The sequence below is a fragment of the Ostrinia nubilalis genome, chromosome 3, assembly GCF_963855985.1.
Source record: "Ostrinia nubilalis chromosome 3, ilOstNubi1.1, whole genome shotgun sequence".
Lineage (NCBI taxonomy): Eukaryota > Metazoa > Arthropoda > Insecta > Lepidoptera > Crambidae > Ostrinia > Ostrinia nubilalis.
Window position 1 is genome coordinate 52672 of NC_087090.1, and position 72089 is coordinate 124760.

Here is a 72089-nt window from a genome sequence, read left to right on the forward strand (position 1 = left end):
CAACTCGACCCACGTTAGGTCCCCAAAAACCCACGTCTGAAATTACTGAAAAATTGGAGTTAGGTTGCTGGGACCATTCTGAAAATGGGTTAGGTTCTGAAAAGAACCTAACTTTAAAAAACCCAACTCGACCCACGTTAGGTCCCCAAAAACCCACGTCTGAAATTACTGAAAAATTGGAGTTAGGTTGCTGGGACCATTCTGAAAATGGGTTAGGTTCTGAAAAGAACCTAACTTTAAAAAACCCAACTCGACCCACGTTAGGTCCCCAAAAACCCACGTCTGAAATTACTGAAAAATTGGAGTTAGGTTGCTGGGACCATTCTGAAAATGGGTTAGGTTCTGAAAAGAACCTAACTTTAAAAAACCCAACTCGACCCACGTTAGGTCCCCAAAAACCCACGTCTGAAATTACTGAAAAATTGGAGTTAGGTTGCTGGGACCATTCTGAAAATGGGTTAGGTTCTGAAAAGAACCTAACTTTAAAAAACCCAACTCGACCCACGTTAGGTCCCCAAAAACCCACGTCTGAAATTACTGAAAAATTGGAGTTAGGTTGCTGGGACCATTCTGAAAATGGGTTAGGTTCTGAAAAGAACCTAACTTTAAAAAACCCAACTCGACCCACGTTAGGTCCCCAAAAACCCACGTCTGAAATTACTGAAAAATTGGAGTTAGGTTGCTGGGACCATTCTGAAAATGGGTTAGGTTCTGAAAAGAACCTAACTTTAAAAAACCCAACTCGACCCACGTTAGGTCCCCAAAAACCCACGTCTGAAATTACTGAAAAATTGGAGTTAGGTTGCTGGGACCATTCTGAAAATGGGTTAGGTTCTGAAAAGAACCTAACTTTAAAAAACCCAACTCGACCCACGTTAGGTCCCCAAAAACCCACGTCTGAAATTACTGAAAAATTGGAGTTAGGTTGCTGGGACCATTCTGAAAATGGGTTAGGTTCTGAAAAGAACCTAACTTTAAAAAACCCAACTCGACCCACGTTAGGTCCCCAAAAACCCACGTCTGAAATTACTGAAAAATTGGAGTTAGGTTGCTGGGACCATTCTGAAAATGGGTTAGGTTCTGAAAAGAACCTAACTTTAAAAAACCCAACTCGACCCACGTTAGGTCCCCAAAAACCCACGTCTGAAATTACTGAAAAATTGGAGTTAGGTTGCTGGGACCATTCTGAAAATGGGTTAGGTTCTGAAAAGAACCTAACTTTAAAAAACCCAACTCGACCCACGTTAGGTCCCCAAAAACCCACGTCTGAAATTACTGAAAAATTGGAGTTAGGTTGCTGGGACCATTCTGAAAATGGGTTAGGTTCTGAAAAGAACCTAACTTTAAAAAACCCAACTCGACCCACGTTAGGTCCCCAAAAACCCACGTCTGAAATTACTGAAAAATTGGAGTTAGGTTGCTGGGACCATTCTGAAAATGGGTTAGGTTCTGAAAAGAACCTAACTTTAAAAAACCCAACTCGACCCACGTTAGGTCCCCAAAAACCCACGTCTGAAATTACTGAAAAATTGGAGTTAGGTTGCTGGGACCATTCTGAAAATGGGTTAGGTTCTGAAAAGAACCTAACTTTAAAAAACCCAACTCGACCCACGTTAGGTCCCCAAAAACCCACGTCTGAAATTACTGAAAAATTGGAGTTAGGTTGCTGGGACCATTCTGAAAATGGGTTAGGTTCTGAAAAGAACCTAACTTTAAAAAACCCAACTCGACCCACGTTAGGTCCCCAAAAACCCACGTCTGAAATTACTGAAAAATTGGAGTTAGGTTGCTGGGACCATTCTGAAAATGGGTTAGGTTCTGAAAAGAACCTAACTTTAAAAAACCCAACTCGACCCACGTTAGGTCCCCAAAAACCCACGTCTGAAATTACTGAAAAATTGGAGTTAGGTTGCTGGGACCATTCTGAAAATGGGTTAGGTTCTGAAAAGAACCTAACTTTAAAAAACCCAACTCGACCCACGTTAGGTCCCCAAAAACCCACGTCTGAAATTACTGAAAAATTGGAGTTAGGTTGCTGGGACCATTCTGAAAATGGGTTAGGTTCTGAAAAGAACCTAACTTTAAAAAACCCAACTCGACCCACGTTAGGTCCCCAAAAACCCACGTCTGAAATTACTGAAAAATTGGAGTTAGGTTGCTGGGACCATTCTGAAAATGGGTTAGGTTCTGAAAAGAACCTAACTTTAAAAAACCCAACTCGACCCACGTTAGGTCCCCAAAAACCCACGTCTGAAATTACTGAAAAATTGGAGTTAGGTTGCTGGGACCATTCTGAAAATGGGTTAGGTTCTGAAAAGAACCTAACTTTAAAAAACCCAACTCGACCCACGTTAGGTCCCCAAAAACCCACGTCTGAAATTACTGAAAAATTGGAGTTAGGTTGCTGGGACCATTCTGAAAATGGGTTAGGTTCTGAAAAGAACCTAACTTTAAAAAACCCAACTCGACCCACGTTAGGTCCCCAAAAACCCACGTCTGAAATTACTGAAAAATTGGAGTTAGGTTGCTGGGACCATTCTGAAAATGGGTTAGGTTCTGAAAAGAACCTAACTTTAAAAAACCCAACTCGACCCACGTTAGGTCCCCAAAAACCCACGTCTGAAATTACTGAAAAATTGGAGTTAGGTTGCTGGGACCATTCTGAAAATGGGTTAGGTTCTGAAAAGAACCTAACTTTAAAAAACCCAACTCGACCCACGTTAGGTCCCCAAAAACCCACGTCTGAAATTACTGAAAAATTGGAGTTAGGTTGCTGGGACCATTCTGAAAATGGGTTAGGTTCTGAAAAGAACCTAACTTTAAAAAACCCAACTCGACCCACGTTAGGTCCCCAAAAACCCACGTCTGAAATTACTGAAAAATTGGAGTTAGGTTGCTGGGACCATTCTGAAAATGGGTTAGGTTCTGAAAAGAACCTAACTTTAAAAAACCCAACTCGACCCACGTTAGGTCCCCAAAAACCCACGTCTGAAATTACTGAAAAATTGGAGTTAGGTTGCTGGGACCATTCTGAAAATGGGTTAGGTTCTGAAAAGAACCTAACTTTAAAAAACCCAACTCGACCCACGTTAGGTCCCCAAAAACCCACGTCTGAAATTACTGAAAAATTGGAGTTAGGTTGCTGGGACCATTCTGAAAATGGGTTAGGTTCTGAAAAGAACCTAACTTTAAAAAACCCAACTCGACCCACGTTAGGTCCCCAAAAACCCACGTCTGAAATTACTGAAAAATTGGAGTTAGGTTGCTGGGACCATTCTGAAAATGGGTTAGGTTCTGAAAAGAACCTAACTTTAAAAAACCCAACTCGACCCACGTTAGGTCCCCAAAAACCCACGTCTGAAATTACTGAAAAATTGGAGTTAGGTTGCTGGGACCATTCTGAAAATGGGTTAGGTTCTGAAAAGAACCTAACTTTAAAAAACCCAACTCGACCCACGTTAGGTCCCCAAAAACCCACGTCTGAAATTACTGAAAAATTGGAGTTAGGTTGCTGGGACCATTCTGAAAATGGGTTAGGTTCTGAAAAGAACCTAACTTTAAAAAACCCAACTCGACCCACGTTAGGTCCCCAAAAACCCACGTCTGAAATTACTGAAAAATTGGAGTTAGGTTGCTGGGACCATTCTGAAAATGGGTTAGGTTCTGAAAAGAACCTAACTTTAAAAAACCCAACTCGACCCACGTTAGGTCCCCAAAAACCCACGTCTGAAATTACTGAAAAATTGGAGTTAGGTTGCTGGGACCATTCTGAAAATGGGTTAGGTTCTGAAAAGAACCTAACTTTAAAAAACCCAACTCGACCCACGTTAGGTCCCCAAAAACCCACGTCTGAAATTACTGAAAAATTGGAGTTAGGTTGCTGGGACCATTCTGAAAATGGGTTAGGTTCTGAAAAGAACCTAACTTTAAAAAACCCAACTCGACCCACGTTAGGTCCCCAAAAACCCACGTCTGAAATTACTGAAAAATTGGAGTTAGGTTGCTGGGACCATTCTGAAAATGGGTTAGGTTCTGAAAAGAACCTAACTTTAAAAAACCCAACTCGACCCACGTTAGGTCCCCAAAAACCCACGTCTGAAATTACTGAAAAATTGGAGTTAGGTTGCTGGGACCATTCTGAAAATGGGTTAGGTTCTGAAAAGAACCTAACTTTAAAAAACCCAACTCGACCCACGTTAGGTCCCCAAAAACCCACGTCTGAAATTACTGAAAAATTGGAGTTAGGTTGCTGGGACCATTCTGAAAATGGGTTAGGTTCTGAAAAGAACCTAACTTTAAAAAACCCAACTCGACCCACGTTAGGTCCCCAAAAACCCACGTCTGAAATTACTGAAAAATTGGAGTTAGGTTGCTGGGACCATTCTGAAAATGGGTTAGGTTCTGAAAAGAACCTAACTTTAAAAAACCCAACTCGACCCACGTTAGGTCCCCAAAAACCCACGTCTGAAATTACTGAAAAATTGGAGTTAGGTTGCTGGGACCATTCTGAAAATGGGTTAGGTTCTGAAAAGAACCTAACTTTAAAAAACCCAACTCGACCCACGTTAGGTCCCCAAAAACCCACGTCTGAAATTACTGAAAAATTGGAGTTAGGTTGCTGGGACCATTCTGAAAATGGGTTAGGTTCTGAAAAGAACCTAACTTTAAAAAACCCAACTCGACCCACGTTAGGTCCCCAAAAACCCACGTCTGAAATTACTGAAAAATTGGAGTTAGGTTGCTGGGACCATTCTGAAAATGGGTTAGGTTCTGAAAAGAACCTAACTTTAAAAAACCCAACTCGACCCACGTTAGGTCCCCAAAAACCCACGTCTGAAATTACTGAAAAATTGGAGTTAGGTTGCTGGGACCATTCTGAAAATGGGTTAGGTTCTGAAAAGAACCTAACTTTAAAAAACCCAACTCGACCCACGTTAGGTCCCCAAAAACCCACGTCTGAAATTACTGAAAAATTGGAGTTAGGTTGCTGGGACCATTCTGAAAATGGGTTAGGTTCTGAAAAGAACCTAACTTTAAAAAACCCAACTCGACCCACGTTAGGTCCCCAAAAACCCACGTCTGAAATTACTGAAAAATTGGAGTTAGGTTGCTGGGACCATTCTGAAAATGGGTTAGGTTCTGAAAAGAACCTAACTTTAAAAAACCCAACTCGACCCACGTTAGGTCCCCAAAAACCCACGTCTGAAATTACTGAAAAATTGGAGTTAGGTTGCTGGGACCATTCTGAAAATGGGTTAGGTTCTGAAAAGAACCTAACTTTAAAAAACCCAACTCGACCCACGTTAGGTCCCCAAAAACCCACGTCTGAAATTACTGAAAAATTGGAGTTAGGTTGCTGGGACCATTCTGAAAATGGGTTAGGTTCTGAAAAGAACCTAACTTTAAAAAACCCAACTCGACCCACGTTAGGTCCCCAAAAACCCACGTCTGAAATTACTGAAAAATTGGAGTTAGGTTGCTGGGACCATTCTGAAAATGGGTTAGGTTCTGAAAAGAACCTAACTTTAAAAAACCCAACTCGACCCACGTTAGGTCCCCAAAAACCCACGTCTGAAATTACTGAAAAATTGGAGTTAGGTTGCTGGGACCATTCTGAAAATGGGTTAGGTTCTGAAAAGAACCTAACTTTAAAAAACCCAACTCGACCCACGTTAGGTCCCCAAAAACCCACGTCTGAAATTACTGAAAAATTGGAGTTAGGTTGCTGGGACCATTCTGAAAATGGGTTAGGTTCTGAAAAGAACCTAACTTTAAAAAACCCAACTCGACCCACGTTAGGTCCCCAAAAACCCACGTCTGAAATTACTGAAAAATTGGAGTTAGGTTGCTGGGACCATTCTGAAAATGGGTTAGGTTCTGAAAAGAACCTAACTTTAAAAAACCCAACTCGACCCACGTTAGGTCCCCAAAAACCCACGTCTGAAATTACTGAAAAATTGGAGTTAGGTTGCTGGGACCATTCTGAAAATGGGTTAGGTTCTGAAAAGAACCTAACTTTAAAAAACCCAACTCGACCCACGTTAGGTCCCCAAAAACCCACGTCTGAAATTACTGAAAAATTGGAGTTAGGTTGCTGGGACCATTCTGAAAATGGGTTAGGTTCTGAAAAGAACCTAACTTTAAAAAACCCAACTCGACCCACGTTAGGTCCCCAAAAACCCACGTCTGAAATTACTGAAAAATTGGAGTTAGGTTGCTGGGACCATTCTGAAAATGGGTTAGGTTCTGAAAAGAACCTAACTTTAAAAAACCCAACTCGACCCACGTTAGGTCCCCAAAAACCCACGTCTGAAATTACTGAAAAATTGGAGTTAGGTTGCTGGGACCATTCTGAAAATGGGTTAGGTTCTGAAAAGAACCTAACTTTAAAAAACCCAACTCGACCCACGTTAGGTCCCCAAAAACCCACGTCTGAAATTACTGAAAAATTGGAGTTAGGTTGCTGGGACCATTCTGAAAATGGGTTAGGTTCTGAAAAGAACCTAACTTTAAAAAACCCAACTCGACCCACGTTAGGTCCCCAAAAACCCACGTCTGAAATTACTGAAAAATTGGAGTTAGGTTGCTGGGACCATTCTGAAAATGGGTTAGGTTCTGAAAAGAACCTAACTTTAAAAAACCCAACTCGACCCACGTTAGGTCCCCAAAAACCCACGTCTGAAATTACTGAAAAATTGGAGTTAGGTTGCTGGGACCATTCTGAAAATGGGTTAGGTTCTGAAAAGAACCTAACTTTAAAAAACCCAACTCGACCCACGTTAGGTCCCCAAAAACCCACGTCTGAAATTACTGAAAAATTGGAGTTAGGTTGCTGGGACCATTCTGAAAATGGGTTAGGTTCTGAAAAGAACCTAACTTTAAAAAACCCAACTCGACCCACGTTAGGTCCCCAAAAACCCACGTCTGAAATTACTGAAAAATTGGAGTTAGGTTGCTGGGACCATTCTGAAAATGGGTTAGGTTCTGAAAAGAACCTAACTTTAAAAAACCCAACTCGACCCACGTTAGGTCCCCAAAAACCCACGTCTGAAATTACTGAAAAATTGGAGTTAGGTTGCTGGGACCATTCTGAAAATGGGTTAGGTTCTGAAAAGAACCTAACTTTAAAAAACCCAACTCGACCCACGTTAGGTCCCCAAAAACCCACGTCTGAAATTACTGAAAAATTGGAGTTAGGTTGCTGGGACCATTCTGAAAATGGGTTAGGTTCTGAAAAGAACCTAACTTTAAAAAACCCAACTCGACCCACGTTAGGTCCCCAAAAACCCACGTCTGAAATTACTGAAAAATTGGAGTTAGGTTGCTGGGACCATTCTGAAAATGGGTTAGGTTCTGAAAAGAACCTAACTTTAAAAAACCCAACTCGACCCACGTTAGGTCCCCAAAAACCCACGTCTGAAATTACTGAAAAATTGGAGTTAGGTTGCTGGGACCATTCTGAAAATGGGTTAGGTTCTGAAAAGAACCTAACTTTAAAAAACCCAACTCGACCCACGTTAGGTCCCCAAAAACCCACGTCTGAAATTACTGAAAAATTGGAGTTAGGTTGCTGGGACCATTCTGAAAATGGGTTAGGTTCTGAAAAGAACCTAACTTTAAAAAACCCAACTCGACCCACGTTAGGTCCCCAAAAACCCACGTCTGAAATTACTGAAAAATTGGAGTTAGGTTGCTGGGACCATTCTGAAAATGGGTTAGGTTCTGAAAAGAACCTAACTTTAAAAAACCCAACTCGACCCACGTTAGGTCCCCAAAAACCCACGTCTGAAATTACTGAAAAATTGGAGTTAGGTTGCTGGGACCATTCTGAAAATGGGTTAGGTTCTGAAAAGAACCTAACTTTAAAAAACCCAACTCGACCCACGTTAGGTCCCCAAAAACCCACGTCTGAAATTACTGAAAAATTGGAGTTAGGTTGCTGGGACCATTCTGAAAATGGGTTAAGGTTCTGAAAAGAACCTAACTTTAAAAAACCCAACTCGACCCACGTTAGGTCCCCAAAAACCCACGTCTGAAATTACTGAAAAATTGGAGTTAGGTTGCTGGGACCATTCTGAAAATGGGTTAGGTTCTGAAAAGAACCTAACTTTAAAAAACCCAACTCGACCCACGTTAGGTCCCCAAAAACCCACGTCTGAAATTACTGAAAAATTGGAGTTAGGTTGCTGGGACCATTCTGAAAATGGGTTAGGTTCTGAAAAGAACCTAACTTTAAAAAACCCAACTCGACCCACGTTAGGTCCCCAAAAACCCACGTCTGAAATTACTGAAAAATTGGAGTTAGGTTGCTGGGACCATTCTGAAAATGGGTTAGGTTCTGAAAAGAACCTAACTTTAAAAAACCCAACTCGACCCACGTTAGGTCCCCAAAAACCCACGTCTGAAATTACTGAAAAATTGGAGTTAGGTTGCTGGGACCATTCTGAAAATGGGTTAGGTTCTGAAAAGAACCTAACTTTAAAAAACCCAACTCGACCCACGTTAGGTCCCCAAAAACCCACGTCTGAAATTACTGAAAAATTGGAGTTAGGTTGCTGGGACCATTCTGAAAATGGGTTAGGTTCTGAAAAGAACCTAACTTTAAAAAACCCAACTCGACCCACGTTAGGTCCCCAAAAACCCACGTCTGAAATTACTGAAAAATTGGAGTTAGGTTGCTGGGACCATTCTGAAAATGGGTTAGGTTCTGAAAAGAACCTAACTTTAAAAAACCCAACTCGACCCACGTTAGGTCCCCAAAAACCCACGTCTGAAATTACTGAAAAATTGGAGTTAGGTTGCTGGGACCATTCTGAAAATGGGTTAGGTTCTGAAAAGAACCTAACTTTAAAAAACCCAACTCGACCCACGTTAGGTCCCCAAAAACCCACGTCTGAAATTACTGAAAAATTGGAGTTAGGTTGCTGGGACCATTCTGAAAATGGGTTAGGTTCTGAAAAGAACCTAACTTTAAAAAACCCAACTCGACCCACGTTAGGTCCCCAAAAACCCACGTCTGAAATTACTGAAAAATTGGAGTTAGGTTGCTGGGACCATTCTGAAAATGGGTTAGGTTCTGAAAAGAACCTAACTTTAAAAAACCCAACTCGACCCACGTTAGGTCCCCAAAAACCCACGTCTGAAATTACTGAAAAATTGGAGTTAGGTTGCTGGGACCATTCTGAAAATGGGTTAGGTTCTGAAAAGAACCTAACTTTAAAAAACCCAACTCGACCCACGTTAGGTCCCCAAAAACCCACGTCTGAAATTACTGAAAAATTGGAGTTAGGTTGCTGGGACCATTCTGAAAATGGGTTAGGTTCTGAAAAGAACCTAACTTTAAAAAACCCAACTCGACCCACGTTAGGTCCCCAAAAACCCACGTCTGAAATTACTGAAAAATTGGAGTTAGGTTGCTGGGACCATTCTGAAAATGGGTTAGGTTCTGAAAAGAACCTAACTTTAAAAAACCCAACTCGACCCACGTTAGGTCCCCAAAAACCCACGTCTGAAATTACTGAAAAATTGGAGTTAGGTTGCTGGGACCATTCTGAAAATGGGTTAAGTTCTGAAAAGAACCTAACTTTAAAAAACCCAACTCGACCCACGTTAGGTCCCCAAAAACCCACGTCTGAAATTACTGAAAAATTGGAGTTAGGTTGCTGGGACCATTCTGAAAATGGGTTAAGTTCTGAAAAGAACCTAACCCAAACGCGAGCGCGTGCTCTGCACGCGCTCGCGTTTCGGGCGGCGGGGTAAATTGTAGCTAGGCAGGCTGCCCCCCGCCCCCCGCAGCTGCGCGCGCACGCTCGGGGCGGTTCTTGTTTGTCACGGGCCGGTTGTACTTCAAAGCATGTAATTTTGTTTGAGTTTATCTTTTTAAATAATTGTGTCAATATGATAAATGGATATTTCAAAATAACAAAATGTTTATATTTTTGTAAATAAAATAGTTGCTTTTAAAGTTTTCAAGTGGCTTTTAAGTATTGTTATTTATTATTATGGTATTAATTTATACTATTTCTAAAATCTATTAGGAGATATCGCAGTTTTAAAATAACATCGTGGCAAAATAATGATCAAGTAGGTACAGAGCGCCACTGATGGATCAACGTACAGCCTAAACCACTGATCGTAGAGACCTGAAACATGGAGGGTGTGTTCTTTGTATGACATAGGACATGACCGGTTATGTTTTATGCGATTTGTCCACAAGTTGTTTGTTATTGTTATTTTAATAGAATAAAATGCATAATATTCAATTATTTGTGATTAATTGTTTACCAACGTTTATATCATATCTAGACAATGAAAATTTGTAGGTAATATAATTTTGATCAAAATTAAAAATCAAACAAATAAAAAGTTGATTAGATTTCTTAAGAAAATATTCTCGATTCTAAAAAATATTGATTAGGTTTAAAAGGAGCGCCTCACTTAATAGACCTGTCATAATCACTTTCTTACGTCGCTGGGTGCGAAGTACTAGGTGGGGGTAACAATCTATCGCAGCACTCGTGGTGGTCAAAAGTAGAAATAATGTAAGCTCTGTCATCAGATGTATCTGTCAATGGCAAAACGATTCTACATAACCACTTTGATTATAACCACAATTACATTTCACACTTGTGACTACTTGTGCTGTATTCACCTGCAATCAAATTAATATTTTAATATTACGTCTATCAAAACTCGATCAAGCTAGGTATTAAGTTCAAACGGAAATAATTACCTAAGTTTAAAACCGTTTCGTTTTCTAAGGTGGCAAAGTAATAGATGTTTGCCTTATGATGAGAGCGTGAATTATTGAACTCTGCCCTTGTTTTGTTCTTAATTCTTCTACATCTCGGACATGTCCAGCCAATACCAACAACTTTCCTTTAAATACGGTTTGTGGTTGGAATTTGTTGTAACACTCACAAACGCGGTCTTCAAAACAATACTCATTTCGATCTGAAAAAGATATTTAATTTATTACTAGCGATTCAGGAACATTTAAATATAATTACAGTTATATATTGAAACCATTAAAGTAGCTTTTTCTTTTTGTTTTACTGTAAAACTACAACTATAAAATGAAGTAAACAAACCCTGACACAATCAAAATTAAACACAGTTTTGGACTTACCTCATTTGATTTAAATGACCAAAATGATTTCAAAACCTTTTTTCCACCCAAATCTTGGTATCACAACAATTTATTAGTCGAAAATAATTTGTTAATATTTCATTTCGATACTTTTTCACAGTTACACGACCTAAATGTCAATCATCAATGTCAATGTGACAGAGCCGAGTCCATATCTGTGCTCGGCTGTGGTGCTCGGCTTCATACAATTTTTGACACATGCTGCATCTATCCATATCTGTGGTGCCGAGCGAGAGCCCACAGTTTTTTTTTTTGTGGCACGCACGGCTTGTGCATTTGCCAATGACGAGGTGTAAAGGTTGGGAAACGGATTTTAAAGGAAAATACCCGGGAAGAGACCCACAAAGTTGTGGACGCTAGTTGGCGCTGTAATCGTGCACAGAGCTACAGCCACGTAATATTAAAAACTACACAAGATAACGTAATACCTTTTTGACGAAAAGAACTACGAAATTATTTCGTAGAAGAGCTCGCCCCGTAAAGCACTTTCAGGATCAGTAAGTAACCAGTTTTACAATATCTTGTGTAGTTTAGAATTAATAATCGAGTGAGATCACTTATGGTTTCCACCCTGTATACAGCGCGACACAAAGGAGTAAAAATTTAATAAGGGCACCACTGTCGTTCACATAGCAACCCTGCAACCCTGAAAGCGCGACTAGATTGGTCTTGATGCTTGATTTCCCCCATTTTTAGGTATAATTCTCATTGTAAGTAGTTATTATTGTAGTACGACCATTTCTTTTGATACATCAATTCAGTCAAGTTAAATAAAAAAAATAACTGAAAATTGCCTCTTAAAGCCTTTAGGTAATTAATCAACCGTTTGGTGGTTAAATAAAAAACAGTCAACCGGTTCACTGTGTACTTTGAAAACCTGGTTCACTGTTCAAAACATACACTATTCAACTTATGAGTCCACAAACAATAAGAAGTACGCGGAATGGTCATCACGGAATGTGCTCATTAAACAGATAAAACTACAATAATTTTGATACCAAATAGATTTCGTACTTAATATAGGTAAATAGCAAAATATACAAAAATCGTAAGGCTTCTCTGAAAAAACTATCTTTTTTCGTCGAGAAACAAAGAATTCGTAGCCACACGTCACACCTTAGCCACAGTCGCCGGCGCACTACGGGAGAGGGGAAGGGCGTCCACGAGACACGTAGTGACTCGTTCGGTGGAACTGGCAACGTCATACTTTTTGAAATTATGGCGGTGGTTCAGCGTATCTGGTTGGTTCACTGTTCGACTACCCACCCTACCTAAGTAGGTATTCAAAATTACAATTATTACAATAACAAAATATTAATTACTTAAAATAATATCTACCTAATCATTAAAATAAAATAATAAGGAACCATTTGGTCATTACAGAATCTTCTGTAGGTATTTAAAATTACAAAATGCGCGTTGTCGTTGGCCTTAGCCGGCTAATGTGAGGAATATCACGACGCAAACTAACATTTTATCGAACTTTAGCCGCTTCTCGAAGATAAACTTAAGTTTAGCCGGCTAATCTTAAGTTTATGTTCATATCTATATTTAGCCGTAACAGATATAATTAATGGTACATCAATTTATTTTTTTAATTTTCATATAAAATAAAATTTATAAAATCAGATTTGTATGAAAATAATAAACATGACGATATCAATTTTCTGACTTCACCATACCATTTGCACAGTCATGTTAAAATGAGCTAGTGTCAGCTTATAACACCATTTACCTAACACCCTGTATAGATAATAGATAGGATAGCATGATTTATCCTTGGTTTGAGGTGTGAGCAGTCAGCTGCCGCTCGCAACAAATCCCTTTGACTCGCCCGCCTCCAACGCGAGTGAGTAGGAAGGTTCGCGCGCTGTTAACAAAATGTCCGCTCGTGTGATTGTCTAAACGCGGCATTAGAGTTGAACGATGGTGGCGCCCCCCTCGCTGTCAATGTGATATGATATAATGGAACGGTTCAGCATGCGGTTCAGTGTAGTTCATCTTAATCTGTGCTATAATTTTATTTAAAAAAAAAAAACACTATATGTCAAAAACCTGTGTCATGTCAAAAACAACAAAAGTATAAAAGTATATTTTGTGTTTTCACTATAAGTTTTGTAAATTCATCTAATATTGCGTCAATATCATTTTAACAGTTAAATTATTGTGTATTTGTTAGGGAGTTTGCTGCTTGCTTACCTGTTTGGGCGTGTAATATGGGTATTTTCGGGAATTCATCCCCGTTTGATCAAGATGTCGGTACGTATTAATAATGCCATGTAAATGGTTTTTAACTTAATTCTACAATGTTTTTAATCGTTTTTGTTTTTCTTTAGTATATATTTTATCGTCGTCTCGAAGGAATAGCTCATCTGTAGCTGGGTAAATCCGCGAAACAGTAAAAAACTTATGTTCCGATCGATAAAAAAAAAACTGTTGTAGTTCTGGTAAATTAAACTTCTGAATAACGATTCATACAAGTTTCCACATAAGGCGCCATGATCCATATTGATTAAATACTTCAAGTTATTTCGATAATCAAGAAAACACGCACTAAACGTCATTACCATCACAGTAAAAATACTGACCTTTGCCGTTGTCTTTTAATTTTTTTTACTTTACCTATACACAGACCAGATTTTGATTATAAATTTAAAATGTACATATTTACCGTGACAAAATAACAAAATTATATTGAAATCGTATTAGCCAATAAAATGGAATCATGAATTGAAATATTGTCACGAGAAATCGTCATAGCCATCGCGGCAGCATCAAAGGTTCTTTAATGTGGCCGCGACGCGACTTATCCCCGCTTGTGTCCGCGCGTTCCACTCTTCAATTCGTTGCTCGTAACAGAACAGAATGCACGTAAAATTTACGCAGCTCCGAGACTTTTTAAACTCCGAAAACGAGAGACACTCGCAGTTTGTCATCGGCTCGCGTCATTCCCATTTTGTGCGATTTGGTAAGTTTTATATATCGATATTTTTCTAATAATTAGCACTTTGTAGCATGTGATTACAATAAAAAAATGGCGATATTGAGGTGTCCCAATAGTGGTGACAATTATTTTTATATAATTTTAAAATCGTTTTCGTCATTACCATTAACATCATTACCATATCATTTAGGCTTATGGTGATGACACTTTGTATATGGTAATGATGACTATGAATGGTTTCCTAAAAGAACAATGGGACAAAACGTCCCCAGAACTGTAGCACTTTAATACCTACCTTATAATATGATAGTACATGATAATACTATAATTTTATTATAATATGACAGCTCAAGTGTGACATGCATGTCTCAGAAAAAAGTTATATCTAAAATAAGAATCCATAAGCAACCCTGAAAAAATACATACAAAATCACTTTTGACCGACTTCAATGGGTATCACGACAGCTTGACCCCGGGACAATTCGACTCCTGTGACAACTCGACCCCTGCGACAACTCAAACCCTGCGACAACTTGATTTTTTTCAACACTCAACACTTTTGACTTACTTCAAATGGTTTCACGACTGCTGGACCATACGACAGCTGAACCCTACGACCACTCGAACCCTCCGACAACTTGACCCCTGCGACAACTCGATTAAATTACTTTTCACCTACTTCAAACGGTATCACGACTGCTTGAGCGTTAAGAAAACTCGACCTGAACACCTCGATCCTTGCGACAAGTCGATCTCTATTACAACTCGACCCTTGTGACAAGTCGAACACTGCGACACGTCAACCCCTGCGACTACTCTGAGCATTTATTGTAGATTCTGTTCAGGCATTGATTGATGGAGCTAAATGGTTTACAATAAGTATCATAGTTGTCATCTGGGTCGAACTGTCGTAGGGTCCCTACGACAGTTCGACAACTGGACCCCTGTGACAACTCGACCCCTGCGATAACTCGATTAAATTAATTTTAACCTACTTTAAACGAAGCTCGACCCTACAAAAACTTGACCCGGACAACTCGACCCCTACGACAAGTCCAAAATATTCAACTATGATACTTATTGTAAACCATTTAGCTCCATCAATCAATGCCTGAACTGTATCTACAATAAATGCTCAGAGTAGTCGCAGGGGTTGACGTGTCACAGTGTTCGACTTGTCACAGGGTCACAAATACAAGTTGTCGGAGGGTTCGAGTGGTCGTAGGGTTAAGCAGTCGTAGGGTCCAGCCACTAGCGGCGTAAGGGGGGGGCGGTCCGCCCCGGGTGCCACTCATCAGGGGGTGACAAAAGTCACGCAGATTAGTACTCACTGGCGCTAGTATAACGAGGATATGCCATGATTGGGGGGGGGGGGGGGGGTGTTGCGATTAGTATCATATAGCTCATTCGAACTAACACCTTTCATTCATTCAATCGGTAACCCAAAAGAGGGGGTGCACCAGACCATTTTGGGGTGTCTTACCTCCCCACTATATGTATACCCAACTTACTTACATTAAGGACTTATGACGGGGGATGCTGTGCTGTGCTATGCCCCGGGTGCCAACCCATGCTACGCCGCCACTGTCCAGCAGTCGTGAAACCATTATTTTGAAGTAAGTTAAAAGTGTTGAGTGTTGAAAAAAATCAAGTTGTCGCAGGGTTTGAGTTGTAGCAGGGGTCGAGTTGTCACAGGGGTCGAATTGTCCCGGGGTCAAGCTGTCGTGCCCTTTGAAGTTGGTCAAAAGTGATTTTGTATGTATTTTTTCAGGGTTGCTTATGAATTTTTATTTTTGATATAACTTTTCTGAGACATGTCACACTTGAGCTGTCATATAATAAAATTATAGTATTCAATTCAATTTATTCATTTAAAGATAACAATGATCCACATGGTTAGTAAATGGGTGCCTTATACAACTATGTTAGTAATTTACTTATTATAACATACCACTAATTATCCAACCCGTTCGGTAAGAAGTAGCCGAAGGAAATGTCGGATAATAGGAGAGTCGTACCTCTCCGCCACGGTCTTCAGGATACTGTTGGGGCTCGCCCGTATCCTACTGAGCAACGAGGCAGTCTTCTTGCATAGGACAGCAAAGAAGCCGTCAGTATGCGACTGAGCAAACATTTCCGAAGCACTGCAGAAGCGAGGCAAGCCCAACAGCACTAGAGTGGGTAAAAACCCATTTCACCCGATTGGGTTAAAACTGGGTGATTTGGGTAAAAACCCGGTTTTTACCCATTATCACCCATTCTGGTGGGTGAAAACAAAAATAGCGTTTTTTAAAGTGAGATGTGGTATTTGTTGCTAAGGGGGCGTTCTAGTGTTACGTAATGAAATCTGGGGGGAGAGGAGGTCTTGAAAAACGTTACAATGCGTTACAGTGGCGGAAGGGCGGTACGATTTCAAGTTTTTAAGCAGAAGTACTTTGTAGTTGGTGTTGTTATTTGTAACTTTATACCGTAATGTCATCAATCAAAGAGAGAGTTTGACATCTTTGGCATCCCCCCCCCCCCCCCATGTCCTTGCCATGATCACAAATTATTGTGTTCCTACTAAATTTCTTCTAAATCGGTTCAACGATTCTTGAAATAACACCATTTTATAAAATAATTGGTCACATCATCATAATGTGATCAATTTTACGATTTGGCCACGATATAAATGCATATTAGTGTTAAATTTGACTTATTACTTATTAATCAATAAACTTAAATGAGAAAAATTCAATAAAAATAAAGAAAAGATACCAATTGAAATAATTATAAAATTATTTGTTTTCACCCGGTGTAAACACCCACGGGTGGAATGAAACGGGATTTTATTGGGTTTTTACCCTCATGTGGGTTTTTACCCGGGTGGAAACCCATCTCTAAACAGCACCCTGAAACCGTTGTTATATTGGACCCGAAGGACGCCAAGCGATTTCTGCGAGTACGTGGTCCATAGGTTTCCCGTGTATAGACTCTGACAGTATGCTTTAAACAGAGTGATCTTGACATGGTCATTACATCGGGCAAACCTGCGAGCCAACATATTACACCTTACTGCCAGCGCCCTTCGTTCCCTCTCGATATCAACATGATCTTTAAGGTCATCAGTAACGTAGTGTCCGAGATATTTAAATTTAGTGACTCTGTTTAACTTTACCCCATTCAGCAAGAGGTCGGGTACCACGTTTGGACATTTACTGGCGGCCTTAAATACCATGTATTCGCTCTTCTTCACATTATACAAATAAGCCATGGCATTTAGCATACGCTTCACACACACCCACCATCTTTCTGAGAGCCCCCATTGTTGGCGCCAGCAGTACCATATCATCAGCGTAGCTTATGTTGTTGATACAAACACCATCTACCCAGCATCCGATACGCATACTGCTAAGGGCAACAATGAGGTCATTTACGTATAGGTTGAAAAGCCTGGGAGACGTCAGCCCACCCTGTCTCACCCCGCACTGCAACCCATACTCCTCAGAAAAAACGTTAGCCCATCTTACGCTGTTAATCTGGTTAGCATACTAATAATGGAATATTTGTGATACTTCTGACGGGACGCCCTGCCTCCTCATCTTATCCCAAAGGATGTCATAAGACACAAGATCGAACGCCTTGGAGAGGTCGAGGAAGCATGCGTAAATGGAAGTCCCCTGATCCGTGTAGTACCTGACAGTGTGCTTAAGACTAAGGATGGCGCTCTCGGTCGACAGTCCAGGCTTAAACCCGAATTGAGCATTATGTGATTTTAAATATTTATCTAGTAGAGAGTCAAGCACACTGTCAAGGACCTTTGCCGTGATTGTAGCTAGAGAGATCGGTCGGGTATTAGCATGGTCTATCATACAAGGTAGGTATTAAAGTGCTACAGTTCTGGGGACGTTTTGTCCCATTGTTCTTTAAGCTTTGTTTTTAAATGAGAAGGTTTTTTATTAGTTTACGAAAAGACGTTTTTTTATTCATTTCTTGTATGTTGACTATTGTGTAAGTCTAAGTAAGAGTACCTAGGCATATTTTTCAATCAAAATCCTCATTGGTGTAAATATATATTTTTTCTGATTCTGAATAATATTAGGAAGGTAAAAAAAATTTAACTAATGTCCGTATTGTTCCAAATTCAATAAATTCATTAAAATATTGAATACATTTATTTTTATTTCCAACCCATTCTTTAATAGGTACGTGCTTAGCTAGGAAAATAACATAGATAAAATTGGTGTTTAGCTAAACAATTATATTTAAATTTTAGTTTTTAAGTAATTTTAATTTAATGTATTACTATAAAATATATTTCGTCATCACCATTAACATAAGATCATTACCATTTTAATAAAATCATTACCATTAGGAAAACGTCATTACCATTTTGTGAAAAAATATTTGGACGCTTGTTACTTCTAAAATCACGATTGAATCTAAGGGCCTCACACTGATCTAAAAAGCTTATTGCTTAACCTTTCAGTTTAAGCTAGTTTGCACGCATCCCTGTTAAGTTTTTCAAAAAACGTAAAATAAATCCCGCGGAATAAAATCGGCGGATCTACCCAGCTCTATGCCTTCAAACTATGCAGTTCATAGATTTCATACAAACCTACATTTATGTAGGTGATTAATTTGTTATCTTTACACTTTCTTTTGTGTTTGATGACTCATTCCTGTTTCCTTGTGAAGGAATCCTTGTTTGTTAAATTATTTTCCTAAGCATAGTTAAAACCATATGGAAAATGAAAGAAATAAATATCTATTCAAGGAGTTTGTCATTAATAAGATCCTAACAGTTTTTTTAAAAAAGGTAGGTACTCTCGATTTAACGTAATGCTTCTTGGTAACATTCTATTGATAATATTAGGCAGTATTCAACATTGTGACGGGGAAACTCGACCTATTCCTTGAAAGGGGTTATATTAGAGATCATTTGCCATCTGGTAAACCTGTATAATAAGTATTTAATTAACGTCTTGTTAATTAGTCCTGAAACAGTGGGATGGTTAATACTGGGATGTGTAAAAGTGCTTTGTAATAGCCTACTTGCTACTAAAGATAATTCTGATGCCAGGTACCAGGTACAGGACGTCCACCGCTGAACATGGGCCTCCAACAATGATTTCCAGATCGACCGGTCGGTAGCTGCTCGCATCCACAGGTGGACAGATGCCGGCCAATCCGGAAATTAACCAAGGAGAGTGAATATGTGTCTTTCACTATGAAAATATAAAACTGTATTGTTTATAAAAACACATTAGTAAAAAAAGATCATAATTTAGTTCAATCATAGAAAAAAGTCAAAAGAGGAAGAGAACAAAGTGAACGAAAAAAGTGGCAGTAGTTAAAAACATTAAAATAAAAAGCAAGTTTCTCGCCAGCCAGGCGAGCGGCCAAGGAGTTCGGTCTTACATTTGCGACTCTAACATTTTTCCTAGGCCGTCATCAGACAGACCCGTACAGAGAGGCCGAAACGATGACGAAACAATCCGTGTGCTCACAGAGAGGGCGACGAGCGAGAACAACACGAGCGAGGAGTGGGGGCTGATCATGGAGATCTGCGACCGCGCGGGCGCGTCGCCGCAGAGCGCCAAGGACTGCCTGCGCGCCGTGCTGCGGCGCCTGGCGCACCCCGACCCGCACGTGCAGGTGCACGCCGCCACGCTGCTGGACGCCTGCGTGGCCAACTGCGGCCGCGCCTTCCACCTCGAGGTGGCCTCGCGCGACTTCGAGACCGAGCTCCGCCGCCTGCTGGCGCGCGCGCAGCCGGCCGTGGCGCGCCGCCTGCGCGCGCTGCTGCGCAAGTGGGCCGAGGGCGAGTTCCGCAGCGACCCGCAGCTCGACCTCATCCCGTCGCTGCACGCCAAGCTCAAGGCCGAGGGCGGCGAGGTACGCCTGCGCTTCGATCTTTGATTGTTCACTCGCATAATTATCGCACAGTTCGAAGAGATCGTACATTCTACCGAAACGGTCGTTCTGCGGCGACAGAGTTAGAAATCAAAGACAGGTTTCCTGACTGGTCATCGAATATCCTACTTCCTACTAATACTATAAATGCGAAAGTTTGGAATACAATCTTTGGATGTCTGGATGTTTGTTACTCTTTTACGCAAAAACTACTGAACGGATTTTGAATGAAACTACAGTATTATTGTTCATAACCCAGAATAACATACATATAGCCTATAATTTATGACGATCTGGGACAAACTAAATTTCACGCGTGTGAAGCCGCGGGCATGTATAATAATGAGGACTATCGTTTTTATACTTAACAGTTGGCACCCCTGGCGATTGACAGGACCTTACTCTACAGTGGCGCCATCTTGATGAGTGCAAATACGATAGTCCTACCACTTTCGCGCTCACCAGTTGGTGCCACAGTCTTCGCTACTAGCAAGTGACAGGACCTTACTCTACAGTGGCGCTAACTGGTGAGCGCTAAAACGATAGCCCTCATTGGAAACGCACGTCGTCCCGAAGGTGGTGGCGGCGGCGGCTCCGACGGGCGGGGCGGGCGGCGCGGGGGGCGCGGGCGGCGCGGCGGCGGCGGCGCGCGAGCAGGAGGAGCTGGCGCGCGCCATCGCGCTGTCGCTGCGGGAGGCGGGCGGGGCGGGCGCGGGCGCGGGAGGGGCGGGGGCGGGCGGCGCGGAGCCGGCGCCGCTGTACCCGCGCGTGGAGGCGGAGGCGCCGGCGCCGCGCAAGGTGCGCGCGCTGTACGACTTCGAGGCGGCCGAGGACAACGAGCTCACCTTCATGGCGGGCGAGATCGGTCAGTAGCCGGTGGCTCCCGGGGCTGATTGCGTCTGTGCCCGGTTGTTTTTCCTTATTTTTTGCTAATGAAATAAAATAAAACAAATTGATAACGTTCATTTTATCTAGTTTATTCTAATGATTTGTTCCGATTGCCTGACACGGTTCACTGCCAAAACAATATTTTGCGTACCTGTCTATAGATCGTTTCATACACGAAAACGCGCCCCACCACTTTTTGGGCGAGGGAAGCGCGGGGTTCGGGGAGTTTCGTAATGTAATCTCTTCGTGGAAGATTTCAGTCGCTGTACTTACAATATTCTGTGTTCGTGTAAAAGATGCCCTTCAGGCTGCTCTAATTAGTTTTAATTTATTTATTTCCATGTCCAACGTCGCCAATTTATTAATAAATAATACAGCATTCCGCTAATCCATCATTTGTTATTAGTAAACAATGTGTTTCTATGGAAACGTCATCCATAGACATGATAGTATCCATGACTGCACACGCACACTGCAATAATGAGAATGACGCTCGGATTGTTCGAATCACTCCCCGCACCCCGCGCTTCCCTCAACCAGAAAGTGGTGGGGCGCGTCTTCGTGGATGAAACGATCTACATATATCTACTCTTCACAACAAAATCGCACGTGTTTAAGATTTGTGATCGATTCCAGTTCACGTGACCGACTCCAGCGACCCCAACTGGTGGAAGGGCCACAACGAGCGCGGCGAGGGCCTGTTCCCCGCCAACTTCGTCACCGCCGACCTCAGCGAGCCCCGGCCGGGTGAGCGCCGTTTGCATTATTCGAATCGACGAACCGTAATCCGTAATTTTAACGGGCCAGTCTTTTGTGGTACCTGCATCGATAATATCGCACACAACATTCGAGGCAGTAAAGTAGAAGTTATAGAATTAGCTCTATCTGATCATACAGCACAAGTCATTAAGTGTCCTGTTAAGAGAACATGCTCTATTTCTCATTGGTTTACCGAGAGACGAGATTATAGTAAAGAAAATTTACTCAAATTTAACAAGCACCTCCGGAGTCTATCTTTTCGTGACGTGTTTGAGTCTTTTAATGCTCCCGAAGCTTTTAAGGCATTTTATGATATCTTTAAGCTGTTGTATGATCTCTGTTTTCCGGTTGTTAGGTTTAGAAACTCAGTAACAAGAAAGCAAAGGTGGATATCTAGCGGCATACGGAAGGTTTGTAGTCGCAAACGTGATATGTTATGGCATTATAGACTACATCCCAGTAAAGAAAACTTAAATAATTTTAAACAATACTCAAAAAGACTTAAGAAAATTATATCACTAACAAAAAAGGCACAAAACAATTATTACATAAATAACGCGAAAAATAAATCAAAAGCAACGTGGACAATCATAAACAAAGAAAAAAGACGCTTCCCTACCGAGAGTATTTCAATTAAGCAAAATGATCGAGTAATCAACGACCCAAAATTGGTAGCGGAAACTTTTAACAACCATTTCATAAACCAAGTTGCTCCTCTATGTAAGCCAAGTAATAAAATAATACATTGTGTCAACAACAAAAATAATAGATCCTTCTTTATGGTCCCAACTATCCCATACGACATCGGCGTTATTATAAAGTCTCTGAAAAACACTAATAGTTGTGGGTATGATGGGATTACTACCAAAGTCGTGAAATACGTTGCACCAGCTATTGCATCCGTACTTAGTCACGTTATAAATTTATGCATTCAGAATGGATACTTTCCTAACGAATTGAAGATATCGGTCATTAAGCCTCTCTTTAAAAAAGACAATAAAATGGACATGAATAATTATAGACCTGTAGCCCTAATACCAATATTCTCTAAAATAATTGAAAAAGTAATTTTCAATAGATTAAACAACTTCTTTATTCAATATGATATATTTGCTAAAGAGCAATTTGGTTTCAGGAAAAACAAAGATATTAATATGGCAATATACAACTTGATTAACCAAGTACTTACTTGCATGGATAGGAAATTGCCCGTCACAGCAGTATATATGGACATGACTAAAGCCTTCGATCACGTGGATCATGTCATTCTGCTAAAAAAATTAGAGCTTTATGGTATAAGAGGTAATATGTTGGATTTTTTGACGTCTTATTTAACTAACAGATACCAAATAACCAGTATTACTAAAATTTGTCCTAAATTAAAAATAGAAAAATGTTTTTGTTCTGAAAGAAAACTGGTAAAGTATGGAGTCCCCCAAGGAAGTATCCTTGGACCATTACTTTTCTTGATTTACATTAATGACATGCCTAAAGTTACAGATTACTCAATGACCTTATTTGCTGACGATAGTACAATATTATTTACTGGAGATAAATTAGAATCCTACAAATCTGACATAAATATGACACTTTCCAATGTAATTGAATGGCTTATTTCAAATAATATTAAAATAAATTTAAATAAGACGCATATCATGACATTTAAACAATACACAAATAAACTAAATCTGGACATTAAATTTAAACAAACGAAAATAGAAGAAACCGACAAAACAAAGTTCCTAGGTCTTTGGGTGGATAATAATTTGACATGGAAATTTCAGACAGAAACAGTGTGCAAAAAGCTAAACAAATATTCATATGCTTTATATAGACTTGCCCGACTCGTTAATCAACCCACTGTTTTAATAGCATACCACGCATATGTCGTATCAACGATCCGTTATGGAATCATCTTCTGGGGTAACTCCACGGATAGAGAAACAGTCTTCAGAGCACAAAAGAAATGTGTTCGAGCTCTGTGCAAATTGCGACCAACCGATAGTTGTCTACCACACTTTAGGTCATTGAAACTGCTGACTCTGCCGTGTATTTATATACAGGAAATCTGTCTTTTCGTTAAAAAGAACTTATCGTTATTTGAGACATTAAATAGTAAACGTCATAAAAACAAAATATGCTCGAAAACACATAAAACTGCTTTGTTCACGAAAAATGTCACGGGCATGGCACCACGTATTTTCAATAAGTTACCGGACAACATAAGGAATAAAGAAGAATTAATTTCCTTTAAAAATGCATTATTTCACTTTCTGGTTGAGAAGGCATACTACTCCATTAACGAATTCCTCCTGGACAATTTAAGAATGTGATCATAAAATGTTTGCATGTAAAATTATAAAATGAACAGGTATTAGTATTAAGTAACCATTTATATGTATATTGCACGCCATCTGCTTGGCAAATTGTAGCTGAACAATTTTACGTTTAAATTTAAGATCCATCAATGTATGACATGTACCTACAATTGCAATAAACTAATTTGATTTGATTTGATTTGATTTGATTTGAGTTTCGAGGGTCGGCACCATTCAAACGCCGAGCGCGATCGTTTCGCAGAAGCGGAGAGCGGCGCGCCGCGCGTGAAGTTCGCGGAGCCGGCGCCGGCGGCGGCGGGGGTGGTGGTGGGGGGGACGGGGGCGGGGGCGGGCGCGGCGGAGGCGGAGGAGGAGGCGCGCATCGACGAGGCGACGATGGACGCGGCGCTGGCGCTGCTGCACGAGGCGGACCCCGAGGCGGGCGGCGCGGCGGCGCGCGCGGCGGACGCGGCGCTGGCGCGGCTGGAGGCGCGCGTGCACGCCATGGGCCCGCTGGTGGACGCGGCGCTGGAGCGCGCCGACCGCCGCCACGCGCGCCTGACGCAGCTCAGCGCCGAGCTGGTGGACGCGCTCAACCTGTACCACGAGCTCATGCGCGACGCGCTGCGCCCGCCCGCCGCCTACCCGCCGCCGCCGCCGCCGCACCACGCGCCGCCGCACGCCTACCCGCCGCCGCGCTGCTGACTGCTGAGCGCGCACCGTGACGTATATTACTCGTATTCGACATTTGAAGCGTTCGAAAATTAGTGAGATGATAAATATATTATTATTGTAAATAATGCCTGAAATATATTATTTGAGTTTTAAACTTCTTCTTTTTTATTGTATTCCCTAAAGGTGTTTACGCATCACGTCTCATCAGCATGTACTGTGTGCGTCTGCTTGCTCTACTACTAGGTCGATCATAAAAAATATAATAATTAATATGTTTAGTGTTACCGGCAATCTGTCTAATCCAGCATTCTATGCAATACCTAGGCTATGCAATGCAAAAACGCTTAGGTAATGTATGAAATATCATTCGTACTTTACCTAGGTACAATACCAGATGCGCCTTCTGTAATGTGTGTAAAAGACTATACAGGGTGGCCAAAACAGAGAGGTCTAAAAGAAAAATTTAGATCCTTACATCGAGGTGTATCCAAATCACCCCCATGTACGAGTATGTCCTACGATTTAGCTTAGTTTAGAAGATAGAGTTAATTTTGTGATATTTTACAATTTTATGACCTAGTAGGCTTCAAATATTTTTTCTTTTTTTCGGGTTGACTTTTCCCAGATTTCTTTTTTTTTTTTTGACATATTCGTTATTAATTGCAGATGTTTGAAAAAAATAATCATCTTTTTATGTTTGACAAGATACAAGAGTTTTGCTAGAAACATTAAAATTATGCTTTAAGCAGAACACTATCAAATTTTCAACTTAAAAGTTTAAATAAAAAAAAAGAACTTCCATAGGTCCAAAACCATTTTAAAATCTGCACCATTTTAAAAACTGCTAATCTCAGGAATGACTAGTTTGATTTAAATAATTAAATAGCTCATAAATTGAGGAAGGCTATAGGATATAAAATATATGTTACGGTAAAAGTGATAAATTAATCACATTTATCAGTGATTATTTAATAATGTAACCTTAATACTAACAAATATCATAAAAGAGAACACCGGCTCGTGTACATTTTGAACGTTTTGATATCATATAGTATTAATATAATTTGGCAAAATGAGTTTGGACTGTTTCTTGCGTAACATTACTTTGCCATAATGCCTATAACACATTGTTTTGATTTAAAGTGAAAAATAGGTTAAGGTGCGGCGGGGGTGGCCCTTGGGCCACCCCTAAGCCGCCTATTTAGTTTTATACACACATAAATGATCTCATATTAATCACATTTACCAAATCATGAGGTAATTATTCATAATAACCGGCGATTATTCATAATTTTCACATTTATCACATTTACCGTAACATATACAATCACTCTACGACTAAGAGTAGGCACACACCGTTGATTTTTCGTCGGCCGATAGTTTAGTCGGGCAGTTGATCAGTATGGGCATGTATGGGCAAAATAAATTTTATAAAATCCGATTTGTATGAAAATTAAAATTATTAAAATGAAGATATCAATTTTCTGACTTCACCATACTATTTATATGACCATGTTAACATGGGCTAGTGTCGGCTCATATACCCATTTACCTAATAACACCCTGTATAGGGTTCTTTGCTGAGCTAATAAAACAAAAATAAAACGAATACATTTTTGTGTTTAATTCTACAGGCATATATGCAAAACGCTCTTTTTCGTAAATTGCGAACATAACAAATTAGCACTGGCACTAGAGAGCTGTAATTTTATGGAGGTATCAATCACACCGACATACAGTGTTAGGAATTTTCAAAAATATTTTTATTTATTTTCATGGAAAACGAACAGCTGTATGTATGTAATAATTTATTAATACATAAATGAGGCAGTTAAGCCAGCAGCTCGCCAGTACGCGCCGCCCGGTCACCGACCCCGGCGGCCCGCACCGGCCGCGTCGGGCGCCTGCAGCGGGCCCAGCGCGGTCACCGACCCCGGCGGCCCGCACCGGCCGCGTCGGGCGCCTGCAGCGGGCCCAGCGCGGGCCGCAGCGCCGCCTCCGCCGCGGTGAGGTGCGCTCGCAGCTCCGCCGCCGCCGGCCGCGCCCGCGCCGCGCGCCAACAGCTCGCCAGCACGCGCCGCCTGCGCCCGCACGCTCGTTACTGACACAGTACACGCTGCTCCAAAACATTGTTCGACTTTTTTAATTTATTACTTATGTTTTATCATGCGTTGGTTTATTTATAACATTCGGGGAACGGGACTGCAACGTGTGGTGTGCCTACAATAATTGTTTAAAAATCGTTTGTTACGAGGGTTCTTCAACTCTCTGATTCTATCCCACCGCGCTGCAACTTGTGTAGCTAGAATTTTAGCACTCAACAGAAGACTCCTGTTAGCCGCCAATAAGAAACCCGACCAGCGAAGACGAGTCAGTCTCGGTGGGACAGTTGAATTGCCATTGAACCCGCAACGGTGAACACAGGAGTTCGAAGGAAGGACCGACCGGGGCCTCGAGGCCGCTCGCCCGCACCATCACACTCACGTTTCGGGCGCGATGTCGACCGGCAGCGGCGGGTGGCCGCCGGCGCCCACGTGGCGCAGCACGCGCAGCGGCGGCCAGGCGCCGTAGGGCCGCGCGCCCAGCGTGGCCAGCTCCAGCAGCAGCACGCCCAGCGCCCACACGTCCGACGCCGCCGAGAACGCGCCGCGCTCCACGCTCTCGGGCGCCAGCCACAGCGCCGGCAGCGGCCCGCGCCGCCGGCTCACGTACTCCGCGCCCGCGCCCGCGCCCGCGCCCGCGCGCCGCGCCAGCCCGAAGTCGGCCAGCTTGAGCGAGCGCCGCGCGTCCACCAGGCAGTTGGCGGCGCGCACGTCGCGGTGCACCACGCCGCGCGCCGCCAGGAACTCCAGCGCCGCCGCCGCCTCGCGCGCCAGCCGCGTCAGCGCCGCCGCCGACACGTGCCGCGCCTCGGCCGCGCGCGAGCCCGCCAGCGCGCGCCGCGCCCGCAGGTAGCGCAGCAGGTCGCCGAACAGCGCGTGCTCCATCAGCACCAGCGGCGGCCCGCCGCCCGCCACCACGCCCGCCAGCCGCACCACGCGCTCGTGCCGCAGCGCCGCCAGCGTCAGCGCCTCGTTGAGGAACTCGCGCTCCTCGGCCGGCGACGAGTCGTCGCGCAGCGCCTTGGCGGCCACGGGCCGGGCGCGGCCGGCGGCGCGCAGCACGGCGAGGCGCACGACGCCGAAGCGGCCGGCGCCCAGCACGCCGCGCAGCTCCAGCGCGCCGCGCTCCACCAGCAGGCCGGCCAGCGCGCCCGCGGCCGCGCCGGGCGCCAGCAGCCGCGCCGTGACCGCGCGCCGCCGCGCCGCCGCCCGCCGCCGCCGCACGCGCCGCGCCAGCAGCAGCGCCGGCAGCGCCAGCAGGCTCGCGGCCGCGCCCGTGAAGCAGGCGCCGTCGTAGCAGCGGGGCGAGAACGCTTCGCTGGAAGATTTGAACAAACAGGAGGCCGAACCGTCCGAAGGAATGGGATCTAGGAAAATCGATCCTTCCGTGTGCACCTCCGTCACCGTATCGTCGTTCACTCGCCACACGGCCAACGCATCTCTCCGGTTGCCACGCCATCTTTCGACGTAGGCGAGATGGTTTCGAACTCCGTGTTCGTCCAAATTTAACGTCTGCATCACTCCTTCTATAGGATGTTTATTGAGATTTTCCCAAATTAAGGAAGGGACCGTTCGACCGTGTATGTCATATCGTCTCTGAGGATGTTCATGTAAAAAGTTTTGGAAGCCGTGCAGCAACAGCGACAACGCGTCCGCCAACGGCGCCGCGTGCGGAGGCCACGTGCGATCGGGCCACGTCGCATCGAGAGCGTTCCTCATGGCCGGGTCGCCCGAACCGTCGAGGGCGCACGGAACTTTTCCACCGCGCCACCAAAAAGATACCGTGAAATGAGTCGACGGGAACGTTTCCCGCCGACATCTCACGTCCGCATCGGCGACGCGCCACTCGCGCAGGATCCAGACGTAGCCGGCCTCCGGCGTCATTCCCCGACCGCCGGCGGCGCAGAGCACGGACATCGCGACGGACGAGTTCGAATCGACGAACACGACGCGAGCTTCGTACAGCTTCAAAGTTCGCAACGCCGACTCCGGATCCGAGTCCATCGGAACGTCGCAGAGGATCAAGTCGCCGAAGGACCGAAGGGACTCGTAGATTTCGGCGGCGAGCTGCGAACGGTCGGAAAGAACGGCGAGGCGAGTCCACCCGAAGCCGGAGACGAAGCGGCGCAGCGCGCGGGCGGTGTGGCGCGGGCGCGGCGCGGTGAGCAGCGCGGGCGGGGCGGGCGGCGCGGGCGCGTACAGCAGCAGCGCGCCGCCCAGCGCCGCCGCCGCGCCCGCCGCCGCCGCCGCGCCCGCGCCCGCGCCCGGCGCCAGCGCGCCCGCCGCCCGCGCCCAGTGCGCGCTCTGGGCGCGCTCGATGTACTTCCTCATCAGCGAGTTTTCGTCCTCGCAGTTCACGTCGAAAACGGATACGTTGAATTCGAAGCTCAGTTTCGTCTGCGAAGCGACCGTTTTGATTATTTTCGGTATGACCTCCGCGATTTCTTTTTTGTCCGGATCGCTTTTGCACAGAAACACGTCCAGCAGATACGACGTGTCGTACTTTAACTTCGAATCGAACCAAAATTCGAACCGTGCGACGTTCGACGCCACCGCGCAGGCGGCCTCCGTGACGTTCGAACCGGCGGCTTCGAGCTCGAGCACTTTACGCAGATCCGTCGGAGAGGGCTCGAATCTGTGAAAGGCTTGCAAAATGTCAGGCGCCACCTGACTCAGCGCCCAAGTGTCGGCGAGGCGCACCGATTCATCGATTTCGTCTTCGTCCGGCGGTGGTTCGATAACGTATACCCGGTCGAGGTCAGACCACATATCGTAATCCAAAAATAAGAAAGAGTCGTTTCCCTCGTGTAACAGCGCGAGCAGCTGTCGGCGCGGCGCGGCGTCGCGGCCCAGCGCGGCGGGCCGCAGGGGGAGACCGGCGCGCGCCGCCCGCGCCGCCAGGAGCTCTGCTTCCTTGCGTCTTTCCAAAGCATGGTACATTTTAAATCTAAAAAAAAAGCAATATATTAGGTACATTGCATACCCACTAAAATAACTCCGGTGTTCCGTCGATTGCCTCAGTGCAGTAGGAAGAACCATGGGAATCCATGGGAATGGGAAATAAAGATATAAGAAAATCCTATGAGAACGTTTTCGACTTCTACGCGGACGAAGTCGCGGGCAAAAGCTATTTGTAAAATAATTAGACTAAATAATTAAAAGTGCCTACCCAAAGTCATCATTTCACGCGGACGAAGTCGCGGGCACAGCTAGCACTTAAATAAGAGGACAAAATCTTGGAACAGGCCTTGATTTGAATCTCGGACTCACTCGGGCGTCATCAGATCGTCGCCGGTTAGGAAACGGCAGTCACGGAGTTTGTCACGGTTGTTGTATAACCAACGGCTCAAGCGACGGTCGTCGCAGGCCGGCGCGCGCCGCGACACGTGCGCGTGCAGCCGCAGCCGCGCCGGCGCCGCGCCCGCGCCCGCCACGCGCAGCCGCGCCGCGCCGCCCGCGCCCGCCGCCTCGCCCCATTCCGCCGTCGGGATCAGCAGTAATCTACAAACATGGCCGTCGAGTGGCTTATTTTTTTATATCCTCGAGGCCCCGTGAAGCTCGACGATGAGCGGGTGTCGTTTCTTAAACACGTTAAAATTCGATCGGGCACTTTAAAAGCGCACCGCAACTCTTTGTGCCGACACAAACGTATAAACGTAGACTTCTTTCAGATATCGCATCGCGCAAACGGTCGCAGGTCCAGGTCGGACGAAGGCGGAGACCGATATCGGTCTGCGAACTCACCGTTGGTCCTCGGCGGCGGCGGCGTCGGCGGCGGCGGGCGGGCCGTCGAGCAGGCGCACGCTGCGGCGCAGGCGGTGGCGCAGGCCGGCGGCCAGCAGCGCGGCGGCGGCGCGGGCGGGCGCGGACCCGCCTGCCTGCACCGCCGGCGTGGCCGCGCGCCCCCACGCCCACGTCGCGCGCCGAGAGCCGGCGGCTGCGTCACGTTACACCGGTGAGAATCTAATCTATCCTCGACACGGACCTCCGCAGATCTCTCGACTCTTCTCGTGAGTGTGGGGTGGGGTTGAATATTCTGGTGTCCTTGCCTACCCCGCCTGCTGTTACATGCGATGCGACGATAATAATATTTGTTTAACTCACCACCAGTAAAATGTATGTCAATAAAAAAGTAGAAAAATAATCACGTTGATAAACTCGTACGAGTGTTATAATAATATTTGCCCGCGGCTTCACCCGCGTGAAATTTAGTTTGTCACGTAATCGTCATAAATTATAGCCTGTGTTATTCTGGGTTATAAACAATACCTAATACTGTAAAGTTTCATCAAAATCCGTCCAGTAGTTTTTGCGTGAAAGAGTAACAAACATCCAGACATTCAGATAACCAGACTTTCGCATTTATAATATTAGTAGGATAGTAGGATCATGATTAATATTTTCGAAGTCGGTGCTAATGGTCCTAAGTACCTAACCTATTAAAAATCATAACTAAAAGTTTGCTATTTAATTAAATGTTCGATATGAAATGCCCAGATTTATTATTTATGATAATGAAAAAGCAAGTTTTAATTAGTCCGTCAGTTAGCTTATCAAAAACTACTCGACACGTATTTTTCACTTTTTAAAACTAATGAAAATGTAAAGAGATAAAGCGTGCCAAAGTTCTAAAGAAAAGGCCCGTGACGTCAGTGAGTGCGTAAAAGTGCAGCACTTTGTGACGTCGCGCGGAACTTCAACGCACTATGACTTTGTAATAATTATTTGTTTGATTGACAATTAAAAATATACGTGTCCAATATTTTTTTATAGTAAAATTGACGGACTAAAAAATTTTTTTAGGAAACTAGCCTATTGCATAATAATAATAATAATAATAATAATAATAAATCTTTGGACAATTTCACACAGCATAGGTACGATAACTTACGAAAGTAGAAGAAAACAATATTTTTAAGATCCAAGAAAAATACAGGTAAGTACCTAGGTGTTATCTGGGGGCACGGCAGTGCCCCCACCAAGTCGAGCAAAAAAGCGGCACGGCCGTACCATCCTTTTCTCGAAGCAATTCAGGCCATTTTCGACCGCCTGTAACTTCGTTGTGGATAAAACTAGAAGGCTGAATTTTCATTAGCTATGCAGGCATTGTAAAGACACGGTATATTTAAAATTTCATTCAATTTGAACCAGTAGTTTAAGAATTATAACGGGTCAAAGTTACTTAATTTTGTCACTCACTGACTCACTGACTGACTCACCGATCATCAAAATTCTAAGGCACTTCTAGCAGACCTAGAAGCTTCAAATTTGGAATATAAGTAGTGTTTGGTGTATGAATCAAGGAAAAACTAAAATATTTGGGGGCACGGTAGTGCAACCGCCAAGTCGAGTAAAATTTTTCAATTTCGGTCCAGTTTTCTAGATACATAACTGCTGTCTACAAAATACAAAAAGAAATGAGATCCCATCAAAAACAATACTTGTCAAAAAAACCAAGTCTCGCAACTCAGTTGTTCTACGGTAAAAAGTTGTGAGATCCATGTAATACCAAGTCCAGGCCAGGAAATCTTTAACGTTTTACATAAATATATTGACTTGGCCATCGCATGAAAACACGTGTAAATTAAATTATTTAGTGCGATGGCCAAGTCAATAATTTATGTAAAACGTTAAAGATTTCCTGGCCTGGACTTGGTATTACATGGATCTCACAACTTTTTACCGTAGAACAACTGAGTTGCGAGACTTGTTTTTTTTGACAAGTATTGTTTTTGATGGGATTAAACTCACAGGCATACTTCTGGTCCAATGTGTCGCAGGCGGATTGTGGATGGCACCCGACGACCGCAGCCGTGGCCACCAGCATGGCCGCCAAAACCGCTGTGTTCCACTTCTTTTTCTTGCCACTTCTTTTTCCCACATGCATTGGGAACGAGTACAGTTTACTAAATAAAAATAATGGAAGTAATAAGTAACGTTAACGTTGTGTAATGTAACGCACGTATCTTCAACCAACGCTATACATATATGAATACTTACTAGCTTGTTTCAGATATCGTCGTGGTTTTGACCACTGTTTTCCTTATGTATGTTAAATAATTTAGTTTCCTGTTTAAAACAGTTAATCTTGGCCTACGACAGCTTATCGTTTAGTGAGCTTTAAGATCTGTATCTGCCTAGTAAGATCAAATTTATTAATACTATGTTGACCTAATGTTAAAAAGTAGTATAGTAGCACCAGGCCTGTTCATCTCCGCGAGTTCACATCGAAAACAAAACACGCACGATAGCCCACCTACAGGAGGCGATTCGACAAGGCGTCACATACGAGATACGAGCGAGCATTGACACACGCACGCGTACTCTTGTATTATGGAAAAAAATAAAAAAATACTGTGTAAAAAATACTGTGCAGTATTTTACTGCCTAAATAATAATAAAAACACACAATGTACTTTTTTTAAGTTGCCTGAAGACACTGAGAGGTAAATAAGTGGTTATTGTTATTCATGATAATTCATGCAAATTCATGTATTTCTTCCGACATTTTCCGCGATTTGGCACTTCACGTCACACATTAGTTTGCCGAAGTTCGCCGAGCCAGCTATTGTCAATTATTATAGGTGTCAAACAGGATAGGGTCTTTGCGCTGGTTTTCGTCCAACTATCGGAGTTGCCAACTTTGTGATCTTAAAATACTCTTACATAAATGTATCATATTATTTTATGTCGTTCGAGTGCTCATAAAGGCAGTCAACTAAAGTCCATACTGCAACGCACACACAATCCGCACCGTAACGTAAACGCCTTGCCTCGCCGATGACAGTGCGCGAAGGGCATTGACAGCTCGCAAAACACTGACGTATATCAATGTCTCATGGACTTGGCGTAACTTTAAAATAAACGTACTCGGTACATTACGCACACATTTACACGCATTATAAATACATACACGATTTAAGAAAACAACATGGCCGCAATATAGGCAATCAGCTGACAGGTATTTGTGTGTGTGTGTGTGCGTGTAGTTGTCAGCTGATTGCCTATAAATATGTTTTTTTCTTAAATCTTGTATGTAGGTACCTACTCGGCACAAGTCAGGTAGTTAGTGACGTCACATGAAAATGTTGCCAGAATGAGTACTGACCAAACATTATCTATTTCTTTTTTTTATACATCACCAGGGGTAAGTTAGAAAGAGATAAACAGCTGTTTGTCATTAATTTGTCGAATTTTTGTATAGATCTATATTTCCTCTCCACTATTACCTCCATGCCACAAAAGGCGATACGTTGTTGATCCCTTTCCGAGTTGATTTGCCTGCTATAGTCATCTAAGATTTAATTTTGTATGAAGAAGTTTAATAAACACTTAAAATTGTGTTTATAATGCTATCAATTAGATATACGTGCCAAAAACTTTTCCTGTCAGCACGTTTTTTTTCTAGCGCGATGATTTCTGCAATGTACCGGTGACCGGTGTATGGCCGCGCATTTACGTAATTTTTTGGAACTCACTACTTTTTAAATTACATTTTCATTTAGGTAGAACTGTTGCTTAGGCATTATAGATTGCAACAAAACTAGCGCGGGATGGTTACTGCCTTGTGTGAATACAATACTTTGTATTCAAATTTTACGCATGTGTTTATGGCAGCTCAGTGAAATGGACGAAAACCGAAGTTAGATAGAAAACCAGCACAATGACCCTACTTTCAAAAATTAATATTGCGATTTTATAAATCACTTAAACAACTTTATATTAATTTGCGGTACGAAGTACGCCGGGACAGCTCGTAAAACAAATTCATTATTTACATATTACTAATTTATCAACTTTGTTCATTGTTAGTTCATTAGTTGTTCGTGTTTCGTTTGGGTTAGACCAAGAGCCGAATGCAAAAAATAAATGTTGCTTAATTATATTAATCCTACAAAAAACGGACGGACGTGTGCAAGTCTAATAGCCATATACTTGGTTAACTCATTTTAAAAAGTGCACAAAAACGTTCTATGTTCAGACAGACTATATGACGAATCTATAAGGGTTCCGTTTTTGCCATTTGGCTACGGAATCCTAAATAACGTATCAAAATCTGTTGCATAGTTTTAAAGATCTAAGCATACATAGGGACAGACAGACAGGAAAGCGACTTTTTTTAAATAATTATTACGTAGTGATGATGGGCATATAGACCAAATAAAGACATTTTGATTTAAGGGGGGGACATCGTAAGAGCCATTCACATTTTTATCAGAAAGTTAATAAATTAATATATTTAGGTTTTTGAAATCTAAAACAGCCAGGAAATCAAAGAGGCAAACATGATACCTTTGTGATTTTATAGGAATTTTATTATTGTAAAACACGGTCATATTAAACTTTTATAAAAAAATCCAGAGGTAAATGTTTTTTTCGAGAAAATTTTTTTCTAATCGTGTTTTCGAAAATATCATCCCATCACACATACGTTCTGTAATACATAATATTGAAAACAGTGCGAAATATCGTCAATTGCAGTTTTCACATACTAAGGGCCCATAATGAAATTAGTATAATGTTTGTTTATGTAATAAAATTTGGTTTGAAATACCTACTGAATTGAATTTTTATTTCTTACTAGCTTTTTGGCTTCGCCCACGTGAAATAAATTGTCACAGTTATGTGTGTTATAAAATATTTAGGTGCTAGCTCTTACACTATATAACTGGCGGCCGCATGTAGCTGCGCGTTGCCGCGAAGAGCAGTGAATGCAAGTGTGGTGCGCTAGATGGCGACACAGTAGCTTCTTGTAGCAGTCAGCCCTATGGCATCAAGACAGTACCGATCACTGACGTATGTCAACAAAACGGTGCTCGACTCTTAAGACAAGCTAAATTACACCATATTGTTGATGACATTGAGCATACATTTTTTTGAATACCTTCGCGAAGAAAAACTTCTGTACGTAGTACTTATTATTATTCTGTGGTAGCACCTACGAGTACCGCATTCCTGATGGGGGTTGTTTTGTAGATTTTATATAAGGATGAAATCTCTCTAACAAACTTGATAAATGAAATGAGAGTATTTCGCCGAAACAGTAAATTTTCTGTGTCCAGGCAGGCGAATAAAATACAGGGTGTTAGGTAAATGGGTATATGAGCCGACACTAGCCCATGTTAACATGGGCATATAAATGGTATGGTGAAGTCAGAAATTTGATATTATCATTTTAATTTTTTTAATTTTCATACAAAATATTTTTTATAAAATCCGATTTGTATGAAAATTAAAATAATTAAAATTAAGATATCAATTTTCTGACTTCACCATATCATTTATATGACCATGTTAACATGGGCTAGTGTCGGCTCATATACCCATTTACCTAACACCCTGTATATTTTCAAAATAACTATCAGGGGGTGATTGGTGATCGATACTGATGCCAAAAATGCAATCAGTAACCAAATTTGTCTGTCTGTCTGTATGTTCCTTCTAGAAACAAAAACTACTCGACGGATTTTAACGAAACTTGGTACAATTATTCTTCAGAAGGATCCATGCGTACGAAGTCGCGGGCGGCCGCTAGTATAATATAAAATAGGTATAAATAAATAATATGAATATGAACATGATGTCTAGGGATGTGGTATGGGACAATAAGACCAGTCTGTTGTAGTAAACTTGAACAGATTAAATTACCGTGAATGAGCTTGTGTAAAGTCATAGCATCTACCTATACAAGATAGCGAGTAAAGCTCTTTTGTATGCGTTCAATGAGCTAGCTTGAATCTCAATATACTCAATAGTTTATTGCTTCCATAATGTTTACAAAAGGTGTTATTGGTAAGGTTGTTATTGGTAAGGTGTATACAGGATGTTAGGTAAATGGGTATATGAGCCGACACTAGCCCATGTTAACATGGTCATATAAATGGTATGGTGAAGTCAGAAAATTGATATCTTCATTTTAATTATTTTAATTTTCATACAAATCGGATTTTATAAAATTTATTATGTATGAAAATTAAAAAAATTAAAATGATGATATCAAATTTCTGACTTCACCATACCATTTATATGACCATGTTAACATGGGCTAGTGTCGGCTCATATACCCATTTACCTAACACCCTGTATACAGTGTGTCCGGGCATGTAGTGATCAAACTTTAAAGGCGTAATCTATGAACAATTTTATCGATGAAAATACTTCAAATTTGGGGCCATTTCTCGAAAAATTACATCGATTTAAGTTTTTAATTTTTAGTTTACACCTCTTCTTTAAAAAAAAAGTGAAAGCGTGGGTAGCTTAACATTAGTAGGCAAATATTTTATATCATGCGATAGCCAATAAAATTATCTATTAGTAGAAGAAGAAAACAGACACAAATTTCATACATTTTATGGGAGTAAAAATGGATTGAATTAGAAAAATACATTACTTTTTTCACTTCTTTTTCAGTTATTTTCCAACACAAGAAAAACCAGGTCGTTAAGGTATGTTTTGTTTGCATTGTATTATTAGTATTTGAGCTATTCTACAAAACGAATGTAAGTTTATTAGTTTACGTCTATTAGTTTCGACGTAATTGTTGAACAAAGATACCCCTTCCCAGCGGTTTCCATAGCGCACGCGACATGCGAAAATGCACTGCCTGAAAGAATCACACAACCGATTCCAATTACTATGGAAACCGCTGGAAAGGGGTATCTTTGTTCAACAATTACGTCGAAAGTAATAGACGTAGACTAATAAATTTACATTCGTTTTGTAGAATAGCTCAAATACTAAAAATACAATGCAAATAAAACATACCTTAACGACCTGGTTTTTCTTGTGTTAGAAAATAACTGAAAAAGAAGTGAAAAAAGTAATGTATTTTTCTAATTAAATACATTCTTACTCCCATAAAATGTATGAAATTTGTGTCTGTTTTCTTCTTTTACTAATAGATAATTTTATTGGCTATCGCATGATATAAAATATTTGCATATTAATGTTAAGCTCCCACGCGTTCACTTGTTTTTTAAAGAAGAGGTGTAAACTAGTGATGGGCCGACTATGGTCTTTGCCGACTAACCGACTAGCCGACTAATCGGTTTTCAAATTGCCGATTAGTCGGCCGACTAGTCGGCAATGCCGATCATTCTAATACCTACTTGTCCGAAGAATAATATCCAGATTTCTCAAAGAAATAAGAATATCTAGATTTCTTAAGAGATAATACGAGAGAGAGTATAACTTCTTGAGAAATAAAACTTTTAATATGACAAAAAATAAAAAGCAACATTACAATCTAACCTAACAGTACCTAACGTAGATGTCAAATAGGAGGTAATAATAATGATCGCCTCCTGCTGGGCTAGGATGCGCGTGAAATTCTTATAGACGTCAAAATGTGTGGGAAAAATTGATAAAAAGGCTTATCGCGGCGCGCATCCTAGGCCCACTGATTCCTTTCCACTCTCCACGGTGATGGTCAGCGAGCTGAGGGCGTGGGGGTAGGGTCTGCCTGCATTGCACGGACTACCACCACCGTTGGATAGGCAGGGCCCGCCATACAGGTGGGCAATTGCCGGGACGGACTGTGATAGTTGGTGGCTTTGTCCGGATTCCCATAGTACTTCAAACTAAGGCGATCGACGGAGCTCAGGGGCTATTTGTGTAGGTATTCCTCATTCTTCCCATGAGAGTAGCCTGACATAATCAACCACTTCCCCGCAGGGTAGGTATGCAATTCCATGCATTTTTTTCCCCAAAAAAAGTGTCATCATTTTTATATGGACAAATTGCATACACTTTACACATTTATGATGATTTCCTGGTATTTTTAATTAATCTTAACTTTGTAAGAATTTAGACTGATTGCCAAAATTTTAAATCAGATGAAACCACTTTTAACTGATTTTTGCAGTAAAAAGTGGTTTCGCTAAACGCCCTAGGTCTACCTCATATTCATCTTGGTGATTATGAGTTTTATTTTATTCACATATTTATTTTTGTAATGCGCCGATTATAATCGGCATATTTTGCCGAACAGTCGTCACTAGTCGGCCGACTACAAATGATGCCGAATAGTCCGCTTTCCCGACTAGTCGGCGACTAGTCGGCCCATCTCTAGTGTAAACTAAAAATTAAAAACTTAAATCGATGTAATTTTTCGAGAAATGGGTCAGGCCCCAAATTTGAAGTATTTTTATCGATAAAATTGTCCCTAGATTTTGCCCTTAAAGTTTGATCACTACAAGCCCGGACACACTGTATAATGCTATTGCCTTCGTTTTCTCATGGGCACATCGCTATCGTAGGGTTGTACACTGTATGAATTGTAGGCATGAGTGGTCTTATTTTAAAGGACGCCAACGACTTAAATTTCACCCTGTACAGAAAATCATTTTATTAATTTACATTTAATTTTATAAATATTAATAGAACATTTATTTTATATAACTCATAATAACTTACATTAAATATCATTTATCTTATCTACTATTTACAATGTTTGACTAGAACAATATTGGAATGATCGCAGTATCGCGGCGCGGCGGGCTCCGGCGGTCACGGCGTGGCGGGCTCGGGCAGGAAGGCGTCGGCCTCGCCGGGCGCCGGCGCGTCGCTGAGGTAGGCGGCGCCGGCGCGGCGGTCACGGCGTGGCGGGCTCGGGCAGGAAGGCGTCGGCCTCGCCGGGCGCCGGCGCGTCGCTGAGGTAGGCGGCGCCGGCGCGGCGGTCACGGCGTGGCGGGCTCGGGCAGGAAGGCGTCGGCCTCGCCGGGCGCCGGCGCGTCGCTGAGGTAGGCGGCGCCGGCGCGGCGGTCACGGCGTGGCGGGCTCGGGCAGGAAGGCGTCGGCCTCGCCGGGCGCCGGCGCGTCGCTGAGGTAGGCGGCGCCGGCGCGGCGGTCACGGCGTGGCGGGCTCGGGCAGGAAGGCGTCGGCCTCGCCGGGCGCCGGCGCGTCGCTGAGGTAGGCGGCGCCGGCGCGGCGGTCACGGCGTGGCGGGCTCGGGCAGGAAGGCGTCGGCCTCGCCGGGCGCCGGCGCGTCGCTGAGGTAGGCGGCGCCGGCGCGGCGGTCACGGCGTGGCGGGCTCGGGCAGGAAGGCGTCGGCCTCGCCGGGCGCCGGCGCGTCGCTGAGGTAGGCGGCGCCGGCGCGGCGGTCACGGCGTGGCGGGCTCGGGCAGGAAGGCGTCGGCCTCGCCGGGCGCCGGCGCGTCGCTGAGGTAGGCGGCGCCGGCGCGGCGGTCACGGCGTGGCGGGCTCGGGCAGGAAGGCGTCGGCCTCGCCGGGCGCCGGCGCGTCGCTGAGGTAGGCGGCGCCGGCGCGGCGGTCACGGCGTGGCGGGCTCGGGCAGGAAGGCGTCGGCCTCGCCGGGCGCCGGCGCGTCGCTGAGGTAGGCGGCGCCGGCGCGGCGGTCACGGCGTGGCGGGCTCGGGCAGGAAGGCGTCGGCCTCGCCGGGCGCCGGCGCGTCGCTGAGGTAGGCGGCGCCGGCGCGGCGGTCACGGCGTGGCGGGCTCGGGCAGGAAGGCGTCGGCCTCGCCGGGCGCCGGCGCGTCGCTGAGGTAGGCGGCGCCGGCGCGGCGGTCACGGCGTGGCGGGCTCGGGCAGGAAGGCGTCGGCCTCGCCGGGCGCCGGCGCGTCGCTGAGGTAGGCGGCGCCGGCGCGGCGGTCACGGCGTGGCGGGCTCGGGCAGGAAGGCGTCGGCCTCGCCGGGCGCCGGCGCGTCGCTGAGGTAGGTGGTGTCGGTGGCGGCCGACGCCGGCGCCGCCCACGACACCCAGCGCGCCTGCGGGACACGAGACACGTCACGACGTTGCACAGTAACGAGTAGCCCCAATAATTGACTTTAATGTTGATAAAAACGTAACGTACCTACCTACATGAGTTCGAAAGAATCTGAATAACGTTTAGTGTGAAAGGCGACTTTCATCATTATAATACAAAGAATAAAAATAAACTTGCCGTTCCAAATTTCAGGGGTACCTGCTTCATAAAGTGGGTAGGTCATTCTAGAGGACTGGTAAAGCCTGGTCCGTGAGCACGTAGAATTTTGTCCAAGGACCCCAAGCTACCCATCTTTATCGCTCGCGCGTAATTATGTTGCTGTCGCGCTCGCACACTCACTGCCGGCGCCCGTCGCACAGTCGCGACAGCAATATAATTACACGCGAGCGATAAGGATGGGTAGCTTGGGGTCATTGAACAAAATTCTACGTGCTCACGGACCAGGCTTTAGTATTAAAATGTTCGTATACAAATTTAAACTACAGATTACAAGAATGTATTATAGGTAGGTACACTACGGGCGGTGCTCACATAATGAGGGACTTTTTGAAGATCAACACATCTAATAATGGGGACATAGACGAGGTCAGAGCGCATGCGGACACGACAACAACGCTTCAAGTGGCTCAGAGGTCAGAACGACGGACGCTCGGCAAGCGAGGGTTCGAGATTCCCACCTCGGGCACCATGCATATGCATAGATATACAGCATGATTGGCGGAAGGTTAGACAAACTTCGTGGGTGTATAGGTAAGGCCATTTTAAGAATACGAGTTAGCCCATTTGACTCTAACGGCCGAATACTGAAACACTACTCAAATCTGTCACTCAGCTGACGGGCTCCTAAATTTAAGTATCCTTCAATTTTAAATGGTATTCTCAAACGCTACTCAACGGATTTGAAGCCGTGATCAGCTAAGCAGCTCTCAAATGTTTACATAATGGCAACATTTACCAAAAAAAGTATGTTTTCATTTACACAAATGAAAACTTTACGTCTTTTATCCATTACACGCAGCATCGTTTGGTTATGTATTGTCTTTTATGGAAATATACTCAATCAACTTAACATAGAACAGTTTATTTTTAGTTTCTATTATATATAAATCTCGTTTTATCATATAAAAATAATAATGCTTGCATTTTTATTTAATTAAAAAAATAATTTTAAGTATGATACTTTTTATTGTTGAAGTGGCGATCGTGGACCGAAACGTAACCACAATTGACATTTATCATTGTTGACTGACAGAGCATCAAATTGACAAATAAACAACTCTTGGAAATGCTGCTATGCGATGTCCCCTTAATCCCAATGCTTAATCCTCAGAAATAGGCATGTTTATGTAAAGCGATTTCATAGCAGCCATTTTGGTTGTTACTTCGTGCACTATACGATGCACAGTTGGCTGTTAGATGTGGAAGATATCACCTAGTACACGTTCATAACTTCCCGTTGCGTAGAACAGTAGGGTTATAATAAGTATTTGGTCCACTGGTTGTAGGTATGGCATTTGGTGAGGGGTTTCAAAGAGCTTCCAAATTATGAATCCAGAAACAATACCGTTTCTTTAGAGACGCGGAACCTCGCTCGGAATTGCATGATTGCATGTCATTATAATAATATTTTTCAATAGCGTTCAGCCTTATTGCGTTCCTGCGATTAGATCTAGGTATTTCCTCGAGGCTCGAAAGAAATGATAACGATGACACACATGATTTACCACTATTTAGGTCGTTTTAGGTATAACAATAGGATTTAAGATACCGCGCAAGCACTCTCAAATTTAACAGCTGCTTAAGACGATTTGACAGTTGTTTGAGTAATGCTTAGCGTTGAATGGCGTTTCAGTATGCGAAAATTCATTTAAGTGGCGTTTGAGTGCAACTTAATTTGAGAGGTGCTTAAAAATTGAGAACTGCTCAGATATTGTTTCGAGTATGCGAAATGTAAGTTTAGGAGCTGCTTAACTATTTGAGAAGCCGTCAAATATTTAAATGGCGTTTCAGTATTCGGCCGTAAGGCCCGGTTTTTTGATTCGTAGTTAAAATAACCAATGGTCAAATTTGACAGATGTCAAATGACAAGTGGTTAAATATCAGAAAAAAATGTTTTTCGAACAACGGTTAGCTTGACTTTTAGTACATTTTTTAACTATTTGTTTACATTTTGTTAATATTTAACCATTAGTAGCAAAATTTAACAATTAGTTATTTTAACTAAGAATCAAAAAACTGGGCCTAAGGCCCGGTTTTTTGATTCGTAGTTAAAATAACCAATAGTCAAATTTGACAGATGTCAAATGACAAGTGGTTAAATATCAGAAAAAAATGTTTTTCGAACAATGGTTAGCTTGACTTTTAATACATTTTTAAACTATCAGTTAACATTTTGTTAATATTTAACCATTAGTAGCAAAATTTAACAATTTGTTATTTTAACTACGAATCAAAAAACCGGGCCTAAGTGAGTTACTTTTGTTTTTATTTAATTTTTTCCGAAAGCTGCTTAATTTTTTTTTTCTCGTGTGTTTTCAACCGCTTTTTTTTATTTGATATTAATATTAAATAATACTATGTCTTTAGTTAAATAAAATAAATTTCAGATCCAGATAATGATTGGATAGCTGCCGAGCCGCCAAAGTTTAACAAAAGTACAAACCACGATAAAAATTCAACTTAGAAATATTAAAGGTGATAATGGATTGCCGATCATCTTAAAAACATCTCTAGCTTCTCTACTTTTACATATTCGATATTAATATCAAATAAAAAATGCGGTTGAAAACACGCGAGAAAAAAAATAAAAGCAGTTTTTAAGTAAAATTTTGATTTTTTTTTAAATAAAAATACAGTGTGAGTCACGTTAAAGTGCACATATGAAAATAGATGAAACTAGACCTATTTTTATCGACAAAAAAGAGGTAAAAATTTTTTTGAGTTTTTTTTACATTTTTTATAGAATTTTTTTCTTCCAATGACTTTTGTAAAGAAAACGTCATAACTTTTAAACTAAGAGGTATATCCTGATGAAATAAAAACAGTAATAATGCTAAATAACAGGCCATACTAAAAAAATACATAAAATACTCAGAAAATGCCAACAAATAATAAAAAAATATACTTTTTGAAAAAAATCTGAATATAAATTCGTATTTTTTTGGTTATTTGATAAATTTCTCCAAAAATGCCCCTATAACAGGTGGTTTTTATTACTTTGTATTATTCGCTATCGTATTACCTTTTTAAAACCAAAAATCGCATGTCTCTATCCCTATCACAACATTTGCTATGATCGTTTGAACTAAGCCTCTCCGGGCGCGCCATTCAACGCTTCGTTAACAACGAAACTGAAAGTGGCTCTAGATTTGTAATTTTGATAAAGACAAGTTAGATTTCAAATAACAACAAAAGATTTCGAAGTAAAATAAACATTTTAGTTAAAATTAAAATTGTCTCTACCTGTAGCGGAGAATAATGTGGTGGCAGGCCTTTGTTCAAACGATCATTGCAAAAGTTGTGATAGGGATATGCGATTTTTGGTTTTACAAAGGTAATACGATAAAGAATAACACAAAGTAATAAAAACCACCTGTTATGGGGGCATTATTTGGAGAAATTTATCAAATAACCAAAAAAACAAATTAAAATATTTTTATCATTTTTTATTATTTGTTGCCATTTTCTGAGTATTATATGTATTTTTTTAGTATCGCCGGTTATTTAGCATTATTACTATTTTTATTTTATCAGGATATACCTCTTAGTTTAAAAGTTATGACGTTTTCTTTACAATAAGTCATTGGAAGAAAAAAATTGTATAAAAAATTAAAAAAAAAACTGAAAAAATTTTTGACCTCTTTTTTGTCGATAAAAATAGGTCTAGTTTCATGTATTTTCATATGTGCACTTTAACGTGATTCACACTGTATAAATATCAATTAAAAAAAAGTAGTTCACTTGAGGTCAAATGGGCGAACTCGTATTCTTAAAACGACCTCACCTATACACCCACGAAGTTTGTCTACCACACCGGACGGCGCGCGGCTCGAGACGCTACCTCGGCGCGGTCGCGGGCGGAGCGCCAGGGCTCGGCGTCCAGCGGCAGCGAGTCCAGCGGCACGTCCAGGCACGGCGCCAGCAGCCGCGGCGAGTCCGCCAGCCACGCCGCCACCTCCGGCGCCGTCGGCCGCGCCTTGCAGTCCGCCAGCCAGCACGACTTGATCAGCCCCTCCCTGCAACCAGCGACGCTTCAGTCAGCGGCCGAGCGGCGAGCGCGGCGGGCGCGGGCGCGACATGAACACACTCACAGCTGCGGCTTGAGGCCCGGCGGCAGCTCCAGCGTGCGGCCGGCCTTGACGCGCGCCAGCACCTCGGCGTTGCTGAGCCCCTGGAAGGGCAGCGAGCCGAAGGTGACGATCTCGTACAGCAGCACGCCGAACGACCACACGTCGGAGGCGGGCGAGAACACGCCCAGCGCCAGGCTCTCGGGCGCCATCCAGCGCACCGGCAGCATGCCCTTGCGGCTGAAGCGGTAGTAGTCGTTCTCGAACACGAGGCGCGTCATGCCAAAGTCGGCCAGCTTGAGCACGCGGTGCGCGCTCAGCAGGCAGTTGCGCGCCGCCACGTCGCGGTGCACGTAGCGCAGCTGCGCCAGGTAGGCCAGCGCGCGCGCCGCGTCCAGCGCCATGCCCGTCAGCCGGCGCGGCGCCACCTCGTCCGCCGCCTCGTCGCCCGGCGCCGCCGCCGCCAGGTGCCGCCGCGCCAGCAGGTAGTTCTTCAGGTCGCCGTACAGCATGAACTCCATCACGGTGCACACGGGCTCCGTCTTGGTCACCACGCCGAGCAGCCGCACCACGTTCTTGTGGTCGAACCGCTTCATGGCCTCCGCCTCCGACAGGAAGTCGAGCTTCTCCTCGGTGCTGGCGCCCGCCTTGAGCGTCTTGACCGCGACGGCCGTCCAGCCGCGGTCCTCGGCCAGCAGCGCGTGGCCGCCGTACACGGTGCCGAAGGCGCCCGTGCCGAGCTTGCGGTTGATGACGACGCGCTCGCGCGGCAGCTCCCAGCGGTCCAGGCCGCCGGGGCGCACGGCGCGCAGGCGCAGCGCCTCGAGGTGCGCGCGGTACTCGCGCTCGGCGCGGCGGCGGCAGCACAGCGCCAGCGCGGCCAGCGCGCCCACCAGCGCCGCCAGCAGCAGCGCGGCCAGCACCACGAAGGCGGTGCGGCAGTCGGAGCGCAGCAGCGCGGCCAGCGCGCGCAGGCCGCAGCGCTCGCCGCCGTCGTCGGGCGCGCGCCCGTCCGCCGTGCGCCAGCGCAGCGCCGGCAGCAGCGTCAGCGCGCCGCGCTCCCAGCGCCCGACCGTCACGTAGCTGCCGTTCTGCCACTGCTGCAGCACGAGGGGCGTCTCGCGGGCGTGCACTCCGTCGGACGAGCTCCAGTTGAAACGACCCGTGAGACCGATGAATTCGGTCGAGGTGGCGTCCTCGATCAAGGTCCTGGAAGCGCAACGATTCGATCGGGAGGATTTGTTTATTTATTTATTAGGTCTGCCGACATTGTTACGTGACAGCGTGTACGCTTAGGCCGAGTTGCACCACCTAACTTGATGAGAGAGAGAGAGCTGATGGCCGCTGGGGCAGGAAAGTTCTCGAGTGACGACTACGAGCCGGAAGACGTAGGACTAGACGTAGACTCCCACTAGGTGGACCGACGGTCTCGTGAAGGTCGCGAGAGGTGCCTGGATGCGAGCGGCGCAGGACCGGTCTTTGTGGAAATCCTTGGGGGAGGCCTTCGTCCAGCGGTGGACGTCTTTCGGCTGAAACGAACTAACGAACGAACACGAGTCCCGAAGAGAACGTCGTCGGGGTGTCGCGAGTCAATTTATCGAGTGACATTTAAAAATAATAAACACAAATAGTTCTGAATCTCACCTAACATTTTCCGGGCGATGGAGGTCGTCGACGGCGGCGGGGTCGGCGGCGAGCAGGCGCGCGAGGGCGGCGGCCCACAGCTTGAGCGCGTCGTACAGCAGCGCGGCGCCGGGCGCGCAGCCGGCGCAGGCGGGCCAGGCGCGCGGCCGGGCGCGCCAGGCGGGCGCGGCGCGCAGGTGGCCCTCGGCGGCGGCGGCCAGCACGGCGCGCGGGCAGGGCGGCTCGCGCGCCAGCCAGCCGGCCGGCAGCGCGGGCAGCAGCCACACGGCGCCCGCCAGCCCCGCGCGCTGCCCCGCGCACAGCGCCGCGCGGACCGAGCGCGCGTCCTCCAGGCACAGGTGCACGATGCGGGAGTTCGCCTCCGCCGTTCGCTTCGCCCACTGAAATTGACGTTTCGCTCTCAGTTCGAACCGTGTGCGACCCGACTGACGATCGATTGTTCGACAAAAAAAACCCTAAAAACAGCCTTTTTAACCCACGCGAGCGAAGGCCCAGGATGAAAGCTAGTGGCCTATAATATTCGTATTAGGTAGGAGGGAAGTCATCAAGTTTTCTTTCTTTTACCCGAGTCCTTAAAGGTCTTCGGTTTTAACGATAACTCACGGGCTCATACCAGGTGACTTACGTTTTCAGGATTGATTGTGGGGTTAGAGTCGTCCTGCATAAACTTTTTGACGATACGACTGGTGTTTAGGGTCGCAGCTTTTTGCATAGTCATAAAAACATTTTCTTGTATGTCTAAATTGCGTAAAATTAAAATTGCTTCTCGAGATATCAAAATTGCGGTATTCAAGTCTAAATCTGTCGTAATAAGCCTTTGCAGTACATGGTGCGATCTGTCTCTAATTTCGTAACGTGATAGCAAGTACACATAATGAAAGTATTTATTTCATCATCCCATCTCATGCGTACTCTGGTTTACCAGCCTTAGTGGTCGCAGGATTAGAGGCTTGTGCAAAACAGCTTCGGTTGGTGTTATGGTACAAGTTGAAAGAGAACCACATGAGGCAGCAGCAGACTACTGGTTTCTATGTATTTCTATGAAATACCTACCATTCGTAGTAAGAGACACGTCGCCTGGAAGTATTTCATAAAAATACATAAGACGGACAGAGGGGCAACATTGGCGTCTGCCAGCTCAGGGGTGTAGAGGTGTGCTGCGCTTTCTCCGAAGTTACTCGCGGTATTACCTTTTAACACTTCACACCTGGAGCATATAGTTCTAGCGACTCCACTCTGGCCGGCCGGCTAAGGGCAAGACAGAGGTGTAAGTCCAGCAGACCCTCTTGGATTCGGAAACACTCGGATTAACAACTGACCCCGTGGTGTCGCTACTCACCAACAGCTCGCCACAAAGCTGCTCTGCGGGGTTATTTATAATTATTAAATTAATAAATAAAAATAACGATGGATCGGTTTTTAAAAGTTACGAAAGCGCTTTGAATTATTTTATGGAGGTATCTATTTATTCGTCGCTCACCTGCGAGATCAACTCCATGTGAACGCCGGCACCGTCGTCCGGTAGTTCGGAATGCGTGACTTCATAATCTCGAAGTCGAACGACGTCCAGAGCGGCCCGCGTGGCCGGCTCGCTGAGCACGGCGAGCCGGCGCCAGCGCATCGCCGCCATCAGCGCCGCCCACAGCTGCGTGTGCAGGCGCGCGTCGCCGGCGGCCAGCAGCGCCAGCCCGGCGGCGCCCGGCGGCGGCGCCTGCGGCGTGTAGGCCAGCACGGGCAGCGCGTGCGCCGGGCTCTGGCGCGCCACGTCCGCGAACGCGGCGCCGCACGCCGGGCCCGCCACCGCCGACAGCGCGCCGTACTCGCCGGTGCCGAGCGCGTCCGTCAGGTACTTGTACGCCCGCGGCGCCGAGCAGCCGTCGTCGAACACCTCCACCTTGAAATGCGCCGCTCCCGGTGTGCGTTCGTCCTCGATCTCTCTTTCGACGAGTTTAGCGGCGCTCTCGTACGAGTGGGCCTCGTAGGCTTCGCGATCGGTGCTCGCGGGTAACAGGACCGCGACTCTCACTTCACCGAGCGAAGCGGACGACGGGTGGGCGTCGACGTACGTCCGAGCCGCCTCCTCGGGTCCGACTCGACGAGCGCGGCTGAGGAGATCGGCCAGGTCCTCGGCGCCGAACGAGAGACGGATCAGGGTACGAAGCGCACTCGGGTACTTCGCCAGAGCTCGCACGTTCGCTATCTTGATCAGACGTTGCGGTTCGAAGGGGCAATCGCTCGCGCCGAGGCAGGGCGGCGGGCCGAGGGGCGTGGCCTGCAGCCGGGCGAGCGGCGACAGCTCGGGCGCGCGGTCGCACACCAGCACGCCGCGCCCGCCCGCCCGCTCCACCCGCTCCGCCAGCCGCGCGCCCAGCGGCACCACGCGCGCCAGCAGCCTGTGCGAGCGCACCACCTCGGCGAGCACGTCTCTTTCGATTTCGTCGCTCGTCAAGAGCGTGGCACACGTCACGTTATCGCCGATGCACCACTCCGGAGTGAATGTGCAATTTTGGCAGAAACTGTAAAGCAAATATTTGTATTCGTTTAGTGAAAGTCGACATAAATTCAATATTCCAATTCGTTCAAGAAAGCGTGCTCACTCGTCGATTCCCTGGATGTCATCCGTTAAACTGTAACGCTCCGCAACGCGTTCGTCGGCGAAATCGAGCAAGGAGCGGGCGGGAGGGCGCGTGACGAGACAGGCGCGGCGCCAGGGCGGAGCCGCGTCGCCGAGCTCCTCCAGGCCGGCGTCCCGCAGCCGCGGCGCCGCCGGCACGGCCGCCGCGCGCACGGCCAGCAGCGCGGCGTGCACGCGGCCGGCGGACAGCGCGGCCAGCGTGGCGCCGGCGCAGGCGTCGAGGTGGCGCGGCGCGGCGCAGGCGGCGGGCGGCGGCGCGGCGTGCGCGCGCACGCGGGCGGCCCGCAGCGCCAGCGCCACGACGGCGGCGAGCGCGGCGGCGCTGGGCGCGGCGGCGTCGGGCGCGGCGGCGCTGACCGCCACGCTGAACTCCTCGCCGTCGTCGCCGCCCACCGCGGACGCCGACAGCAGCACTGCGTACACTGTGACTGCGAGCCTGAAATTACATGGTCATGAAATCTAGGTGGACATACAAAAAATGAGGCACACTGAACGAGCGACAGCATGTGCCCCTTATGCTTAATTATAATAAGGTAATGAAATAATAAATAAATAAAATAAATAGAAATATTTGGTACCATTCAATAGCTAACCAAATTACCTATTAGTAGCAGCAGCAAACAGACACAAGCCGTAACGAAATAAATTGGGCCAGATTTAAAGTATTATCATCGATAATATAATTTGTGTATACCTGTAATTGAGGTTGATTGATTTGGTTGATTGTCCATTAAATCATGCCCTTAACCGCTTGAGTCCCAGACGGCATTCATTAATGTCATAACAATTGATTATCTATTGTGTCTAGATTCGCGGGCCTTGAAGGATTAATAAAGTTTGATCTTTACTCGGACACACTGTAGGATTGGAAAAGGTAGGACTGCTTACAACACTTTTTATTATGTGCTACCTGTATAAACCTTCCATGAAACTTGTTTGTATTATTTGCCGAGAGATGTCACTGCTCTTTGAGACGCGTAAAGCTGTACCGCGGTGTCCAGATTTTTTTTCTCGGCTTTATACATATACCGGGAGGATTTTGAACCTTTGAGAACCATTGACAACCTGTGTCAAGCAATAAATTGTCACCTAAATATTGACGTCTTATTTAAACCTAGATAAGAGTCCCTTAACTGCGCCGAGTATCCGTGGTTTATTCACTACCATTACGTCCATGTACCTTTTTATCTCTGTGTGATGTCCTTTGTATAAAATGTTTCTTCTTTCTTTCAAAACTATTAGATTATATGAATTGATTAATTATATTATCAAAGTAAGGGATGGCGATTGGAGGGTGGGTTTACAAAACGTTATTATTTTGTGGAGTGAGGGAGTGCAGGAGACTTCGTTCCAGAACCCTGCACGAAGAAAAAACCCCCCTAATTTTGCGCCCCCACCATCGATTTCGGTTCTGTGGTTTCAGAGTATTCGTTCGTTCGTTTCAATCTGCCAAATGATGTCAATTGCTGAACAAAGGCCTCCCCCAAGAATTTCCATAACGACCGGTTTCTTTTCTGCGCAGGTTGTTCCCGCAACATTCGCCAAATCGTCGGTCCACCTAGTAGGCCTGCCTACGCTACGTCTCCCGGCCCGTGGCGTGGTCGCCACTCGAGAACTTTTCTGCCCCAACGGCCAACGAGATATTGCCCCGCCCGGAGTTTCAGAGCATAATCAATACAAAAATACAATTTCCTTTTTTAGGCTTTAATATTAGTATGTAAAGGTAGATCGTTATTTTCTTTTAAAGTACAAAAACATACACCTACTTATGCTGTGCCTCTACTTACTTCCTACTAATATTATAAATGCGAAAGTTTGGATGTCTGGATGTCATGATATCTGGATGTTTTTTACTCTGTCACGCAAAAACTACTGAACGGATTTTGTGGAAACTTTACAGTACTATTGTTTATAACCCAGATTAACATAATAGGCTATAATTTATGACGATATGTGACAAATAAATTTCAATAATTAAATAAGACGTGGGTATAAAGCGCCATCTATCGTCATTGGTTAAAATCAGCGCTGGAGAAAAAAAAAATACGTTCGTAAATTATTCATGCGGGGGAAGCCGTGAAACGCCATCTATCAACATCATTAGTACCTAATTAAACGAGGTTCACGCGTACGAAGTCGCGGGCGGCCGCTAGTTTACAAATTAATTGACTTGCATTGTTGTACCAAATTGTTATTGTGTGGGCGCACTCCGACGTAGGTTGTTGATGATGATGATGACGACTGCACCAGTTCGTCGTTTTTAGGGTTCCGTACCTCAAAAGAAAAAAACGGAACCCTTATAGATTCACTTTGTTGTCCGAGGAGGTATCAAGCTGAAATTCATATCAAATACTCAGGTCTACTGAGCTGTGAAAAAAATAAAACTTCTATGCCAACACAATCAAAAGATATAATCGTTTATGCCGCAAATGTTCAACACTCGCAAGGGAATCAAAACCTGCAGGATACCTACTTGCTTCCCGTGAAGTCAGAATCTTGAAACTTGGTACGAAGCAACGTCTTTTACCACAAATAAAGGAAAAATTGCAAATTTACTTAACGATTAACGATCTGTAATAAAATAAAGATTAAATATGACAGCGACCCGCCCCGACTTCGCACGGGTGCTGCTAAGCTTCCTCTTGAATCACTCTCTATTAAAAAAAACACATCAAAATCCGTTGCGTAATTTTAAAGATGTAAGCATACACATAGGGACAGACAGCGGGAAGTGACTTTGTTTGATACTATGTAGTGATGATCATCAAAATTATTACAGTACTTCCTGAAGCCCCATAAAGCTGGGTAAGGTAATCCTACTAATATTATAAACTAGCTTTCCGCCCGCGGCTTCGCCCGCGTGGAATTTTGTCTGTCACAGAAAAACTTTATCGCGCGCGTCCCTGTTTCAAAAACCGGGATAAAAACTATCCTATGTTCTTTCCCGGGACTCAAACTATCTCTATGCCAAATTTCATCAAAATCGGTTGCGAGGTTTAAGCGGGAAAGCGTAACAGACAGACAGACAGACAGACAGACAGACAGACAGACAGACAGAGTTACTTTCGCATTTATAATATTAGTTGGGATGCGAAAGTTTGGATGTCTGGATGTCATGATATCTCGATGTTTGTTACTCTTTCACGCAAAAACTAGTGAACGGATTTTGTTGAAACTTTACAGTATTATTGTTAACCCAGATTAACATATAGGCTATAATTTATGACAATATGTCACCAACTAAATTTCAATAAATAAATAAGACGTGGGTAAAAAGCGCCATCTATCGTCATTGGTTAAAATTTACAGCGCTGGACAAAAAATTTTGACGTTGGCAAAATTATTCATGCGGGGGAAGCCATCAAACGCCATCTATCAAAATCATTAGTAATTAAACGGGTACGAAGTCGCGGGCGGCCGCTAGTATTACATAAGTACACCACAAACAACAAAAAAATTCAAAAACTTTGAATTGTTACCTCCCAAACCCTTGAAATAGGATGGAAGAAGGTAGGTACTTATGTAAAAAACTCCTGCAAATTACAAGGATTTCCACAATATTTGTGGAAATCCTTTTAATTTGGTACCTATAATGTAGTAAGTAATAGTAATATGTTAGGAAGTCGTTCAGGTCCTGGTCACCATCGAACTCTACGGTTACTTAGCTTTTTTGTAGGTATCACATTAAAGAGTGATAAACTGATAAATGTGTATTTTTTATTATTTTCATTATCACAAGTGTTTGTGTTAACAGGTGCAGTAAGTCACATTGATCAAAGGCAAATTATTCTGATAACAGATCTGTGCGACTGTTCTACTTCTATATTATTATTCTGCCTACGAGTTGGCGATATTACCCTACCACTGAATTATTAGATAATTGTTACGCATACTATTGAGTAGGTAGGCAGGCAATACAATTCTCAGTGTATCAGTCAGCAGACTATTCACATAGTACAGTGCAGATAGAGGTACCCTTGTAACTCATGTGACGTGTGCAATATTTACGTCACACTTTAACAACAATTGGAAGTGTACCTGTTGTGTATGGCTTGTAGTCAGTATGAAATAGTTCTTGCAAATACCCACATCATTTTTTACGAGAGGTCAGATAGCTGTCAGTGAAAAAGGGACCAGCCCCGGTGATCCGCTACTGCTGCTCGGGCGCCGGCTCCGAAGCATGGCGCAGACTGACGCGCTTCCGTGGCGGGTCCGAGCGCCGATCGCTGAGCGCTGGGCCTTCGTCGTCCGCGGCACACACTACACACCGGAGGAGATCGCGATCGCGGGTAAAGTTTTTGCGCGGCAAACACTGTCGTAAACAAAGTCACACGCGCACACCGAGAGCCCGAGCACCACCGAACTGACTGAGCGCGAGTGCGCGGGCGCGCGTCACGGCCGCCCCTCCGCGCGCGACACTCGCGGCTTATGCGCGACAAAAACAACACAATTAAAACGTATCAATGTCTTACATCTACGTTTAATTATAATCGGCATGAGATCCGGCCCGCAGCTGCCCGGTCTGCGCCCGCTTAAGTTTTGTTTACTGGTTTACTCGACTTTAAAAAATTCTACTTGAGCGCACCAAAAACTAAAAATCGCAATGAAAAAAATTTTGGTAAATGCCACGGATAATACCTAGATTACCTTTTCCATTATAATGTCTTACTTAAAGGCGTTCCGAGCATTATACTGACCAAAATCATATTATTTACCCAACTACTAAAAGTCACCACCATGTGGACTGCCCCTAAGTCAAAAACTGAAGACGCCTAGGCTTGTCTGCTTATAGAAAAGTTCCACATGATCTGATGTTCTAGGATAATCCTTTGTAGGTATGAGTCTAAGAGTAACAGTAGCAGTGATAGAAATCCCTGGAACGTTTCTTTTAAAGCTGAAGAAAATTATGATTACTTCAGGAGACCCTTAACCAGGAAAACACAATTTATCTACCACGCGTTACATAATAGTAAACACGATGCTGCTGGCACATGGACTGTTATCTGATGAGCGCACGTAGCATTCCGGGAGGGCCCAGTGCGCAGGCGCAGGGCGCGCGACCTTGCGCTGCCGCGGCCACGTGTACGCGCGCGCGCCCCGCGGCCGCTATCTGCCGGCTGGGTCAATACTCTGCCTTGAAAACATTACTACGATCAAGCTCGGAACACTTGAAGTCGCTGAAAAACAACTTCATATAAAAATATACTTACATTTTCATATTTAAAATCATTACTATCCCTTCAAGTACCTACCAGCGAAACGAGACTACGCAGCTACGGTTCCTCCACCATGCGACAGCTTTGGGTTCCACGGACTATTCATTCATTCATTTGGTATCTGCCGATTCTTTATACAAATTAGAATCGGACCCAACTATCGACCGACAAAAAGTACATACAAGTAAATAAAGTGGTACCACAGATGGCCAAAACAGTGAGGTCTAAAAGAAAAATTTGGATTCCTTACATCAAGGTGTAGTATCTAAATGTTTTAACGCAAATAAATATTCTGATTCTGATTCTAAATCACCCCCATGTATGTTCTACGATTTTGCTTAGTTTCGGAGAGAGTTAATTTTGTGATATTTTTAAATTGTATGACCTAGTAGGCTTTAATTTTTTTATCTTTTTTTTGGTTTGACTTTTCTCAGAATTTTTTTTGAAAGTAAATCTTTAAAAGTAATTTGAAAAATCGACCCTCCCGCGACAAGCACTTTCAAACGTAGGTATGCATCCCCACTTCCCACCAATATTGGCACCTTTTAAAAGCCTAACTAGTTCTAAACTTCATTTCATTAAAGGAAAGGTTTTTACCCCAAAAATGTGTCTCTAGAAGAATCCAGAGTCACTTCTTCAAAAAATAGGTTGAGCCAACTTTTATGGCTATAAAACTGTTAAGTTGGGATTAATCGCTATCCATCTGTTAGAGGACACGTGAGATCATTATTTGGTTTTATAACCATATAAAACCCAACTACGACAAAAAACGACGCTGAAAAAGTATAAAACAAGATTTTCAGAATATGAACTGAACAAAGTTGCTAATGTAGTTGCATAGTAATTTTCATGTTTGGAAAACCGCAGTCACACGTTGTCAAAGTGCTACGGTAGGTAGGTATATGTAACGTGTGACTACGCCTTTCCAAACATGAAAATTACTATGCAACTACATTAGCAACTTTGTTCAGTTCATATTCTGAAAATCTTGTTTTATACTTTTTCAGCGTCGTTTTTTGTCGTAGTTGGGTTTTAGTTTTTTTAATTTTTATTTATTACTAGCTGACCCGGCGAACTTTCTTCCGCCTTAATGGCAATAAATAAGCAGACTTTTTTTAATTTCGAACGGGATAAAAAGTATCCTATGTCCTTCTCCTGGCTCTAAACTACCTCCCTAACAATTTTCAGCTAAATCGGTTCAGCCGTTCTTGAGTTATAAGTGGAGTAACTAACACGACTTTCTTTTATATATATAGATTTGTACTATTTTGGTGTTAAAGTGTATTTGTGGCGCATAATATTAACAAACGTTAAATTGATGAACTAATAAGTAGTAAAGAAGCTATGAACGAAAAGATGTGAATTATATGCAATCAGCCCATGAATACAGGTAAAGTCACAAGCAAATGCTAGTAATATATATATATTCGAAATGTACAAGTAAAGCGCTTTCAAATGATACCAAACACGGCATATTTATCTTAACTTTATTTTTTTACTCTGTATGTTTTGTCCGCTAGAGGGCGCCACATTAGATTTTGTGAAATCCCATATATAGTTCCAAAATACTGGACTGTCCTGTCGATGACATTGACAGTGGGGCGCCACCGTCAATACCGGATCGCTGTTTCAGATTTTTGCCATGTTGGAAACCATATAGTTGAACGATGGTAGCGCCCCCCTGTCATTGAGTTTGGCGGGACAGTTCAGCGTGGGTCATCTATAGCCTATAACCAGCGGACAATTAAGACGCTTCTAATGATATATCATTTGTCGAAGTCTGATAAGTAGTTTAGAAGTTACGAGGGAACAGATGAACATACATACATACATACATACATACATACATACATACATAGCCTGACAAAATCATAACCCTCCTTTTGCTTTGCCGTAGTCGGGTAAAAAATTGGTCTAATTGATCCCAGAGGTGAGCCCAAAGTGAGGTCTTTTTTCAAGTCACATTTATTGTATACTAGCTGACCCGGCGAACTTTGTTCCGCCTTAATGGCAATAAAAAGTATCCTATGTCCTTCTCCTGGCTCTAAACTACCTCCCTGACAATTTTCAGCTAAATCGGTTCAGCCGTTCTTGAGTTATAAGTGGAGTAACACGACTTTCTTTTATATATATAGATGTCACATGTACCTACCGTTTATTAAGAAATTAAATGTGTTTTTCTTTAAGGATATTTATTGGGCTTTCAAATAACACCAATATTGTTGGGGCACCATGATTGTGTCAGTAGAAACGAGTTTTCCTGTAAAACGTAGGTGGGCCGATTTTTGTGATGACCAGTATATGTATATTTTATGTATATTAGTATAGAAGTATAGATTATGTACCTACATACGAATACAAGTATTAAAGTGGTACCGACTGACATATTAAATACTAGATTTCCACCCGCGGCTTCGCCCGCGTGGAATTTTGCCTTTCACAGAAAAACTATCACGCGCGTTCCAGTTTCAAAAACGGGATAAAAACTATCCCATATCCTTTCCCGGGACTCAAACTATCTCTATGCCAAATTTCATCAAAATCGGTTCAGTGGTTTTGGCGTGAAAGAGAGACAGACAGACAGAGTTACTTTCGCATTTATAACATTAGTATAGATCATGTACCCTACATACGAATACAAGTATTAAAGTGGTACCGACCGACATATTAAATAATATTATGTGGATGGATTGTGCTTCCATTTAATTTACTTATTGTATTTTTGGCCACTGAAAGAAACGAATGTTAGAAATATGTAATACAAAAGGAGTAGGTAGATAGGTAAGTACTTAACCTGCACACATTAATAATAATGATTGTAAATTCATAATGGACTACAAATCAATCAATGTATTTGTTTACTATACTACTGGTGCCTCATAAATATTACTGCCGATACATGGTTACTGCCATTGTCTTTTACTCTTGTTTGTAGTTGAGCTGGTTGACGTCAAAGCTGTATTCTTGAAAATATGCAAAACACCTTATTTTGTATAAGATATGTAATGTCCTCACAAATGATGTTCATTTCAATATTTATAAATAAATGCGTGAAATACTATTCATTTGAATGCTGTCAACCAAAACAGTACCTACGTATTTATTTCAGAATTAGTGGCAGCGGCAAAATCGCTAAATTGCAACTGTTCGTCTGTGGGTCTTTCGACCAAGCCACAACCAAGCCGACCTCGTAAAGCCTCCACTTTACTGACTTTAGTGACTTTACTGCACTGAGACACAACGACTCTACATTTTGAAGAATTACGAGTAACTGTACCTACTCATATAAATTATTCATTGAGAACTGTTATAAACATAAACCTTTTAAAAATGTAGCCTGTATTAGACCGATTAAAACTCAGTGGACTGAAATTTAAAAAATATTTACTCAATGCCCGGTCATCTACCTGCCGGTCTGCATCAATTGGCAACTGCACTTACGCCCGTATTCACAAACATTACTATAAGGTCTCACAGTGCGCGTGAACGCACAGGGTGACATACGAACTAATCACAGAGCTCTATTCACCGCTGTGCGTTCGATTTGCTGCTTCACTTAAGCAAGAATCGTTTGTGATTACGGGCGTTAAACAACTAAATAAAACGGAAAACAATGGAGTTGTACATTTTGATACAAGTTACGTTGGTCACTATTTAAATGTTGAGCCTAACTATGAAAACAAAGTAGTTTATTATTAAAATGGTATTCATTGTGTTTATTGGTATTCTCTTTCATGATCTAAGTACTTTTGAATGTGTCGGAAACACTTTTCTAAGCATTTTTTCCATTCAGCCCGAGGCACCTCCAAAGCATGGTTTTTGAGCGCATGGACACTTACTTACTTCTGTCCACTTAAATCTCTGTTCACGCATTTAATTTTAGTTTATTTATTTATTTTATTTATTTATTTATTTATATTAGGGAAACAAACAATTTTGATATACAGACAAATAATCACACAAAAAAATTTATTTATTTATTTATAATCTGCTTGAAGGCTTACAGAAAGTCCAATGCGCCAACAAGTTATACAATACAGATAATTTATAATATCAATTTCAATATGTAAAATTGTCAAATAATTAAAACGATAAATTAAATAATAGTCAAATAACATTACAATTAAATACATAAAATAATTAAGTCCAAAATAGAATGTCATACCTAAGACTACTAATAAGAATAAGAGATAAATACATTTATGTCCAGAGATCAATGTCAAAGTTATTCAAAGTTATTACTTACACAAAAATCTATGAATTAATACTATTATTGTACCTAAGCGGTCGGCAAATATGTCGATATCGTGCTGAGCAACTAAGTCCCCGTTTAAACGTAATGCGCGGGTAGAAGGCGCGCTCGCTGCGCGAGTGGTGCGCGTGACCGGCCGGCCGGTGTAGCAGCCTAGGGCGGCGACGCGGTTCAACCATCCCGGTAACATCCCGTGGTATGCGCGTGGGCACTGATAAGCCTACTTTCGCTAATATTTGTGGACTATCAATTTTGCCATGTATAATCGACAAATAGTATATTATACTTGACCTTAGATTAATAAAACCTAGATAGATAGTCAGTGCACGAAAGGTGAGGCAGATTTTAGTAAGCCAGAATGGCTTACTCGTAAACGTCACATGAACTGTCAAAGTGAAAAATTGGTAAACACGTCCGACGACTTTTAATTAATTAAGACGGTTTGTGCTGTGAAAGGGTGTCTAAATACATCAGAAAAACTAAAGAAAGTGACCAGTGTTACATTTCATAAGTAAGTACTACGATTCGTCGCGTATTTTGCTTGAATTTGGCTTTCAAAAATTAAATACGGGAATGATACCAGTAACAAGAAAATTTATTTCCCAATTGTTCGCCGTACAAATACACTTCCTTTTTTATGAAATCGAGACTTTTCAGTCGATTTATCTTATTGTAATTAGGTAGGTACTTTGAATTCAATAAATAAGTAAGTACATGATGCGTTTTGTTTTTGTTAGTTATAAAATAATTAAAAACGTATTAAAAATTTCCCTACTTTCGGGAAAATCGCCTTCACTGTCTACACTCCCCAACAAAATTGACACTAATGACATAAGATTTTTGCCTCACTCTTGACGAAGCGTTTGTATGAAGACTATCCATCTAGGTTTTATTAATCTAAGTACTTGACATTATCCTCCTAAACTTAAGGGTTTCCAAATCAACCATGCCGGAGACAAACAAGGACGGGTACAAATAGGAGTAATATCCTAGGGGTAATATCCTTATGGGTACCAAAAGAAGTGTTCAGATTCCAAGTAAGATTTTTGTGGCTGCTGACTTGTTTATTTCATACTAGCTGACCCGGCGAACTCTGTTCCGCCTTAAAGGCAATAAATAAGCCATCGCAATTTTTCCTTATTTGCTCACCGTTTAGAGACCTACCCTGGACTACGACAAACATTTTAAAACCAAAATCAGCTCAATCGGCCCAGCCGTTCTCGAGTTTTAATCAGACTAACGAACAGCAATTCATTTTTATTTATACAGGGTGACTGGAACTGAACCCGACATAGCTAATACGCGTATAGAGGAGGTCATTTGCTTATTATTGAACCTTACTTTCCATAGCTAAAGTTTTATAGTTTAGGAGATATGTCAATTTTTATACTTTTTTCAGATTTTTCCGAAATTTGACCTAAAAACTGCTTCAATTTTTTTTCTCGCGTGATTTCAGCAGTTCTTTTTATTTGATATTAATATCGAATATGTCTTTATTCAAATAAAATAAAATTTTGATCCAAATAATGATTGAATAGCTATTTACGAGCCGCCAGTAACAAGTCTAACAAAAGTACAAACCACTATAAAAAATTCTACTTCGAATTCGATTGAAACAAAAATTAATGGTGATAATGGATTGCCAATGATCTTAAAAATATCTCTAGCTTCTCTTCTTTCCAATGATATATCACACGTTGTAATTAGATATTGAAATTTGTCAAAAAATCAAAGTTTATGGAAGAAAATGGAGAAATAATACAAAAATTATCCATGCAAAGTTTACTTTGAATTTTTTTAAACTCTTTTCATCATAATTTGATTATTGTTTTTAAATTCATTTTTCAAAAAACACACAAAAATAGTTATGAAAAGGAGTATAGCAGAAAATATGAGATGTTTGAAGAAACTTTGTATGGATAATTTTCGTATTATTACTCCATTTTCTTCCATAAACTTTGAATTTTTAATCAATTATAATATCTAATTACTACGTGTGATATATCATTGGAAAGAAGAGAAGGTAGAGATATTTTTAAGATCATTGGCAATCCATTATCACCATAAGTTTTTTTTTAAATCGAATTCGCACTTGAATTTTTTATCGTGGTTTGTACTTTTGTTGAACTTTGACGGCTCGTAACTAGTTATTGAATCATTATCTAGATCTGAAATTTATTTTATTTGACTACAGGTTTATTCGATATTGGTATCAAATAAAAAAATCGGTTAAAAAGATGCGAGAAAAAAAATTGAAGCAGTTTTTAGGTCAAATTTCGGAAAAATCTGAAAAAAGTATAAAAATTGACATATCTCCGAAACTATAAAACTTTAGTCATAGAAAGTAGGGTTCAATAATTAGCAAATGACCTCCTCTATACGCGTATTAGCTATGGCGGGTTCAGTTCCAGTCACCCTGTATAGATAGATTTTGAGTGTTCAAATAGTCAGTTGTTTGACGAGACGTGTAAAAGCTCACATTTTCGTCACGAATGACGATTCGATTGTGCTGGTCAGTTTCCCTTATTATATTGAAGACTTTTGGCAAAAAATTAATAATAATAATAAATAACCTTAGACTTTTACACTGCGCTTCTAGTCCCAAACTAAGCAAAGCTTGTACTATGGGTACTAGACAACGGATATAAACATACTTAAATACTTTTTTTTGTAAATACATACTTATTATACATAGAAAACACCCAGTCCAATACAAACAAATATGTTCATGCACACAAATGTTTGTACTGTGCGGGAATCGAACCCGCTACCTCCGGAATAGTAGTCCGTTTTGAACCACTACACCAAACGGCCGACAAGATTTGGCTGATAAGTATTTAAAATTAACCATTATAAATTTCTTTAGTGAAGTTTCTGCCACATAATCAGATGTTCCGGAAAAATAGGCGGCCGTAGCTTTCAAATTATTAAAAAAAAACTACTTACTAGATCTCGTTCAAAACAATTTTCGTTGGTAGTTTTTATAGTAATGTACATCATGTTTTTGTTTTAGATTTTTCATTTTCTTATTTTAGAAGTTAGAGGGGGGGGGGACCAACTTTTTTCCACTTTGGAAGCGTCTGTCACGCAAACTATTCGGTTTAGAAAAAAAATATTTTAGAAACCTCGATATCATTTTTTAAGACCTATCCATAGATACCAAATGGCTGTGACATACGGACGGACAGACGGACGGACGGACAGACAGACATGACGAATCTATAAGGGTTCCGTTTTTTGCCATTTGGCTACGGAACCCTAAAAACGGCTTTTCAAGCTGTTTAACCGTATTTTGTTAGCATTTCCAAGGACTAATCGACACAAGCATCCTTTTGAGCGTTAGAAAAATTTTGTGACATCCAACGAGAAAAAATCCTATTAATGATAATTATGATCACGCAATATTTTATTACTGCTAGTGGAATTAATGCCTAGGGTTGTCTCAATCCTACGATATGTCATATAACTACGTTTCTCTGCAATTTTTCTGAAAACTTCAATGTTTTACGCCACAATTAGTCCTTTTGGACGACTTTCACAAAGTTCGCTGGTGAGCCAATAACATTATACATTATATGATTGTTAAACTAGCGTTTTACAATGGTAAAGAATAGATCTTTATCATCTAAAGTGAAATTTAGCTGACCGCTTCAGTTTCGTATTGATTATCCACGTCGAAAGTCATAAATTTTCGCGCGAAGATTTCCGCAAGTCAATTCCACGTTTTTGTGGTCAAGACATTTTTCAATTCAATGTTAATAATAGAAAACGTGCTCAAATGACAAAAAGTTTTGAAAAAGGTTATAGTCAAAAATGACAAACTTTTCATTAAAAGTAACAGATATCGTCTAACAACACGTATGTTGTCAAGGCTCACCACTTAAATAGTGCCCTATGACTTGGGACAGTATTCCACAACAGGATATTGACACCCTTGTTTTGAGTATGCAGAACCGCTGTAGATGTATCAGGAGAGTCTTAAGTGGATCCACGGATTATTAATTTTAAGTTTCCAACAATATTTATTAAAAAAAATAGTCGTTTGTTTAGGTTTTGATGTTTCAAAAATAAAGTTAAGATTGAAATTTTGTCTGAGTTTTTCCTCTTATTCTAAGTTTTTTTTAAATTTAACTTTATCTAAAAGTTTATTATCAGATTAGATAGGCTATTAAACAAGGTTTATTTTAATGTGTAGTTGTCTTAACAAAAAGTTAATAGAATTTTAGTTATTTAGGTTTAATTCAAATATCCCTAGACCATGTTGATGTGTGTATTAGGTATGTTGTTGAATGATTCAGTAGGAAAACCAGTCCAAATTGTGAAAGTAGTCTTCGACCACATTTTTTGTTAATTATAATCGAGTTTTATAACTTTAAAGAACAAACAACATTTTTACGTAAACATTTTTACGGAGTGGAGCGATTACCGACCGGGCCAACTTGTATTTGTTATCTTTTTTTGTATAAAGTATTGAAATACTTTATACAAAAAAAGATAATAAATGCGTTGAAACGCAGCACACTTAAACGTAGGTATGTACCGCAAGTTAATGCAATAAGTACATGATATTTTAAACATAAACAGTGCATGTAGTGATCTAACTTTAAGGGCGTAATCTATTGGACAATTTTATCGATGAAAATACTTCAAATTTGGGGCTTGACCCATTTCTAGCAAAATTACAAGGATTTAAGTTTTTAATTTTTAGTTTTCACCTCTTCCTTCAAAAACAAGACTAAGTGATAGCGTGTGCACCTTAAGCCTAGGCGCAGACCATCAACTTTTAGTTGGCCGATAGTTGGGCCCAATTCTAATTTGTACGAAGAATCAGCCGATAACAAATCGGTGTAATGTAACATCTCCATACTGATTAACAGCACGACCCAACTATCGGCCGACTAAAAATCGGTGGTCTGCGCCAAGGCTAACACTAATCCCAACTATCCCAACTAATATTATAAATGCGAAAGTAACTCTGTCTGTCTGTCTGTCTGTTACGCTTTCCCGCTTAAACCTCGCAACCGATTTTGATGAAATTTGGCATAGAGATAGTTTGAGTCCCGGGAAAGAACATAGGATAGTTTTTATCCCGGTTTTTGAAACAGGGACGCGCGCGATAAAGTTTTTCTGTGACAGACAAAATTCCACGCGGGCGAAGCCGCGGGCGGAAAGCTAGTAAGCAAATATTTTCACACATCTCCATACTGATTAACAGCCCGACCCAACTATCGGCCAACTAAAAATCGGTGGTCTGCGCCTAGGCTAACACTAATAAGCAAATATTTTATACTAGCTTTATGCCCGCGGCTTCGCCCGCGTGGTATTTTGTCTGTCACAGAAAAACTTTATCGCGCGCGTGCGTCCCTGTTTCAAAAATCGGGATAAAAACTATCCTATGTCGTATAATTGTTTGTTGTTCCAAAATAAACTAAAAAAAAAGTCCTTTCCCCGGGATTCAAACTATCTCTGTGCCAAATTTCATCAAATTTCATCAAAATCGGTTCAGTGGTTTAGACGCCTAAAAAGCAAGACAGATAGAGTTACTTTCGCATTTATAATATTAGTATAGATTAGTATAGAAGTATAGATAGTATAGATTATAGTATGACCGGTTAAGGCTTGGTATTTCTGCTAAAGTAGGTATTTCACGCTGTCAAAATCTGCGCGCGCAATACTTCGCCGAAGACAGCGCGCCAAAGAGCTCTCGCGGCTACACAGTATAGAAATACGCAGTTGGTTAGGTTAGGTTGACTTCCTTCCGTTCAAGCGTCACACTCACAGCACTTTCTAATACAAATCATATCCAAGTGATACAAATTAAAACAACTTTTAAAATTTTTGGGAATGTATTTTAGAATCGAATAAATATAGAATATAACTGCCAAAGTAAACACGGTTCAAAGAGGCGTGGCGTCACCCGACCTTCCGGAAGTTCCGCGCCGGCTAAAAGAATTTCAAGATTACGTCACCCGACCTATCGGTAGATCCTCGGGAGCTTGAGCGATTGGAAAAACATTTTATGATCAGTTACTCGTAGTAGCGATTATTTAGAGCTTGGATAATAAATTATAGTTGTTGCAATTCACAAAGCTTTGCATGTGGTTAATTACATTAATCAGTACACGCATCAATTTTGTTCAGTCTTTTTGTTTATTAATAAATAAAAATATCATACTAAAATTGCATACATATTTGTTTGTATTGGTCTGGGTGTTTTCTTTCCATAATTTATGTATAACGTATGTACGGGGCTCTGTATCGAAAATCACTATGAGCAATAAGCATCACACACGGTTACCTGGAGTGCATTACCGCAGCAAAAAGCTTGCCATCTTAAATGAACGGTATAATATCGAGGTTTCGTCAGTACAGTTGCGAACAAAGGTGTTTGTGTAGTGTAGTTGAGTTGAGAGGTCAGATTATTGAAATAATAAAACGAACATTTTATTTTTTAAATACATTTTAAAAATAATTTACATTGCAGATAACAATGAGAGGATGACATTGCAAGGTGGTGCCAGTCCAGTCTTAAATCCGTTGATATATGCTGCATCTGCCATGTTTTTGGCTAAAAGATTCTTCTATCTTGCAGTTTAGACTTTTATTACAGACCTCAGACAGTATTTTTGGAAAACTTTTACGCATGGTGGAGGATGGGACGCTCTAGAGACTCAAGTCTAGAAGGAGTCACATGAACTCCAAGTTTTAAATCCGTTGACATCTGCTGCATCTGCCATGTTTTTGGCTATAAGATTCTTCTATCTTACGGCTTAGACCTTTAGCTACAGACCTTAGACAGTATTTTTGTGAAAATTCTTACGCATGGTGGAGGAAGGGACGCTCTAGACACTCAAGTCTACAAGGAGTCACATCAACTCCAGTTTTAAATCCGTTGACATCTGCTGCATCTGCCATCTTTTTGGTTAGAAGATTCTTCCATCTTGCAGCGTAGACCTTTAGCAACAGACCTTAGACAGTATTTTTGTGAAAATTCTTACGCATGGTGGAGGAAGGGACGCTCTAGACACTTAAGTCTACAAGGAGTCACATGAACTCCAGTTTTAAATCCGTTGACATCTGCTGCATCTGCCATCTTTTTGGCTAGAAGATTCTTCTATCTTGCAGCTTAGACCTTTAGCTACAGACCTTAGACAGTATTTTTGTGAAAATTCTTACGCATGGTGGAGGAAAGGACGCTCTAGAGACTCAAGTCTACAAGGAGTCATATTTTTTTTTTATGCATAACAAGGCAGGTATTTGACCACAATCGCACCTGATGTTAAGTGGAATGCAGTCTAGGATGGTACATATCTGCCCTGTAAGTGCTTATTCACTCTCGCCTTGAAGAGGCCCGGATTATAGTTTTCGGGAAAGACAGCAGCAGGCAACGAATTCCAGTCCCTAGCTGTTATAAAAGAGTCATCGTAACGCTTAGTGCGAGCTGGTGGAATGTCAACAATATAGGGATGGTACGCTAACCTGCGTCTGGTTCCCCGATGATGGAAGAGGGCTGGTGGAATTAATTCGTGTAATTCTTTCGCACATTCTCCGAAGTGTAGCCTGTAGAAAACCGATAGGGATGCTACCTTACGGCGATGGTCAAGTTCCTGGAGCGCCGCTTCAACAAGGGTAGGGCTGTCGATAAGTCTTCTGGCACGCCTTTCCACCGAATCCAAAGCAGCCATATGAACTCCAGTATTAAATCCGTTGACATATGCTGCATCTGCCATCTTTTTGGCTAGAAGATTCTTCTATCTTACAGCTTAGACCTTTAGCTACAGACCTTAGACAGTATTTTTTATTATTTATCTGTGTCAGTGTGCTCTTCTAAAGAGTGTAAGACGATTGTATGTAGGTAGGTACTATTAAAATGTAATTTTAACTCATTGGTTTTGTCTCATATTTGAGGAATGTACTATGTATCATGAGTAGAGTCTTCGTTTAAAAGGATGCGAACGATTTAAATTTCAATAGGTAGACAAAATTGATAATTTTTAATTATCAAAAATTTAAGCTTTCTCCAGTAACACTGATATTATTATACTGTGACTCATCAAAGTCATCATTGTCAAAAATATTGACAAATCGCGAACTGTCACGGCCAAAAAACTGACACGCGTCCGTCCTCCGTAAGCGCCACCGCGCGACTGATTGAGATTGTCCAAGCCGTCATGGACGATTTTTTCCACATTTTTTAAAATAGTAACTAAATAAGACGCAATATAAAAATTTCATCCGTTAAAAGCCCTCAAGTTATTTCTGAACTTTAGTTTAGTAAAAGATTTAGAATCTCAAATCGCTTATTTTAAAAATAAAACCATAAATAGAAAACGAATAGAGGTAACTTTGGGAATTTATTCTATCGAGTCAACTTCATCAAATCGTGTTTCCATCCGTTAATAGCCCTAGAAAATATCCTCAACTATGCCCAATAACTCGAGAACTTTCCTGCCCCAACGGCCATCGTCTCTACGAGCTATGTGCCCCGCCCACTGCCACTTGATTTTAGCAATTCTGCGAGCTATGTCGGTTACTTTGGTTCTCCTGCGGATCTCCTCATTTCTGATTCGATCACGCAGGGAAACTCCGAGCATAGCCCGCTCCATCGCCCTTTGGGTGACCTTGAGCCTTCTTATGAGGCCCATAGTAAGCGACCACGTCTCAGATCCGTATACCATCACTGGCAACACGCATGGGGCAGGAAAGTTCTCGAGTGGCGACCACGGGCTGGAAGACGTAGCGTGGGCAGGCCTCCTACTAGGTGGACCGACGATCTGGTAAAGGTCGCGGGAAGAGCCTGGATGCGGGCAGCGCAGGACCGTTCATTGTGGAAAACCTTGGGGGAGGCCTTTGTCCAGCAGTGGACGTCATTTGGCTGAAAAGAAGAAGAAGAAGAAGATGCCCAATAAAAATCTTAGCCTTTAATTTTACTGTTTAGTACCTCAAAAATGAAAAATGAAAACCTCATTTTCGCCATTTTCTCTGCTACCCGGCCTTAAATGAGACCTCGCCAGCGGAACGCGGGGGCACAGGGGCGGGACGAGAACGGGGACCGTGCGGGGTGCGGGCGGGGATGATATAAAAGAGATAAAATTTCACTAGATAGTTCTCAAGATATGTGACGTCACAGTGAAGTGGTTAACGGTAAACAGGCGGTGATATATTATTTTTAATAAAGAAAATAATTTATTTTAAAATAAAGAAAATAATTTATTTTAAAATAAAGAAAATAATTTATTTTTAAATAAAGAAAATAATTTATTTTATAAAATTTTAATGTAACAATTCATGTCGTATTTCATGCAAAATTTATTGTGTGCAAGATGTATCCAAATTATTAATCAATCACTTATGTCCATATCAATATCACTAGAACTTCGATGGGTGCCTGGAATAAAGCCACAATCGACAAAACGCAATTTTACAGGAGAAGAGATTTAGTGAAAATTTTGAATAATAACTAAACTACGAGGCGTATCCAAAAGGTTTGTATATCAAACGATGCGTTATTTTTTCTGGAGTAACATATGTATAGTGTGCATAAGGTTATAGTGCTTAGAATATACCTTAAAAAAGGTAGAAATATTATATATTGCCGCTTCATACATTGAAAGTCGGTTCGGTAAGAGTCCATTGTGGTTTTATTCCGGTAAAAAGTTCGAAATTAATCATACAGCAATAGTGTATTGCAGCGTTGTACGCTGATCTGAAGGATGTAAGGTGAATACAGTAATAGCGGTTTGCTTGAATTTAATGATCGACTTGGAAAATGTACTGGTGAATGCTGTGTACATTGTATGTTCATATGGTCCGTATCGAAATGAGTACAAAGTTGAATATCTCGAGTGTTTCGTTAATATCTTTGTATAAAGTAGTACTTAATAATTTATTAGTACTTAATTATAATATTATAATATTACACGCTTTTGCCCGCGGCTTTTTCGTAGTTAAGAAGGTATCATTAATTTTGTAACTTTTTTCCAATTTCATGACCTAGTAGGCTTTAAAAAGACTTGTCTTTTTTTCGGGTTGACTTATCTCAGATTTCTGTTTTTTGATCAAATCGCTATTAATTACAGATCTTTGAAAAAAATATTCACCTTCCTATCCTTTATGCAAGATTCAAAATTTTTGCTAGAAACGTAAAAAATATGCTTTTAGCAGAAAATTATCAAATTTTCAACTTAAATGTTTAAATTATAAAAAATAAGAACTTCCATAGGTTCTAAATAATTTTAAAAACTGCGCAGTTTCCTGGAAATTCATAATAATACAAAAAACATGTACTGAATAGGCCACTTTTCCTGTAATATCCCCACTAAAGTGGTAAGTCGGAGATTCCGCTAAATTTCAGGTTCTCCTCACACTAGTAGGTATTTTAAGGGTAATAGTAAAAAATGTAACAACTGCCTCTGTAGTCAAGTGGTAAGAAGTAAGCTCCATAGGTCCCGGGCTCGATTCCCAGTGGAGGCGAAATTTTCTGCTCGGTTTGGTTGGACGTAGGGTTTGATCTAAGTCTGCCTGGCTACCTTCCTAAGTCTGTCACCATAACAATAATGTTAACAACATTAGGTACTATGTTCCAGCAGTTGGAGGTAGGATAGCCTATTGGTTGGTTGAAGTTCCCTTCCACCTTCAGCTTGATCATCACTTTCTATCAGGTGAGATGAAGGGCAAGTTCCTGGTTTGTTGATAAACAAATGTTTTGTTCAGTTATTGTCTCTAAATCTGTTCTACGTAATGTAAACTGTTATTTCGAACCTATGGAAGTTCTTTTTTTATTTAAATTTTAAATATGAAATTTTTTTAATGTTCTTTTAAAAGCATATTTTATTTTTCATGTTTTTTGTATTTTAAATCAAAGTTAGGAAGGTGTATTTTTTTTCAAACATCTGCAATTAATAGCGATTCTGTAAAAAAAAGAAATTTGAGATAAGTTAACCCGAAAAAAAGATAAAAAAATGTAAAGCAGTAGGCTTTAATTATTTTTAATCTTTTTTTCGGGTCATGAAATTTTAAAAAGTTACAAAATTATTGATAACTTCTATACTACGAGAAATCGTAGAATATACATGGCGGTAAAATCGACCTAGGCATGATTCTCACCTTCACCAGAAGTATTATTACTTGAGAAAGTTTAAAGTAACTGTACAAGTAATGTATATTGTGGATTGGTATAAAAAGTTTATTTCGGGGAACAAAGCCGCAATGGCCGTTACTTGTAGAAGATTGAAATAAAACTTTTAACATTGCACATGGCATGATTATTCCGGTAAACAAATTTTAAATGATGTGTGGGGAATAACGATTGAATATCCATAGTGCTTTTGGAAAATCAGGCAGTTACAAAGATAAAATTTAAAAAAAAAATCACAAGGTGTATAGGAACCCGCAGATTTCAAAAATCACTTAATCGGAAAACTGCTGCAATGGCTATTGCGGCTTTATTCCAGGCACCCATCGACTTGATTCTTCACTTTCAAAGCAGCCATCATCCGAATTATCTGAATCATCGTGCACATTAATAATAAAATCAACAACGTCATCTAGAACTCCGTCGTGTTCGCAGTATTCATCCTCTACAATGCTCCCACTTTTCTGCGGAATATTCAGCAAATAAATTTTCCAACATATTTTTTTTCTGGTCCAAATTGGAGTCGATACTTTTTTCTGCTAGCTGGCTTTTTATATCACCCCAGACCAACCCAATTGGGTTCAGGTCTGGGTGGTAAGGAGGCAAACGCAACACTTCATGGCCCTTTGCTTTCAATAACTCATCAATTTTATATATGTCCTCTGTGTAATGGATTTTAATTAATTTGGATAAATCATCCTTTTTTAATTTATCATCAAAAGGCACCTCATGTCGTCGTAGCCAATCTTGCATTTCTGGCTTGGTAGAGGCCATCGTCGGCTTTTTTCTACTCTAACCGAATGATAAGCTGCATTATCCATTACTATTACTGAATTTGGTGGAATATTAAGGCATCAGCTTTTCATTTAGCCATTTACTGAAATTCACGAAATTCATTGTATCGTGATAATCACCTGTTTTACATTTGGATTTAAATATCACAAGTGCTCCATCGACAAATCCAGTGTAGCCACCACAATGTATGATGATCAAACGCTCTCCTTTACCAATATGAGACAATACTCCGTGTTCATCCTTTGATTGCCAACATTTTGAAACGTTATGAGACGCATTGGCATAAGTTTCATCAAGATATAAAATATGTCTTCCTTCTCTACGATACTTTTTAATAGTATTTAGATATTTCCACCTCCACGATGTTATATTTGGCTGTTCAATAAGGAGTTTCCTTTTAGATCCGCATTTTTTAAATTTAAAACCTAGGTCATGTAATAATAATCTTAAATATTCTCTGCCGCAGTATAATACATTATCTTCTCTAAGGGTAGCGTTCAAGGATTTCAGAGTTGGTATTTTTTTTTTAAATGTGTAATACTGAGTAACTTTTCTTCTTATCACGCCTTTTTTGAAATCATCTACTTCCACCCTTTTCCTGCAGCTTTGTTTCGATTTCTTCGGTGATTTAAATTTTTCGTTGTTTTTTAATAATTTTCCTTGTTGTATAATTCTGGGTACAGTCTTTTCCGATAGTCCAGTAACGTTTGCTACGGTTTTGTTTAATGGTATATCTTGTTGATATTCATCAGAATTTGGATCCAGTTTTTTTTTTCTAAAATATTCATAAACGTTAAAAGCTATTTGCTTGCACTGACTATTAATTTTATGTCCGAAAATCTTTCGACTCATCTTAAAAATGTAATCTCATGTATAGCCCTCACAAAGCGTCCGTAACAAAAAACACAAGCGATCGCTAGCCGCATCGCCAGCGAAATGAATTTTGACAAGAATGCGCCTGCCGCCCGCACCCCGTACGGTCCCCGTTTTCGTCACGCCCCTGTGTCCCCGCGTTCCGGCGAGGACTCATTTAACCGGCCTACCTATAGTATAGATAGTATTAGTATAGATCATGCGATAGCTATAAAATTATCTATTGGTAGAAGTAGAAATTTTATACATTTTAAGGGAATAAGAATGGATTTATGACTTTTTTCACTTGTTTTTCAGTTATTTTCCAACACAAGAAAAACCAGGTCGTTAAGTATGTTTTATTTGCATTGTATTATTAGTATTTGAGCTATTCTACAAAACGAATGTAAATTTATTAGTCTACGTCTATTAGTTTCGACGTAATCGTTGAACAAAGATACCCCTTCCCAGCGGTTCCATAGCGCTGTTAATAACATACGAAAATGCACTGCCTGAAACCTATTTATTTATTTATTTATTTATTAGGTATATACTACAGTTGACAATTCCAACTACATAGGTGGTCTATTCAATAAGGGCTTTCAAATGGACTAGTCAATAAGGGCTTTCAAATAACACCAAAATTGGTAGGGTACCATGATTGTGTCAGAAAAAAATCTTTCAAATTCAAATTTCGCAGGAGGTGCGATTTATTTGACGCCAGGTGTATATCGACGGCAGAAAGCGGAAATGTCGTATCTCAAAAATTGGCTAAAATGACTTTTAATTGTATTGTATTAAGAAAAAAAAGCCGCGT

General features: G+C 42.3%; 3 protein-coding genes and 1 long non-coding RNA gene across 4 annotated transcripts; 1 reads left to right on the top strand and 3 right to left on the bottom strand.

The window, feature by feature from the left end:
* Positions 1–10424: 10424 nt before the first annotated feature.
* Positions 10425–11258, bottom strand: LOC135087501 (uncharacterized). Its single transcript, XR_010260854.1, has 3 exons — positions 11129–11258; positions 10733–10953; positions 10425–10651 (listed from the first exon to the last, which is right to left on the bottom strand). It is a non-coding gene; the product is annotated as an uncharacterized LOC135087501 (long non-coding RNA).
* Positions 11259–13203: 1945 nt separating this feature from the next.
* Positions 13204–24782, top strand: LOC135087855 (signal transducing adapter molecule 2). The gene is made up of 5 exons (XM_063982685.1): positions 13204–13408; positions 19585–19970; positions 20565–20853; positions 21513–21623; positions 24216–24782. The coding sequence occupies exons 1-5, from the start codon at positions 13366–13368 to the stop codon at positions 24656–24658; spliced, it is 1272 nt and encodes a 423-aa protein (XP_063838755.1). The 5' UTR covers positions 13204–13365; the 3' UTR covers positions 24659–24782.
* A 1770-nt stretch (positions 24783–26552) lies between these two features.
* Positions 26553–29499, bottom strand: LOC135087856 (uncharacterized). Its single transcript, XM_063982686.1, has 2 exons — positions 27113–29499; positions 26553–26709 (listed from the first exon to the last, which is right to left on the bottom strand). Exons 1-2 carry the CDS (start codon positions 29497–29499, stop codon positions 26553–26555), a joined length of 2544 nt encoding a protein of 847 aa, XP_063838756.1.
* A 9589-nt stretch (positions 29500–39088) lies between these two features.
* Positions 39089–49182, bottom strand: LOC135087892 (uncharacterized; the record flags this gene model as incomplete). The annotated part of the gene is made up of 6 exons (XM_063982737.1): positions 39089–40459; positions 44519–44693; positions 44769–45953; positions 46389–46768; positions 47869–48904; positions 48986–49182. Coding segments are annotated over 6 exons (3090 nt in total), but the record flags the coding sequence as incomplete, so codon positions are not given.
* Between the last annotated feature and the right edge of the window lie 22907 nt (positions 49183–72089).

What these genes read in the sequence shown, in the direction of transcription:
- LOC135087855 (XM_063982685.1), top strand. Translation starts at nt 13,366, where the DNA reads ATGGGTATTTTCGGGAATTCATCCCCGTTTGATCAAGATGTCG. An exon ending in CCCGTTTGATCAAGATGTCG is followed by an intron (nt 13,409 to 19,584) that starts GTACGTATTAAT and finishes GTGTGCTCACAG; the next exon opens with AGAGGGCGACGAGCGAGAAC. An exon ending in TCAAGGCCGAGGGCGGCGAG is followed by an intron (nt 19,971 to 20,564) that starts GTACGCCTGCGC and finishes GTCGTCCCGAAG; the next exon opens with GTGGTGGCGGCGGCGGCTCC.
- LOC135087856 (XM_063982686.1), bottom strand. Translation starts at nt 29,499, where the DNA reads ATGTGGTCTGACCTCGACCGGGTATACGTTATCGAACCACCGCCGGAC. An exon ending in GTCGACATCGCGCCCGAAAC is followed by an intron (nt 26,710 to 27,112) that starts GTGAGTGTGATG and finishes GTGCGGGCGCAG; the next exon opens with GCGGCGCGTGCTGGCGAGCT.